General features: G+C 50.8%; 3 protein-coding genes across 6 annotated transcripts in view; 1 reads left to right on the forward strand and 2 right to left on the reverse strand.

Annotated features, from left to right (window-relative positions):
- Positions 1-5,698: 5,698 nt before the first annotated feature.
- On the reverse strand, positions 5,699-48,260 carry ZDHHC5 (zDHHC palmitoyltransferase 5). The gene is made up of 12 exons (XM_084631573.1): positions 48,134-48,260; positions 33,685-35,090; positions 17,940-18,061; positions 17,183-17,340; positions 15,747-15,919; positions 15,390-15,492; positions 15,186-15,277; positions 12,384-12,516; positions 11,855-11,978; positions 10,063-10,175; positions 8,502-9,373; positions 5,699-7,581 (listed from the first exon to the last, which is right to left on the reverse strand). Exons 2-12 carry the CDS (start codon positions 33,786-33,788, stop codon positions 7,416-7,418), a joined length of 2,160 nt encoding a protein of 719 aa, XP_084487699.1. The 5' UTR covers positions 33,789-35,090; positions 48,134-48,260; the 3' UTR covers positions 5,699-7,415.
- Positions 48,261-55,500: 7,240 nt separating this feature from the next.
- Positions 55,501-60,467, reverse strand: CLP1 (cleavage factor polyribonucleotide kinase subunit 1). 4 transcript variants are annotated; one of them, XM_084631597.1, is made up of 3 exons: positions 59,434-59,837; positions 58,730-59,352; positions 55,501-56,632 (listed from the first exon to the last, which is right to left on the reverse strand). In XM_084631597.1, exons 2-3 carry the CDS (start codon positions 59,333-59,335, stop codon positions 55,961-55,963), a joined length of 1,278 nt encoding a protein of 425 aa, XP_084487723.1. In that variant the 5' UTR covers positions 59,336-59,352; positions 59,434-59,837; the 3' UTR covers positions 55,501-55,960. The 4 variants fall into 4 exon arrangements, with proteins under 4 accessions (XP_084487723.1, XP_084487721.1, XP_084487720.1 ...); XM_084631595.1 differs by lacking the exon at positions 59,434-59,837 and adding an exon at positions 60,399-60,467 and having other exon boundaries at positions 55,502-56,632; XM_084631594.1 differs by lacking the exon at positions 59,434-59,837 and adding an exon at positions 60,403-60,465 and having other exon boundaries at positions 55,502-56,632.
- Positions 60,468-62,382: 1,915 nt separating this feature from the next.
- YPEL4 (yippee like 4) overlaps positions 62,383-69,992 on the forward strand; it is a 9,409-nt gene continuing 1,799 nt past the window's right edge. Inside the window, exons 1-3 of the mRNA XM_084631611.1 lie at positions 62,383-62,578; positions 63,467-63,791; positions 64,107-64,150. Of these exons, the coding sequence (XP_084487737.1) occupies positions 63,651-63,791; positions 64,107-64,150 (185 nt within the window). The 5' untranslated portion in view covers positions 62,383-62,578; positions 63,467-63,650. The remainder of the gene's footprint in view (positions 62,579-63,466; positions 63,792-64,106; positions 64,151-69,992) is intronic.

The following is a 69,992-nucleotide window of genomic DNA, read 5'->3' on the forward strand; positions in this document are numbered from 1 at the left end:
GTGAGAAAGAGCTTTCAAGCTTACACACAGCTGAAGAAGAGCTCTGTGGACCTCAAACGCTTGTCTCACCCACAGAAGTTGGGCTAATAAAAGACAGCACCGCATCCACAATCTTGTCTTCTTTATATTGCAGGAGGCTCCAACCAAGATCAGGGCCCCAAAGTACTGGGAATGCTAATCCTTTGATCTACTAATGAAAAAATGAAGGTTACTTGGAACTGGAGCTCTTTTCGATGACTCTGCATATCCACAGTTACGGATACTGACCTGCCTGGTGGTGCTTTATGGTAGAACCTTCTCCAAGCCACGTGCACCACCTCCTACTCCTCTCCTCAATGTCTCTGAACATTCCAAGGGCGCCTCAGTTCCTTTCACCACCAACCCAGAAGACCAGGATAGGTCTCTGAGAAAGAGGGGAAGGTGCACGGATATGACAGGCAGCTCAGGAACTTGTGCTAACTCATAACATCGCACAATTCATTGCTCACCCCATCTGGAAACAGACTGAGCAGACAAGCTATGACCCATATGAATCTTAGCATAAGAAACAGTCTGGATGACATCCTTAAACTCTTAGTTCTACCTAAGTAGTAAACAAGAGTGGTCTTACAACCTAACAGGTTGTCTTACAACGCAGGCTCCACTTTACTAGCATGAAGGTTGGGAAAGAAAACTGGCAAATTAGTTATCTGACTGATGTGAAATTCAAACACTACTTTTAATAAAAAAACTAGGATCAGGTCTAAGAACCACTTTGTCTCTGTGAAGACTAACTAGTAAATGGCAGGTCAGCCACCAGAGCATGTAGTTCATTCACTCTTCTGGCTGATGTAATAGTGATTAAGCCCTCCTTTAACCATTAAATAAAATAATGAACACTCTAATTTGGGTTCAAAGGGGTGACCTTATATAGATAATACCAAATTAAGGACCCAAGATGGGACAAGATTCCCTTGAAGCAGGACATATGTTGGACATCCCCTTCATAAACCTTTTGACGGAATCATGTACAAACAACAATCTACCCTCAATCAAATCACCGTAAGCTGAAATAGCAGCCAAGTGAACTCTTAAAAGAAGGATTAGACAATCCTTCAGACTTGACACACATTAAATACTCCAGAACACGGGGTACAGAAGCTGGAGAATCAGATTTTCTCTCCATCCAAGCAACAAATCTAGTCAGTTACATTGGTAACATAGTCTTGTCAATAAAAATGAGCAGTACATTCTGTACCAAGGAAGAACATGACTGCTCACAACTTAGGCAAAGTCCGATGGCCCACGCAGTTAGATGAAGAGACTGTGGGTCTGGATGGAGCATCCTGCCTCGTTGCTGTGACAAAATATCCAAAGACAGTGGAAGACACACATACCATCCGTCTGACAGCTGACGCAGATGTACTACTGCTGTCTTGGCCAAGCTGGAGCAATCCAAATCATGCTTGCCCTGTCCTGCCAAATCTCCTTCCCCTTTTTCTGAATGCCGGGGACAAAGCCCCCTTTCGCCAGTGTAGAAGGAAGGCATCTGAAAGGGACTGACGGTTCCTCCCAGCTATTGAACAGAAGATGGGGCATTTTTCAATCACAAAACAGGTGTGCCTTGAATTGACCCCAGTAGGAAAAGATATCTTGAATTACTCAGTCCTTCAGGGACCACTCTAAGGTTACTTGGAACTGGAGCTCTTGAAATTTGAGAACTGTCCCTGCTGAGATGATCTGCTAGCAGGTTGCTTTCCCATGCTAAATACAGGACCACCAGATAGATCTCATGCAGAATACACCAATCAGCACATAACTGGAACAAGCAAACTCCCCCTGGTTTGTTCAGATAATACACAGCAGTTGTATTGTCTGTCAATACCTGCACCATGCTCCATTATATATGAGGAATGATCTGAGTACCAGACGGATGGCTCTTAATTCTAACACACTAATGTGTATGGTCTTTTCTTGGAAAGCCCCTGATTGTAAATTGAGACACATGGGCTCTCCATTCCATGTTGGATGCATCCCATGTTATCACTGATGGGGAAGGGGGATGAATAGCACACCTGGAAGAACATTTGTTTGTCCACCACCTCAGTGAATCCAGAATGTCCTGAGGCATGATGACAAACACATGAAGACTCTCTCAACGGGATGTATAAACTCATAACATCCAATAATATATTGACCACATTCTGATATGAGCAAAAAGGGTATACAAACTCAGGGACTTGAGGGTCGCTCTGGATTCTTTGAGCCCATGGAGCTTAGCATCAGTCTGCTCTGAAAAGAGCAAAGCTCCCTCGCAGGGGAGCCTTGAAGGATTTGCTGGACCTCATGCTGGAGACTACTACTGTGGTGGCTATGGACCTGGCCATTGAATCCGCCGCATCCACGGCAGCGTGCAATGAAGCCCTGGCTATCGACTTCCCTTCTTCCATCACTGACAACTCCTGCCTGGACTCTTGGGGAAGCGACTCCTTGAGCTTCAACATGGAGTGCAGCCCGCCGGTAAACTTTTTTACTGAAAAGCTCCAGCTTCTTGGGAGTCCTTTGCCTGAGTCACCACCCCCTGCAGACCTTGCTCTCCCTTTCGTTGGCTGCAGACACCACTAAGTATCCGGGAAGAAGGAGGGGATGAGTATAGAGGAATTCATAAACCTGGGCAGGCACATGAGAACATAAGAACAGCCACATTGGGTCAGACCAAAGGTCCATCCAGCCCAGTATCCTGTCTGCCGACAGCAGCCAAAGGTACCCCAGAGCGAATGAACAGAACAGGTAAAATCATCAAGTGATCCACCACAGTCAACCTATGGAACTCCTTGCCAGAGGACGTTGTGAAGACCAGGACTATAACAGGCTTCAAAGAAGAAGTAGATAAATTCATGGAGGATAGGTCCATCAATGGCTATTAGCCAGGATGGGCAGAGATGGTGTCCCTAGCTTCTGTTTGCCAGAAGCTGGGAATGGACGATGGGCTTCTGGCAAACAGAGGCTAGGGACACCATCTCTGCCCATCCTGGCTAATAGCCATTGATGGATCTATCCTCCATGAATTTATCTAGTTCTTTTTTGAATCCTGTTATAGTCTTGGCCTTCACAACATCCTCTGGCAAGGAGTTCCATAGGTTGACTGTGCGTTATGTGAAAAAATACATTTGTTTTAAACCTGCTGCCTATTAATTTCATTTGGTGACCCCTAGTTCTTGTGTTATGAGTAAATAATACTTCCTTATTTACTTTCTCCACACCAGTCATAACTTTATAGACCTCAATCATATCCCCCCAGTAGTCTCTTTTCCAAACAGAAAAGTCCCAGTTTTATTAATCTCTCCTCATAATGCAGCTGTTCCAGACCCCAATCAAGTACTTCCTCTCAGCTCTTCTTGAGGTGAGAGTTAAAGGAAGTTGGGATTTGCCACAGGGCTTTCACTGGGTCCATAATGGTCTCATTGAGGGGCAGGGCTACTTTTGACAACCGTGCTGTGGCCAGAGTGTCAATCAGGCTATGGGAGGATTCTTTCACTACCTCCACCTGCAAGCCCAAGTTCGAGGTCACCCTCTTCAGTAGCTCCTGGTGGGCCTTATAGTTGTCTTGGGGAGGTGACATTCCTGGCCCGACACAGCCTCGTCCAGAGAGAAAGCTTGCAGCAGCTGAGGGTATTCCTCTCCTTCTGCACCAACGAGATCCCACAGAACTGGCTTCTGAAGCTCAGCACTGGCCTCGGTACCAGAGGCTGGATTGGGTACAGCCTGATGGGATGAATGTGCCCTTCCCTCGGAGAGACGCTCGCCACAGCAAGGGGAACAGTCCCAGCAACAGTCATGGACGGTAAGAAGAAACTGAGAGGACATGGGGTCGGTTGTGCCCTTCATACCAGCGCTATGAGTGCATGGCACCACAGGGCACCAGAGCCACCTTGACAGATACCACCGAAGGAAAAATTTCCAGTGACCGTGCTCGGGGCATGCACTCCCCTCTATTGGAATGGACATGTGTAATCACTAGAAGAAGAATCCAGTATATATTAGCAAAAAGAAAAGGAGTACTTGTGGCACCTTAGAGACTAACCATAGTCTCTAAGGTGCCGCAAGTACTCCTTTTCTTTTTGCGAATACGGACTATCACGGCTGTTACTCTGAAACCTGCCAGTATATATTGATATTTCCCATAATATCTCTTAAAAGAAAATGTTTTGATACCAAAATCAAGGTAAGGCATGTACATTACTCAAAAAGCAAGCCAGGGCTCATTCGAGTTCAGGCTGTTACTGGTTTGGGATGAAATATCCATTTTTTATATATACACACTTGACCAACATTTTCAGAAGTGTCTAGAGATTTTGGGGAGCCCCAATGGAGACATCTTAATGGGGCCTGATTTTTGGAGGGTGGGTGCTCATCATTTTCTGAAATGTAGGCCCTTTTAAAGGTGCCTCTAGTTGGTCTCCTTGAAAACCATGACTAATTAGGACGTATTTGTATATTTGCATCACTTGCTGTAACAACTTGACAGTGGCTTTTGAAACCATGTGTGTGGACCTGAATGCATGTGGTGCCGACACTGGCCCACAGCGACCACATCTTATATTGACAGTGCTGGTCCCCACCAGGAATCGGCGATCCATCGCTAGAACCCATTTTACCACAAGGTCCACAACTAGCAACCTTCCTCTAACAGATCAGTACCAGGCACTGGTTTGAACTTACCTAGCATTTGAGATCTCAGAAATCCAGGATGAGCTAAGGCCCTGAAACTTTACAGTTTCAGGAGTTATTTGGACACGCTCCCTACGATGGTAGCTCAGGCTCAATGGCTTTATTTGTCAGGAGTGGATTTCCAGCAGTAGTTCTTCCTGATACAGTTAAGCCCAACAGCTCAATTGAGGAATGCCATTTGGGGACTCTGTGGAAATGATCAGGGACCCACAGATTTGAGATTAGGGAGGGAGAAGGCCTTTAATCTTCATCAGATAGGCAGAGGTTTCCAGATACTATCAAAGAACCTGGCTATTCATGCAGGAACCTTTTGCTATCTTGAAGTGTTTTGCTGATTAGATAGAGCCTAGCATGCTCCTATGCCTGGTTACACAGTGGGCCTGCTGGGTGTGCTGGGCATGCTTGAAGCTCTAGTTGCTGCTTAGGCAGGTTTCATACCCAGAAAACTTTCCTTTACCATTTGATGGAATAGATCAAGTGGGGAGGGCTGGGTGGCGCCCTTATTTTCCATCTCTTTCATTACCATCAGCCTCCATCTTCCCCAAAGTGCAAGCTCTGCCTGTTTCACAGCCAGGCCCTTGCCCCCTTGAGGTTATGTAGATGCCCTACTTGCAAGCTCTCACAGACTCATCAATAGTTGCCCTTCACGGATAGTTTCCAAAGTCAATTTGTCTTGTCGCTCCTCACACACCACCAGGTAACAAGGAACTGACCACTGCTAGCAGTTATGCCTCATTAGCAAGCAGGCCTTCCCCTTTGCTACCACAGCTTAGAACAGAACGAGGACCCACTCATGTACCTTCTGGAGACCTCTCTTGGCAACTCAGCCCTCAGGTTAATTCTTTGATTTTCTGGCTCTTCAAGACGTAGGCGATTCTGCTGCAAATCTTTCTTTTGGATGGAATAATGGGAAAGGAAGATACCAAAGGAGACAACACCTCCCCCTAGGAAAATGAAACAAAAACCACACAAGCCTGGAGGGGTGGCTTATTAGATTTTTTTTAATTCCTCATTTTAAAATGGCTAATCATAATAAAAAATAAAAGTGCGGCTCTGTGGAGGCCACAAGAGAGATATTGCCATAGAGAAAAAGTCAAGTAGTGCCTGGAGATTAGGTTGGATTTCTGCTTGGTTTGCTTTAGATTTTCATGGGGTTTTGGTGTGGATGTCTAAAAATTTTTTGGCATATGACATGAAAATATTGCTTTTTGGGGTTTGGTTTGGTTTCCTCTTTTTTTATTCTGCCCCAGTTTGGAAATAAAAAACAATCATGTGACAGTGAGAAACCGTAACGGAACCATCAAAAATAAGAAATGTAAAAACATCAGAGAGAAGAATGGCTAAAATTGTCTGTGGGCGAGGGATTAGGTACAGGTCAAATCTCTATACAGGGGAACACAGCCCTCAAGCCCCCCCAGTGCTCTTCTGAGCCCCAATGATATGTCTCTAGCACTGTGCAAGCTCATCTGTTTGTTGTGGAAGGAGTAGAGTCAGGAAACAGAAGAAACCCAACAGTCCATTCTCCCCACTTTCCTGGGAGTCAGTTTCATGACACATCCCATCCCATCTGAATACTGGAGGCTGTAAAAATGGGAAACTGAGTCCTTAATTAAACCCACCCATACAAGGGAGACATGGATTTGCTCACCCCACCCAGCTAAAGGGGAGGTCACGCCTAACCACTGCACGATGGGGGTGGGAGTGCTGCCTTCCAGCTCTCCCCCCTTGCTTTGCTTCCCCAGGATAGGAAATCTGCCCAGGAACCAGAGAAGCCAGAGAGGGGGAGATGAGACACAAAAGGCAGCCCGGGCCCAGGACCCTAGCATGGTTGCTAGAGGAAGGACAGGCCCCAGAAGCACTGAGCAATGGTCAAGCCTGGGATCACATGAGCAAGGACCTGGTGTTTGTCCCTAACTATAAAATACTTTCCCATCCCTCCCACACTGGCAATTCCACAGGTGCCTCCTTTCGAATTAACCAGGCACCAGTGGTAGAAACCCCCCGTCCCCCACCCCCTGGCCATATATACTCTATACACACACGCACACATCCCCATGTCGTCCTTCCTGGGGCTGGGTGTCCTAAGAGGGCACGTGGGGCCTGGGCCCTTGTGGGGTGATTCTTCCCTCTCTGGTAGATATATAATTTCTTTTATATTTATATTTATATATAGATATTTATATATACACACACCTGGTAACTCAGAAGAGGGGAAAAAATAGAATCCGTAACAATCATAAAAAAAATTATCCTTGTTTTAAAAACGATCCGTTCCTACCGCACGAGGCGAGTGATTGCACAAGGTCCACGAGTGTCTGGCCCATCGGTGGTGGCGCAACTGCAGGCTGCGCCTCCCCCCACCAGCTGGGGGTGCTGCCGGGATAGTCCTCCCCCCTTTCTTTCAGCAGCGTGTGCTACATTTGCAGTCTCTCAGCTGGTTGGGAGGAGGAGGGGGACCCAGGCTGCATTGCAGCTGTGATGATTTAGGGGGTGCCCAAGGCTTCATCCCAAATCCCAGGGGTCATATTTTAAAAGGTCACTGTCCTCTCAGCTATTTCCCCCTGCAGCTGGAGGATTCTAGAAAATGTCCATGCATGTGACAGAGCAGGGGTGCCTTGCTCCTGAGTATGCCCCCTGCCCACCAGGGCCCAGGCGTTCTGGTATCAGCCAGGGAGTAGGCGACAGTGGGGAGAGAGCTTCGCCCCTCATACAGAGATCTCATAAGTGGTCCCGCCCACTCCAGAGACCTTCTTGACTCCTCCTCGAGTTGGGCTGCTGAGAGGTGGCTGGCCAGGAGAGGGGGAGGCCGGGCCCAGACTCTTGGGCTGCCCATTGGACTTGCTGTAGGCGGTTCTCATCTGCACCTCGTCTCTGGGGAAGGAAGGACACAAGGGCGTCAGGAAGTGACCACACACCACAGGGCTGGGATTGGTGGAACTTTCAACCACACAGCACGCCACGCTCAATGGCAGGGGAATGGAGAGGGGATCCACACATACAGATCGGGAACAAAAGGAGGATTTGAGGTGTGTCCAACACCCAAGGACAGACTGTGGGAAGGGGAGAGTGGGTATGTACTAGGGAAGGGGCAAGGAGCCAGGAGTACACCAAACCAGGAAGGTGGACAGAGCCCAGCCCACCCTTCTGGGAAAGAGATTCCCCACTGCACTAAGATGAAAGATACTGGGAGGAAGTATCGCATACTGGGAGGAAGCCCTGAATTCCCCCAGGAAAGAGGGCTAGAATCCACATTGTCCCCCCGATCAAAGGATGGGAGATACCCACACAGCCTGTGCACTCCCCAGGGCAGGGTCGCACACGTAGGCACGCACACACACAGCCCGTGCACTCCCCAGGGAGGGGTTGGGCAGACACACCTACACCCTCGCTTTCTCTTTGGGCACAGGAAGGAGAGGGAGAACTCGCCCCACACTCCTCAGAAGGTCTCACACCCCTACACTGCACTGAGGTGGGAGAGGTAACTCACAGGCACAGGGCACTTCCTAGAGAGGGGGAGAGGCAGAGCAGGGCATGGAAGGGGAATGGCTCTGGGGTGGGGAGAGGGTTTGTCTCACACCATGCTCTCTGGTGCATGTGTTGAAGGGAAGAGGGGGAAGGGCCAGAGGAGGGCAGGCAGGACTCCTTGTGGATCACCCCCAGCCTCTCCCTCCTGCATGCTGTTGGCTCCGAGCGCCTCCGTGGGCATGGCGGTGGGGTGCTCGTTCAAGCAGCTTGTCCCCCGCCGAGTCAAAGAACATTTGAAGCACGCAGCAGGCAGAGTTGGTACTTACTTTGGCGCCAGCAATGGCTGCAAAGCCACCTCCTCTGTCTCCGGGATGCTGGCCTGAGGCGACTGTTTTTGGCTGCTGTAAGACACGACTTTGCCCAGCTGTGGGGCAGTGGGTGGGTCAGGTGAGCGTACCCGGAGTGGCTCCGGTTTGCCGAAGCGGGGTGGCACCGGGCGGGTCAGCGGGTTCTTGCCCAGCGGTGAGCGCTTCGAATCGTCCGAGGAGGAGCTGGTGCGTGGGGCATTGCTGGAGCCTGGTGTTGACTGGATGCCTGAGTCTACCAGCCCCGTGTCCTCCTCCCTAGCCAGGGGTGGTGGGGTAGGTGACTGCTGCAGCAGCTTCTCCCGCTCCTGCATGGAGGCCACAATGTGGCGAGAGAGATTGTCATAGCGCATGGGTGAGGCCTCGCAGGGGGGTGGGTGCTTGGGCGAGCCAGCACCAGGGAAGCGGCTGTGCAGGTCGGCCTCACGCTGCTGGGTGATGCGGGCCGAAAGGAAGGGCGAGGTGTAGCCCATCGGGGCCTCCAGCTCTGGCCCAGCCTGCACTGACTCGAAATCAGGGCTTTCAGAAGGGGTGAGCAGGCTGTCATAGGATAAGCTGCCATTGCGCGTCTGATTCACCAGACTCTTGTAGGAGGTGGAGGTGGTGCCCTCTGAGCGGATCGACTGAAGCTGGCCCAGCTCAAAGCCTGTGCCCTGGGCCGACTTGAGGCTAGAGGAGCGCGAGCCGCTCGACAGCGGGTCAAAGTGGAAGCTCTTGCCGAAGGTGGGAGAGCGGAAGATCTCAGGCTCCAGGCTCGGCTCCGACCGGTAGCTGGGGTTCCGGCTGCTCTCGACGATGGAGGTGGGCTCCTTCAGGCTGTCCCCTCGGCTCAGCTGCAGGGCACAGGGGATGCACGGTATAGTCAGAGACCCCCATACCTAATGCCCACAAAACTAGAGACCCACTCCAGCCCGTCCTGACCCCCATACTGTCCTGGGGGCTGGAACAAGGCACCTCTAGAGACAGCCCAACCCCTACCCCATTTCCTAGGGTTCCACCCTGCAGACTCCACTCTGGCATCCCCAGAGACAGGGCAGAGGAACTCTAAGTATGGTCTCCTCTAAAAGGGTCCGGAGCTCCCTTACAGCCCAGCCCCCATGTTCCCCCCAGCTCTGCCCTGTAGGGTTTGCATAGGGCATCCCTGAGGCAGGGCAGGGGACTCACCCCAAGAGATAAGGCGGGAGAACTCAGCACCCCACCCTGCACTGCCCTGCGACATCAGCTTCAGGAGCTGGGGTAACATCCCCTTCAGAAGGGCCCTGGCCCCTGTCCCAACACTGCTCTCTGAGGACAACCCTGAGTCCTGTGGGAGCCAGGAACCTGTCCCCTTATAACACTACATCCCAATGGCAATGATTGGGTGGGTGGCCTGGGGCAGGACCCAACTGACACGTTTTGAGACACTCAGTCCTTGCATATCCCCCTTCCACTGCCTCCAGCTGCCCACAGGCAGCTCCTAAGAAGGGTCACTCCCCACCTGCAGTCTGGGCCAGCCCCCAGGGTCTTCTATGAGCAGTATTACCTTGGCACTGGTGGAGTGCGGCATGGCGGCTGAGGTGCTGCTGCTGCTGTAGCCAGGGCGGTACTTGTACATGGTCGGAGTTGGAGGACTGTCCCTGCCTAGCAAGCTGCTGTCTGTGGGGGGAGAGAGAGAGACACACACTCACATACAGCATTCGCTGCCTCGCCGCAGTGTCCTCGCCCCGCAGTTGAGAGACACCACAGTCATCATGCTGATCTGTGAGAACCGTCTCCGAGCCTGGGAGAGGGGGTTGGGATGCCAAGGAGGGGGAGGAGCTGGGTTAGATGGGCTAAAGGGCAGCACTGGGAATGGGATGAAATGGAACAAGAGGGCCATTTCCCAACACTGAGATCAGGCAGGCAGCTTCCAGCCCTGAGTGCAGCCTGGCCAGCACTGGGTTATGGGTTCTCGGCTCCATTCTGCTGAGCAAGGGGTCCTGTGACTGGTGGAGAAACCCCACACTGGGCTTTGCAATACTCAAGGGGCTCCACTGCTTGGGGGATTTCTAACCATGCTGGAGATATGCTGCGGGGAGACAGTCCTGCCCTGGTGCCCAGGGGACGGGCTTTGTGGATCATCTCAACACTGCTCCAACACAAGAGCCTTTCCTGTTCTGAGTGCAGGCAGAAGCCTGCAGCTCTCCTCTTCCTGATGAGGGAGGATGGGGAGGCATGCTGGGTATTTTGGGAGCTCTGTCCAACTGGCATTACAGATGTCACAGCTTGCCCTCACCTCCTGCCTCAAGGCCAAGCATCTTGCCGTCACCTTCCAGGCTCTGCCCCGCCCAGATCTTATCCACCTCTCCCAAAGCCTCAGTTCCTGCCCATCCAGCTCCTCCCCCACTAACCCTGGAACTGCCTCCACTCTAGCCCCATTCTGTCCAAATGCTGCCTCTTCCACCACGCCCTGTAGTTCTGCCTATGGAGCCTCGCTACATTGCAGTATGGACCCATCCTGTGGGGGGAGTATGAACAGTTGAGTACAGGCAGCTGGGAAACAGCTTGGGATGAGGACAGTGTCTTTATCTGCAATGATCCATTGTGTGTTCTAACCGGTAGCTCACGCTTCCTCTCCCCACAGATAAGAGCTCAACACCATCTCTCAGAGGCAGGCAAACACTTGGACAAACTGCAGCACAGAGAGGGGAAGCCATTCACTCAAGGTGTCACTAAGTGAGTCAGTCAGAGCCCAGGGCTCTGGACTCCCAGGAAGGTAGTCTAGTCACCAGACCATGCCTCCTCTCCATACACATTCCCTTGGATTCCCTCTCCCAGTAGGGACAGAGCTGGCAGGTCAGGAGCCAGCAATAAAACCTACACGAGGGAAATGAGCACTTACATCTGCACTCCCACCTACACAACAGGACAGGCAACACCATTGTGACATCAGGCTACAGACAAGATTCAGGCCCCCTCTAGATCCCTGCTTCCCACACACGAGGGTAGCAGCACAAACCATTCTAACTCACTGGTCCAGAGAGCCACTGCAGCAACCTTCCCAACCAGGGATCAGTGCAATCTAGGCAACGCAGTCACTAGCTCCGCTTTGCCCTTCACTAGGCTGTCTGCCACACAAACTAAGCCCTGCAAATGGTCCAAGAGACATTCCTAAAACTGCCCAGCTGCTCCTATGCACAGCTCTGCTGATGCACTTTGCTTCTGCTCAGCAGCCCCTGCTGCTATCCCAGCTCTGGGATCTGCCGATGCACCTCGATCCTGGTCTGCACCCATGGGCTCCCTTCCCTGCGATGGGTGGGGCACAACTGCTCGTCAGCCTGGCATGCCTTCCTTACCCTCATTGGTGGCCAGGGTTAAGTGCGTCCTCAGACCTGTGTAGCGGCTGAGGTCTGGCTTGGGTGGGGGTGGTGGCTCAGCGTCGGCAGACTGGCTCTCCATCACCTCCAGGCTTCCTTTGGACTGCAGAGACAAAGGACAGAGGAGCAATCAGAAGGGTGGGGCAGGACGCAAGGTCCTCCTCGCTGGGCTCAGCAGAGTGAGGTGGTGTTAAAGGGGCCTTGCTGCCTCCTGGCACTGACAAGGCATCCCAGAAACATGGCCACGTGTGGCTCAGATGCTGGGTGGGAAGGGAAGAGGTGCCTCAGAGCTACCCGGGAGGAGAGAGAGATGGAGGGTGTGAGCCTCATGCAGCAGTTGCCGCCACAAGGAAGGAACAAGACTTCAGTTGCGGGGCAGGCTGGATGCACACAGTGAAACCACACAGAGGGAAAAAAAGGGAGCACATAAAAGGCTCACTCAGTTCCTACTCATGGCTGCACACTGCACGCCCTGGGCTCTCTCTGCTTAAGATGCTTCCTTCCTCACCTTTGTTCTCTTCAGTTCAGCCTGGATACCATTGTCCATTATCTTGACAGTGACCTGTCCATCCGACACCTCAGGCCGCAGGAAGGGTGGCTTCACCAACACAGTCTGCTCTGCCTTTGGTCGTCCAAGGTATCTAGTGAAGCATAGGGGAGAGGTAAGCACTGGACTCAACACAAGAGTGGTTGAGCTGGGCCAGTGCCCAGGGAAGAAAGGAGAGCAGCAGAATACAGACCCTGGACTTCAGAAAAGCAGACTTTGACTCCCTCAGGGAACTGATGGGCAGGATCCCCTGGGAGAATAACATGAGGGGGAAATGAGTCCAGGAGAGCTAGCTGTATTTTAAAGAATCCTTATTGAGGTTACAGGGACATCCCAATGTGTAGAAAGAATAGTAAATATGGCAGGTGACCAGCTTGGCTTAACAGTGAAATCCTTGCTGATCTTAAACACAAAAAAGAAGCTTACAAGAAGTGGAAGATTGGACAAATGACCAGGGAAGAGTATAAAGATATTGCTCGGGCATGCAGGAGTGAAATCAGGAAGGCCAAATCACACCTGGAGTTGCAGCTAGCAAGAGATGTTAAGAGTAACAAGAAGGATTTCTTCAGGTATGTTAGCAACAAGAAGAAAGTCAAGGAAAGTGTGGGCCCCTTACTGAATGAGGGAGGCAACCTAGTGGCAGAGGATGTGGAAAAAGCTAATGTACTCAATGCTTTTTTGCCTCTGTCTTCACGAACAAGGTCAGCTCCCAGATTACTGCACTGGGCAGCACAGCATGGGGAGAAGTTGACCAGCCCTCTGTGGAGAAAGAAACGGTTCGGGACTATTTAGAAAAGCTGGACGAGCACAAGTCCATGGGGCCGGATGTGCTGCATCCAAGAGTGCTAAAGGAGTTAGCGGCTGTGATTGCAGAGCCATTGGCAATTATCTTTGAAAACTCATGGAGATCGGGGGAAGTCCCGGACGACTGGAAAAAGGCTAATGTAGTACCCATCTTTAAAAAAGGGGAAGGAGGAGGATCCTGGGAACTATAGGCCAGTTAGCCTCACCTCAGTCCCTGGAAAAATCATGGAGCAGGTCCTTAAGGAATCAATTCTGAAGCACTGAGAGGAGAGGAAAGTGATCAGGAACAGTCAGCATGGATTCACCAAGGACAAGTCATGCCTGACTAATCTAATTGCCTTCTATGACGAGATAACTGGCTCTGGGGATGAGGGGAAAGCGAAGGACGTGTTGTTCCTTGACTTGAGCAAAGCTTTTGACATGGTCTCCCACAGTATTCTTGCCAGCAAGTTAAAGAAGTATGGATTGGATGAATGGACTATAAGGTGGATAGAAAGTTGGCTAGATTGTCGGGCTCAACGGGTAGTGATCAATGGCTCCATGTCTAGTTGGCAGCCGGTATCAAGTGGAGTGCCCCAAGGGTCAGTCCTCGGGCCGGTTTTGTTCAATATCTTCATAAATGATCTGGAGGATGGCGTGGATTGCACTCTCAGCAAGTTTGCAGATGACACTAAACTGGGAGGAGAGGTAGATATGCTGGACGGTAGGGATAGGATACAGAGGGACCTAGACAAATTAGAGGATTGGGCCAAAAGAAATCTGATGAGGTTCAACAAGGACAAGTGCAGAGTCCTGCTCCTAGGATGGAAGAATCCCATGCACCGCTACAGACTAGGGACCGAATGGCTAGGCAGCAGTTCTGCAGAAAAGGACCTAGGGGTTACAGTGGACGAGAAGCTGGATATGAGTCAACTGTGTGCCCTTGTTGACAAGAAGGCCAATGGCATTTTAGGATGTATAAGTAGGGGCATTGCCAACAGATCAAGGGACGTGATTGTTCCCCTCTATTCGACATTGGTGAGGCCTCATCTGGAGTACTGTGTCCAGTTTTGGGCCCCACGCTACAAGAAAAATTGGAAAGAGTCCAGCGGAGGGCAACAAAAATCATTAGAGGACTGGAACACATGACTTATGAGGAGAGGCTGAGGGAACTGGGATTGTTTAGTCTGTGGAAGAGAAGAATGAGGGGGGATTTGATAGCTGCTTTCAACTACCTGAAAGGGGGTTCCAAAGAAGATGGATCTAGACTGTTTTCAGTGGTAGCAGATGACAGAACAAGGAGTAATGGTCTCAAGTTGCAGTGGGGAAGGTTTAGGTTGGATATTAGGAAAAACTTTTTCACTACAAGGGTGGTGAAACACTGGAATGTGTTACCTCGGGAGGTGGTGGGATCTCCTTCCTTAGAAGTTTTTAAGGTCAGGCTTGACAAAGCCCTGGCTGGGATGATTTAGTTGGGGATCGGTCCTGCTTTGAGCAGGGGGTTGGACTAGATGACCTCCTGAGGTCCCTTCCAACCCTGATACTCTATGATTCTATGCATGCAGACTGCTCCTGCCTGCCTGGCACCCTACAGGAAGGAGCTGCATGCCCCAGAGGGAACTCTACGGGGGGTGGGGGGGTTGAGAAGAGCCATGCGCTCTATGATGCTAAGCCCTGAACGATGGTGCTTTTAGCTATGCAGTTCCCCAATCACTAAGCAATTCTACAGCGGACATCTAAGTCTCTCACAAAGCCAGCAGGCTCCCCTGAATGCAGCTCCCCCAGGTGAGTGCCTCAATAAGCAGGATGCTGGTGGCCACACTGAACACCGAGGGCAGGTCTGGATTTAAAGCAGAGGATCAGGGACCTGCCGTAGCGAAGCAGACACTCACATGAGGACATCTACTTCCCAGAACAGCTAAGCAGGCCCGGGACCAAGGAGCTGGCTCAGATCTCCCTGTGCAGATGGGACAGACTTACCTGGGGGCTGGGGAACTGCAGAGAACACGGCTGACGTTCTTACAGCAGCCATTGGTGAAGGGGTTCACGCCACCCCGGAATTTACCCGTAACCTGTGAGACACAGAGAACCATTCAGGGGAGCCAGTATAGAGATGCAGGGAGGGGAGGCCAGCCACTGCTCTCCCACCACCCTCCAAACACCTGTAGCCTGCAGAGTGCATACCTGTTCATTGGTAGTGCGTCCCCTGGCTACCAGCACCACATGGAATCCCGTAAGGCCAGCTACAGGAATGAAGAACAAACCAGCCACGCACATCACAGCCATGCTGCCAGCAGAGTCAAGGGACCAACCACAGTGCTGTTCTCATATACACTCCCTGCTCCAAGCCCCACTGCTCCTCCTGCCCCGACTGGGAATGCTTTTCTCCTGGCACCCCCATGCAACTGGGAGACATCCCTTCCCCAGCCTGCAATGCTCATCTCCCGGTACCCCCATGCCCATGGGAGACACCCCCTCGCCTGGTCTGGGCTGCTGTTTTAGGCAGGATTTCACTGCACCGTGGGGATGGGAGGAGGATACGTGACGGCCATGCGGATCCCAGAGAGCTCTTCCACCTGGTAGAGGACATAGAGCAGGCCAAAGCCGAAGACGCCCATGATGTGCACGGTAAGCGAGAGCAGGAAGAGGAAGAAGTAACGGTAGTTGCGCCGCCCAATGCAGTTGTTCACCCAGGGGCAGTGATGGTCAAACTCCTGCCAGTTACAAGGGAAGGTGAGAAAACAGTCAGAGGCTTCCGTTCAACAGCACAGGGCTACAGGCACTAGCCAAGCTGTACCATGGGGCAAGCAGAACACAGGCTTCCCTGCCCTGCAGGGAGAACGGAGCACAGGACTGCCCTGCCACCCCACCGCACAGCTCCTCCCCCCACAGGGAGAGTGGAGCACAGGACTGCCCTGCCACCCCACCGCACAGCTCCTCCCCCCACAGGGAGAGTGGAGCACAGGACTGCCCTGCCACCCCACCTCACAGCTCCTCCCCCCACAGGGAGAGCGGAGCACAGGACTGCCCTGCCACCCCACCTCACAGCTCCTCCCCCCACAGGGAGAGCGGAGCACAGGACTGCCCTGCCACCCCACCTCACAGCTCCTCCCCCCACAGGGAGAGCGGAGCACAGGACTGCCCTGCCACCCCACCTCACAGCTCCTCCCCCCACAGGGAGAGCGGAGCACAGGACTGCCCTGCCACCCCACCTCACAGCTCCTCCCCCCACAGGGAGAGCGGAGCACAGGACTGCCCTGCCACCCCACCTCACAGCTCCTCCCCCCACAGGGAGAGCGGAGCACAGGACTGCCCTGCCACCCCACCTCACAGCTCCTCCCCCCACAGGGAGAGCGGAGCACAGGACTGCCCTGCCACCCCACCGCACAGCTCCTCCCCCCACAGGGAGAGCGGAGCACAGGACTGCCCTGCCACCCCACCACACAGCTCCTCCCCCCACAGGGAGAGCGGAGCACAGGACTGCCCTGCCACCCCACCGCACAGCTCCTCCCCCCACAGGGAGAGCGGAGCACAGGACTGCCCTGCCACCCCACCGCACAGCTCCTCCCCCCACAGGGAGAGCGGAGCACAGGATTGCTATTCCACCCCACCCCTTTCCATGGCTCCTCACCCTCCAGGAAGAGCACAGAGCAGCACCATCTACCTGGGATCAGAGCGTAGGACCCTCACTGTCTGAGCTTCTCATCCTCGTGGTGATCAGAGCACAAGACTCTCCCACCCACCTGCCACAGGGAAGCAGAGCACAATATGCCCTTGTCCTCTAGGGGTCTTCACCCCATAAGCCATAGGGCAAATAGAGTACAACACAGACAGATGCACCCTCCATGTCCTGCAGCCAAGCACAGCACAGGACGACCACTGGCATGAAGAGCTGTGCAATACACAGGGTGCTGCGGGTGCAGTAGCTCAGATCACTGCAGTCCAGCCTGTACCCTGCCCTGCCGGCGGTTCCTTACCTCCACACAGTTGTCACAGACGCTGCAGTGGGAGCAGCGCGGGGGCCGGTAGAAGCGGCATGTCGCACACCATTTCATGCGCACCTGGATGCCCTTGATCTCCACTGTCTTGTAGAGAGGGGCTCTGAAGTCATCCTCCTTGTCCTCATCTTCCTCGGCTAAGGGAGAGGAAATACCCAGCAGAGCAATAAGTCAGAGCACTGGGAAGTCACAGAGCAAACCCAGCTGCTACCTGCCCCCAAAAGTTGGGAGAGCTTCTGAGAACCCCAGTCTTTGCTGTCCCGATGCTGTTGCGCTGGACACCTAAGCCACCCCCTAACAGGAAAATCCCCAAATCTGCATTCTGAGCAGGCATGGGAGCCGTCTAGAGGGCCCCAAATATTGAACCATCTATTGGGAGGTTCTCCTAGGCCTGGGTCTCTCAGATGTCTGCTGCCCATGGGAGGTTCAGGGACCTGATCCAGGAATACAGGATTTCTATCTGTTTTGGCCATTGGTCCATCTGATCCAGAATGCTGGCTCCTACAGCGACCAATACCAGAGATGACAGAAAAAGGAAAACTCTCACAATGCATGTCCCAGCACAATACCACATGACCAGGGCAAAGAGGTTCTTTCCTCAGCCCTGTGGTCAGCCTTATGCCCTGAAGCTGGAGATCTGGGGTATCAGCCCGGTCCCGTCATCAGGAGAGCATGGAAAGAGTTGGCTCCTGACAAGACACTTCCTGGGCTGCACTGAGGCGGGAACAGCTCTCACCTCGTGGGAATATACCCGGGTCCATGAAGGTGGCCATGCTGAAGTTGGCCAGCACAAAGAGGAAGACAACAGCATTGTAGATGGGGATGATCGGGGAGATGTAGAGGCTGAGCCCCGGGCACCTGCACACAGACACAAGAGATGAGACAATGCAAAACCACCTCAACTCATGACTTAATTGGACTCTAGATAGGACGTCCCCAGCCCTTCCCACCAGCACCTCCCCAATTTAGTCTAATAACTGCATTCTGCAACCCCAAGAGAAGCCCTTCAGACTCATCTATCCAAGGAGGGACTCCGGGCAATGCTGTTTGGAGCTGAGAACTGGAAAGGGGTGAGGATAGAGTCCTGCCCTCAACCCTGTGTCTGAAGGCAGCAAGAATAGTGTTTAATATCCTTTCCCCAACTGCTGCTCCTTGCTGCAGAGCTCAGTACGGCAGCAGTTGGGCAGAGGACAGAGTGAGGGGATGGACGTGCTGGGCACTGGACAAACCGTCCCTGCTGTGCTTTGCAGTGTCCCAAAATGGAAGTCCACATTCTACCCCCGATAGGTGGGTCATATTTCCCACTGGGCAAACACTGGAGCAGGGGATTCACATTCCCCAGGGGAGCTTAGGAACCATATTGCACAGGAGTCAAAGAATTCCCAACACACAGCCATTAACCCTTCTCTCCCACAACAGGCCACTCCCCTTGGTTCTCTCCAGAAGAGCCAGCGAGGACAACAGTGCACTTGGAAACTTGCCTGCAGCCTTCTCAGCAGGGCTGGGGTATGCCAAATAGATAAGCAGCACTAGGAGACTAGTGTACACAGAACTGATTGGGTCCCTCTTCTGGGACAGAAGGGGCACTTGGGCCCTCCAGCAGAAACAATGCCCAACAGGACTGGCCAGTCTTCTGGGCCACAGGTCCCCTGGCTAGATCCTAACCTTGTTCCACTGGGCACCAGCTCTTGCTTGAGTTGGCTGGTATAGAAACTCCTGCCCATAACCTCTCCCTACTCTCCTGAGACTAGCTGGCTTTGAAATGCAGCACATACTCTCCACACTCTGAACAGCAGTTGCTGGGCATGGGGAACCCAGAGAGTCCAGGAAGGGAAGTGATTAGCAGTGGGCACATAAGGGAAACATTCTGCTGGGCCCCTCTGACCAGCTTGGAAAATCCACTGGAAGGGGAGAGTGAAAAACAGTCCTCCCCTTCCACCCCATCACAAATGTCCCCTCCAAATTCAGCCATGTTGGAGGATGAGATGGTCATCCCCCAGCATGCAAATGATGGTTCCATCTTGCTGTGTGGGACCTCACCATGCCCTGAGTCTGTACTCAGGGAAGGATGGCCCAGCGGTTTGGGCTCCAGCCTAAGACTTAGGAGAGGTGGGTTCAATTCCCTGCTCTGCTACAGACTCCCTGTGTAACCTTGTGAAAGTTATATGGCCTCTCTGTACCTTAGTTCCCCATCTGTACAATGGGGATAATAGCACTGCCCTGCCTGAGACACTACAGGAATAGGGCCCACAAAAGTACCTAAGACAGATGGAGCCCTGGACAAACCAAAAGCAGGACTGACTCAACTTATTAAGGCAAACTAGACAGCGAGGGAAAGAAACAGGACAAGCCAGTGTGACCAACAGCTCCACACACAGAGAGCTTGCAAGAAAAAAACATGTCCCCGCCACCACATGTGCAGGGAGATCAGGTTACAGGGGGGAAAGCAGCTACTTAGCAGAAAGAACCCAAGGAGAATGTCCAAGTGAAAAAGACAGCCGTATGTCTGAATACTGGGACAGTCAGTTAAAGCTCCCAAACAGCCCTAACTCTGCCTTGTGCCTATTGTACTGGGATGTGGGGGATCAAAGAAGTTAATTGTCTGCTCCCCAGTGTCCTCAGGGGGACAAAGGAAAGTCACGAACATCTAGGCTGTACAGGAGGAAAAAAGTCTCTAGCTGTAGCAAGGAGGATGGAATCAGAGGGGACATCTGGGAAGGGCCCACCTTTTTCTTCTGTGATTATACAGCACCCAGCACAATGGTGCTCTGGTCCATGGCTGGGGCTACTAGGTGCTACCAAAATACTCCTAATAAATAATGTACAGTGCTTAGTTCATTCGTGCTCTTGTCCCTGTCCAGGGCCCTTATGTGCTACTGTAATACAAATAATAAAATCTAGCTCGGTCACGGATGGTGGGTCTGAGATCCACAATGACTAATACTCTGCTATTGCTAAGTCTGGTTGGTTGGAGGTCAAAATAGGGCAGACAGTGATAAGGGAGTTCCAACCTTATTTACAGAATCCCCACCACGATACCCAGACCCACTGGAATAAACCAAACCCCATACAGCAAAGGGCTCCTACAAACCTTGAGGTGCATCTCAGTGCTGCAGGCCAGGATGTAGGTGGACTGGCAGAGCTGATGAGGGTGGGGCAGGACTGAAAGAGCAGGAGCCAGACTGAGGTGCACTGGCAAAGCAGAAGGCATGACTGGAAAAGCAGGAGTCACTACAGAGTAGGATTGCGTACTGCGGAGCAAGTGATGTTACCGGTGTGACATCCCTTAGAAACATGCCACCACCCACCCTCCAGCTCCGGAAAACTCATATGGTGTGGGAGGGCGAGATGTGCCACGGGGGAGACAGGGCTCAGGTGCCCCTCATTCTATATAGAGCTCCCCCAGGGATAGCTCAGTGGTTTGAGCATTGGCCTGCTAAACCCAGGGTTGAGAGTTCAATCCTTGAGGGGGCCATTTAGGGATCTGGGGCAAAAATTGGGGATTGGTCCTGCTTTGAGCAGGGGGTTGGACTAGATGACCTCCTGAGGTCCCTTCCAAGCCTGATATTTTATGATTCTATGATTCACCCCCACACACTGCTGGGTGTTTGGCTGGCTGGCTAACAGCTCCTCCAGAATCACAGGAGGGTTTGGAGGGATGCTGAGTGTGTGTCAGAAATGGTACACACTGGTAGGGGAATCACCATTCCTCCTCCCTTGGAGGAGCTTGGGCTCAGGAGACAGTGGGCTTCCCCCTTGAAGGTGCCGGTGTAATACCCTAATCTGCTTTGCGGCTGGGAGTTTAATCCCACAGATCTAGGGCAGCATCTGTCCCTCTCCCCCCAACTCAGAGCAGTCTGCAATACACACAGAGTGATTTAGGCAGCAGGAGCACAGAGACAGATGAGAGCGCATGGCCGGCTGCACAGGATGACATATGGCATGACTGGGGTAATCCATGGCAGCCTCAGAGTCTGGGGCAGCAGTTGTGGGGCACACACTAGATTGGGCAGTGATGGCCTGCCCCACTGCTCATTGTTCCACTTCCAGCCCCTCCTCCGCTGCCAAACACTGTCATTTAACATTCCCTTTAAGGGACAGCTAGGACAGAAAAGCCCACTTTAAACCATCCTCTCACATGCAGGTTGGTGGGAGCACAGACAATCTCCAGTGGAGGGCAGGAGTGGGGCGGCAGCAGCAGCAGCCGCCGCACATGCTATACAAACCCTGGCTCTGGGCCTGTTAACCAAAACCAAAGTATGAAATGGCACAGGGGGAAGAGTATGTTCAAATGCCAACATCTACAGACTAGGCCTAGCAAGAGGCAAGCAGTCCAGTGATGCCGGGGGGAAAAGACTAGGTGGCAGGCTGGGGGAAAGAGGGGGGGGACTCAGGGAACTGGACACAGTCTGTCTGCTCTAGGGCATCAGTTCCAATCCAGTCTAAGCTTCAGGGGACTCTCTGGCACAAAATCGTCACAGATGGGGTTGTGGAGGAGCGATTCCAATCCAGCCCCAGACCAACAGGGGGAGTGAAGGGGATATTGGGCTGTGGAGCTTGTCTCCTCCAGAGCAGCAGTTTCAATCCCACCTCAGGTTCATATCCCACTTTTGTTTCCCATCATGCTGCTGAAGCAGTGATGCAGTCAGAACCATCACGGCCATTTGTACTGCTTGTGCAAAGGGAACTGGGGAGGGCCTTGGTACATTTCTCAATGGACATATGTTCCCATCCCAAAGTCACCAGCATTTACTTAATCCTCCCCATTAGTAGTCTCAGCAGAGAGACTATGGCTGGACTGGCCACAGACTGAAGAGTCTCTCATCACCTCAGGGCTAGAGTTAGACACTGCTGGGGGAAGCAGGCCCTGCTGCTGCCTATGCTGTCCCTGCACACCCACTCTGTTAGTGGTGCCTGTTCTGGGAGTACCTGGCAGGGCAGGGAGCTGCCAGCAGGTAGAGTGTGGCCTGGATGGACTGGAAGGAAGAAGAGCCATGTGCAGAGAGGTAAGGGAGAGGTAAACAGTATGTCCCTGTCCTGGAAGCCAAGGGAGGAGCTGCTGCACACACCTGCCCTGGCATGCAGCTTTAAGCAGTGGGAGAGAGATGAAAGAAGGGCAGGGAGGCAGAGGAAGATAAGGGTGTGGGGAGAAAGGAGAGATGGCTAGAGAGCAGGCAGGCACTTGTGGCCCCACCCAGCTGGAGGAGGCGTTGGGACAGGCTTGCTCATTTCCCATCTGATAATTAACCCAATTAATTCCCCTCACTCTCTCCTGGCAGGCCATGGGAAGGGAGCCTGCATCCAGGTCAGTGTCCCTCCCCATATACTCTGCCACCAAACAGGCTCTCACTTTCACACACCCCCACGTTGGCCTGGGTGGGCAAAATGGCGACTACCACTGACTGAACAGGCAGAAGCCTTCCAGCCCTTTGCCTCTGAAAAAGTGAGAGGCTCCAAAGCTGCTATAGCTGAAGTGGGACACCCACTGAGAAGGAGAACCAGACAGCAACTTTGGCTAGTGCAACTGCAATGCATGGGGAGGGACTAGGGGTTGAGTGCACAGGACTGTGGGTCAGGACCTACGTTCCCTCAAAGCAGCACAGACCTGCCGGGGCTGCAAGAGGCGCCCCTCCCCCAGCCCCAACACGGACATGCCCCAGACTTCCCGCAGCTGGGGGAGAGGAGCCCCTCTCTTGGCCCAGGCCTGCCGAAGCTGCTGCAGCTAAGGAGAGGTGCCTCTCCCCCTGCCCTGAGCTGCTGCAGCAAGAGAGGGCTGGGGGGAGTCCTCTCTCTCCCCACCACAGCCCCAGGGCAGCCTGCACCCCCAAACTGCTCATCCCCAGCCCAACCCCAGAGCCCACGCCCCAAACCCCTCATCCCCGGCCCCATCCCAGAGCCCATGCCTCCTCTACCCCAACCCTCTGCCCCAGGCCTGAGCCCCCCCCCCCCGAACCCCCTTCCCCACCAGAGCCCTCATCCCCCCCACCCCAACATGCTGCCCCAGGTCTGAGCCCCCTCCCACACCGTGAACTCCACATCCCCGGCCCCACCACATGAATTTTGTTATGTGCACCAATATGAAGGTGATGGGTCACACATCAGCTCCATATTGGTGCACATAACAAAATTAATTCTGCACATGGACAAAAAAAATTAGAGGGAACACTGGTCAGGACTCCTGGGCAGCTGGAGTTGTAAACAAAAGGAAGTGCTGTAACAGAACACACAGCAATGGGAGGTGCGGGGTGGGGTGGGGAGCCAGAAGTAAGATGGGGCAGAGGAGGACTTGGGGGAAGCATGGGGAGACTCCCCCAAGAGCATGTCCCATCCTACCCCATAACCTGTGCTCAGCTCCTTCTCCTCACAAGGGTATGCGCTATCTGGGTGGCCCTGCTACCTGGCTCCCAACATTGCTGAGCTCCCAGCAGCTCCAGTCCCTTGCGCTCCCTTGCCTGGTCCTAGCTCCAGCATCCCTGGCTCCCTCACTGCTGACCCACCGCCAAGCAACCCCCATCCAGGCACAGCACCTGCTGGCTCAAAGGATGCTCTGCAACCCAGGAGAGAAAGGAGCCGCCTGGACCAGGATTAGCAGAAGTACTGGAACGCCATTCCAGCTCCTAAAAAAGGTGCTGAAACAGTGTACTGGAGCATTCTGGCATGGCTTGAGCCCTGCTCCTGGGTGCTGTCCCACACTCTGCCACAGACCTGCTAAGTGATCTTCGGCAAATCACTTTCCTTCTGGGTTTCCCAGTCAGTCTCACACACAGGGAAGTCGGGGCAGGGAGAAGGCTAAATCCACTAATACTCTCAAAGTTCTTGGTGGCAGAGGTGCTACAGATGGCATTTTCTGCTCCAACAAGCCCCTCTTGCAATAAGCCATAACCTAGGTTCCTTTCTACCTGAACAACCGTTAGCCACAGAAAGCTAAGTACTGCCCATCATGCACAAGTCAGAGACTGGGAACGATGTACTACACAGGCTGTGTGAAGTGAAACTGAGGCAGCCTGGAGTGTCACGACCCCGCCCCTAGCAGGTTCATTCCATGCCTGACTAGCAGCATCAGGCTTGGTTTGCGTGTGACTGTGCCGCGAGCGCCCAAGCAGCCTTACACCATCACTGACTCTACCCAGGTTTTAGTAATATTATACTAGTACCAGAATGGAACCAAAAGTGTGTGGGGTAGAAGGGGTGGCTTTCAATCCTTTCCATTCCTGGCAGGGGGATTCCCTACACAGTGATTCAGAATGGCACACGAAGCTGCACTCCAGAAGCCAGCCAGGCGGCACCCTGCATGGGAAAAGCCTTGCAAGGAGCAGGTAGACAAGGAGAACACAACCACGCTTTTGAAGGACACCCTTCCTGGGGTGGCTAAAAATCCTCTTCTGCCACAGCTCAGATCACATCAACCCTCAAATCCTCCCTAACTCCCCCCCCTCTTTCCCTTCAAAGCTCTGCACTGCTCAGCCCCTGCCCAAGCCACCTTCCTTCCTCACTGCTTCCAAGCTGCCCCTTATGCTTGGAGCTATTTCCTGGGCACCTAATCACCACTCCTTTTGTTTGGACAAATTCCTCCTTAAACCTTGCATCTTTCAGTGTCAATCCACTCTCAAAAGCGACCTTCATCTCATTGGCACCCTGGGCATCTGGCCATTCTTCCTCCTCTCCTGATGCTATACCTACAACCGTCTCCTCTCTCCCTTGCAATGCCAACAAAGCAAGTAACCAGTCTTCCAGCAGGCAGATGTACTGTTCCTGAGTGGAATGAATGGCAGAACCCCACACTGAGCATTCCAGTACAGAGGGAAAATTCGAACCCAAGCAAGGAGGAAAGTGGACTCCCTCCCCTGGACATTTCAGGAGGAAAGAGTCAAGTTTCTAAGAGACAGTGATGAACACTCAAGAACGAGCTGGGTGAGAAAACAAAAGCAGCCTGACTTCAGCCCCAGTAGCGATCCCAGTGCATCAGAATCAATGACAGTTCTGACGGAACAAGTCTCCAACTGCAAAGAGAGCAGAGGGATTAACTCCAGCAGTTACTCTGATTGGGGTCTGGAGTGCCCATAACAAGCACTTTAGTGGGGAATCTTTTTATTCCATTCCAAAATAGTTTTAGGTGTTCAGAGCCTCCATAACACATTCTTCTCCATGTAGTTCATAGAAAACTAAAGTGATTGCATAGCACCAGCTCCCCAGTCTCCCCTATCTGTCCTGGGGAAAGTCTATACGCACCCATATCAGGTCTAGTTATAGCCCACCAGGAAGGCAAGCTGCCAAACCAAGACCATTTGGTACACAGTGAACTTTATACCCAGAACGGCAGGCCAGGGATTCAAAGCCATTGCAGTCTGGGATTTCAGAGCAGGAGTTTAGGATCTGAGCCAAAGCTCAGAGATACCCAGATTCCACAAGGAAAAAAAAAATCCTCTTCCAGATCTGTAGTATCCACACTCCAGGGGACTAGTGTTCCTGACTCCAGCCACAGCAAGACCTGTAATTCCAGCTCCCAAGCTCAACAGCAGCCACAGCACAGCACACTAGTGACACAAGTCACACCTCCAGGTCACCCACGGGCAGTGGAAGCCATGCTCAGGGCACTAATGGCAGCATTCACATGCTCAGCCTTTATGTTGTGGAACCTACACACCAGTACCAGGATTCACATTACCAGCCTCTAAGTGCTCTGGGTGTGTGGAATCCACTATTCCAGGAAATGTGAAGCCTGACACTAGTGTACTTTGATGTGTAGTTCCTACCAGCTAATTGTTTCAGCCTTCACTCTCCAAGCAAAGAAAGATTCGCATACCAGGTACTAGTGCCAGGATTCCCACACTCAGTTTCCCAGCACAGTGAGATTTCCTCAAGGGCAACAGTGCCAGGATCCACCGTCCAAGCGCCAGAGATAAGGAAGTTCTAGGCAGGTACCATTTGCTCCTCGCAGAGCAGAGACCCAGGCTGATGCTGGAAGGAAGCCTCATTATTTGAAGACAGACAGGGCAATGCATTCCTGCCTTTCATGCTCCTAGGTAGACTGGACTTCCCACACTGAATCACAACATGCCAAGGGAGAGGCAGCAAGGACAGTGAATGTTTCCATGCTCCTTTAGCCTACACCAAACCACGGGAGGTGGGTCTCCACATAGCGGCCTCAGTGACCATCGGAATCCCAGGGAACTGAGGTTTGCTCTTATGTTTAGAGAGAAATCAACTGATTTCCAGAGGAGCTGTTGAGGCTTGTCTTTCTACTGTAGATAACAACAGAGCGCTTGGAAACTCAATAGTTCCAGCCCACCAGGCAAACTGAGTCATACCTTGGGAGCTAAGGCATAGATGGTTTCTCTGCTAGTCACACTGGGAGAAGCCAGTTACTCAATAGACCGTGCTTTTTAATGCAGCCTGATCTTCCTCTCTCCCCAGAGACAGCAGTTACAGCACAGGCTCAATCCCACCCCCAAAACCCCCTCCTCTTCTAGTGGCTATTTCACTTCCTCCTGGGAAACAATTACTCCACAGGAAACAACCCCCCACGTTTGACTCCGGTGCTGCATTCTGACCTTTCCCTCTGTATGGTTAAGAGCAGATGCTGCTGGCATTATCACATTCACCAGGCTGAACTGTGATGGCGCTGAACTGTGATATCCTGGCCTTTCCAGTTTCTCTCTATACTCTCATTGCAAATAACCCTCCAGCTCCATGTGATTGGTTGCATTTTGTCATGACTGCAAGGGGTGCAATCCAGCTAGGACTCTCTGCTCAGATTCCCTGTGACAGGCCCACTGGAAGGCCTGATACCACAGCCCACCCCAATTCCAACCCAAGTCCAGGGAAATCTGATCACTGTGTCCCTACTCCACGCTTCCTGCTTTACTTTCACTATTGCCCACCCACCCCCATGGGGCAGGAGTAAGCTCCCATTTCCTCCTCTGAAAAGGGAAGTTAGGTTTCCATGGCCCATTCATTCCTTGGATTCTCAGCTGAGACTGACAAATGGAAAAATCAATGTCAGCAGTTTTTGTGATATGGACTCATGTGACTGTCAGAGACTGAGCCTTCTCAGTAATCAGGAAAGATCAAAGAAATCAAGAGAGATCAGTGTGACCATAAATCTCAGCACCTTCAAAACAAAATAAAAGATCCACTATAAAACAACCCAGAATAATGCCACCAAAATGCCTCCAATAAACCAAGTGAAAAGAAGAAATGTGCATGTTCACTTTAACAAACATGTAAGGAACTCAAGTATCATAGGAATAGGTTCATTGTAAAGAAAGAGACAACAAGAACACGGGCTGATAGCCACCCCTGCAACCCACACACTCTTCAACTCATTTCAAATAGGAACCAAATAGCTGTGAGCAGATGAATTTCCATCACTACTGACCTGGTACAGGTTTGGCTGGGGCCCCAAAGGCAGGAGAGAGAATCCATACCCTAGTCACCATCCCCCTGACTGAAATGGAGCTGCAGCCATCAGTGCAAAAGACTATATTCCATTTCATATCTCCTGAGATAGTGCTTTTCAAGGTACCTGACTTTCCAATGCTTTCAAACTACAAGTACTATACAGCAAGCTGAAAATTCAAACCCATCCTTGCATTTGGATGGTGCCTTTCTGTCTGCAGAATGCCCATAAGGAAAAGGACTGGGGTGACTGAAGGAGGACGGGGAATGAGGGGTTAGCAGCCACTGGCTGCTTTTTTTGGTACAGACTAAAACAGAGGTGGCCACACTACAGCCCGTGGGCCACATTCGGCCCGCAGGACCATCCTGCCTGGCCCTTGAGCTCCCAGCCAGGGAGGTTAGCCCCCAGCCCCTCCCCTCCCCTCCTGTCCCCCCTCCTCTGCAGCCTCAGCTCTGAGCAATGGGGCTGTGAGCTCCTGCCGGGCAGCGTGGCAGGCTCTGTCTGGGCAGCGCTGCTGCAAGTCCTGCTGCTCTGAGCAGCCTGGTAAGGGGTGGGGAGGTTGGATAAGGGGCAGGAGGTTCCAGGTGGGGGGGGGGCAGTCAGGGGACAGGGATAGGGCAGAGGATGGGGGGGGGGCTGGAGAGGGGAAAAGACGGGGTTGGATAGGCGTGGGAGTCCTGGGGGGCCTGTCAGGGGACAGAGGTGTGGACAGGGGTGGGGGCAGTCAGGGGACAGGGGGGGTTGGATGGGGGGGGTTGGTTAGGGGCGGGGGGTCCCGGGAAGGGATGGTCAGGGGACAAGGAGCAGGTGGGGTTGGATGGGTCGGAGGTTCTGAGGGGGGCAGTCAGGGGGCAGGAAGTGGGAGGGGGCAGATGGGGGGGTTATGCTGTTTTGGGAGGCACAGCCTTCCCTACCCGGCCCTCCACACAGTTTCAGAACCCCGATGTGGCCCTCAGGCCAAAAAGTTTGCTCACCCCTGGACTAAAACATAAGAGATGGCAGCTTGTTTGGGGAAGTGGGAAATTGTGCTGCAACTTAACTGGCTTAATCAGGGAGCTGGAGAGAGGGCAGCTAGGAATTTGGGGAGGAATCTGAGCAAAGGGACAAATAGCAGCTGTACATTAAGAAACCTCTGTGAAAGGTGAGATTATATAGATGGCCAAATTGTCTTCAAAGGGGAAAGACAGCGAAAACTAGATTTACTGAAACTCAGGGGAGCAGGCCTGGAAGGGTGTGAAGGCAGTGGGGAGAGAAATGGACCCAAAGGGCTTTCTCTGTCCTAAATGATATAAAATGTTCAGGAGAAAACCGCAATACAAATTCACAGCTTCTTCCTCCTTGAATGGGGGACATAGCCTACTTCGTTCTTTATTCTCATTCAAGCCAATGCTGTTTTCTCAGCTTTGTCCCAACAGTGGCCAACGGCCCTAATTAGTTTAAACCATATTATGTGACTTGATACCTCTGCTAACTAAGTCCATACATTAAAATGGACTTCTTGACTTAGGCACATAAATCCTATGTCAGGTCTCAGATGAACTAATGGGCAACACAGATTACATGTTGGAAAGATGCAGGGAAGGATCCACATGGGCCACAAAATTATGAAGTCTCCAAAGATAGCCATCCAGGCAGAGTAAATAGAAACCCAAGCACCAGTCCGATTCTCACACCCCATTGCTGAGGAATGTTATCACAGGCCAACGAGGGGCCTGCAAGTCTTTACATGGAACCTACTTCTTTCTCCTCATCTCTCTTCAGTTTAACTCCATGTAACTATGTGTGTTTTGTTTTCCAAATCAAATGCTTTAGGACCAGTGCCAGCAGCACAGCCCTTATAAGCAACCCTACAAAAAAACAAGACAGCTCTAGTGAGCAATCCTACTGGAGGCAGTTTGGGACTGAGCTGCTCCCATACCCGACCACAGGCTGTGGAGAGAGCAGACTGAAACATACCAGGCTTGCACCAGTGTCTCCTGATTGCTGCTGTCACTTTCCAGGGAAACCAAGAAGGGGAGGGGACCTGTCTGTAGCCACAAACAGGTGGCTCACAAGTGACAGAGGAGGGAAAATACAAGGACAATGATTCAATCTCAAGAATTGTTATCAAGTGAAAGTAAAATCAGATTTGCAGCCTTATGTTCCTTTCTACCCCACTCCCACTCTGGGCAACGGGGCTGCGAGCTCCACAGCGCAGCTGCAAGGGGAGGGGACCTGTCTGTAGAAAAAAGGCTCAAGAAGGGACTCAGTTTCCAAGCTGAAGGAAACAATACAACATAGCCCTCAATAATCTGACTGGCAATGTTTTGGCCTCTCTGGGCTGTGCTCCTGCCTGGCAGTGCTTTGAGTTTTAATCTGATGCTGTAAAGTAACTTAAACAACTTCAGCTGACCTACAATTAAATGACTCTGCCCAGGTATTTCCATCCTGAACAAACCTGCTCAACAGTGCAGGTTTTTAAGTAATTGCAACAAGGCTTTGCAGCTTGCAGCCCTGTGATAAGAAGATCTAGTGGGAGAGGGGAGCTCACTCTCATACTCAGTGATTTTTCACAACCGTCCAGCTGCTGGCTCACAGATTGGTGGGAACTGCCCCCTTTTCTCATACATTTCACTCTTCTTCACCACTGTGAGATGCTGCACATCACAATGATGAGGAAAACGGACTGTGCATCTTACTCCAGTATGGAAATGCCATGAATGACAGCTCACGGAAAGTGTACAAATCTGGGGTGCAAACCCCGAATTCTTTCCCCATTTTGTACACACTGCTACATGACCAGGCTGGCATCATCAATCAATTTACTTGTCAGGGGAATGATATTTTACATCCCAAAATGGCAAGAGTGTTGTCCTCCTTTCACTCCTCAGCACTGGAGTCAAAGTGGATATACTAAAGCATGTCTGATTAAATAAATGCCTTGAGTTCCTGTGCTGGGAATTCTGAGGGCTACCGGACAAAATGTCAGTCACCCCAAATCACACTTGGGAGCAATCAAACCAGCACTACCCTTCCTATCTAGATACATCATCCTTCGATACTCTCCAAACGCCCTTTCAACTCAACAGCTTTATGATGAAATAGCAAGCGAGGAAAAAAACATGCCCTGCCCTTCTCTTTTCACTCTCCTATTGAACAATCAACACTTTAGATAAAGTGTCGTCCCCCCCCCATGGGCGGCGGGTATAATAGGCCAGGGCAGGCTCTGCCTCCCCTAGTGCAGCCGCCGCTGTGGGACCCAGGTTGCGGGTTTGGTGAGAGAAATTTTTGCTTTTTATTATGCCCTGTGCAGGTTCCAGGACGGCTGTAGAGACACTGTGCGCTATTCAGCTTCCTGGGTTCATCAGTAATCTCCAGGGAGATTACTGATGAACCCAGGATGCTGAGTAACATACTGCCTCCTCAACCGCCCCAGAACCTCCATGGTGCATAGCAAAACCTCAGGTTCTTCTTCCAGAAGAGAGAAGAGGTTTTCAATTTTTGCAGGGCGGCTTGGGGTCTCCAGAGGGGAGGCACAGCTATGGGGGCTCTGGCCAGCCTGGGGCTCCTCTGAGCAGGTTGGGGGGTTCAGGGCTCTGGCTGGTCTGGGCCTCCTCTGGCAGTGTGTGTGTGTGTGTGCGGGGGGCTCTGACTGCAGAGGGGGCCTCAGGACTCAAGCTGCAGGGGGTCTTGGGGCCATGGGGGGGCAGAGTCTCAGGACTCCAGCTGCTGGGGGGCCCAGGGCTCTGGGAGGTGGAAGGGGTGGAGCCGGGGGCTAGTCTCCCCAAAGTGGAGCTCCACCCACCGCCCAATACTAATCAATCCCTTTGCCAGCCAATATTAGTGGCTCCTCCAGTTCAAAGCTAGGGTTCAGGCAATAACACCCAGCAGGGAAAATTCTTGCCCAAGGCTTAATAAAAGACTCTCAGCAATGGCAAGTCAACTCATGAACTGAGCGAACTGAATTTCTCAGCTGCCCCTCCGTTCTCAGAGGCAAGAGCATCCTGCTGCTCCTCACTCATTCCATCTGGTAGATGTGCTCCACAAAGACCAGACATCAGAGCAGCTAGTGTTTGAGAGGCACTAGGAAGAGGAGAGATCCCTAAAGAGGAAGGGCAGCATCCACCCAGGCAGGGAGGGGAAGAAGAGCTTGATTGACAGTTGACTCCACTGGAGTTGGGTAGGTTCTAAAGGGTCACGTCTCTTTTGCATCAGTCTTGACTAGTCTATATTTGGTACGTTCGAGCCCTGAGTACCTGATTAATCTTTGCTCAGTGGCTGAAGCTTCACAACCACTTCCCCCACTCCACAGAGGTTGAAAGAGAGAAGGAGCCATTCTCAAGTCTCAGCAAGATTAAAGCCAGAGATGGAGCCAGCTGGCCAACCAGAGGGAGCTGAACTAAGAAGTCCACCCTAAAATAAGTGGGCATCTGAGCACGCAATGCACTTTCCTCCTCCCCTCTACAATAAGACCAAACCCTAATGCTGGCAAAATTTCACTTCACATCAAAAATCAGGATATTTCTAATACAGTACTGGGATAATTCTAACACTCCCAGAACCCCTCACATGTTACCAGCAGGCGCTGGAGAGAAAACTCCAAGCTTGAATAGTATAGGGGTTTCAGCAAAGAGGCAACATCTCATTGCTTTGACAATGAGCCTCTCCAGCACATAAATCATTCCCTCTTCCCCACTCACTGTGCTAGCTTTAATTCCTCAGAAGTCACATGTGTACTGCTATTTTACTGAATGGAATTAGAGAGACTCTCTCATTCACTGAGGTCTGGAGTTCCTGCATACCCTAGAATTTAGAAGAGCCACAGCCACACCCTATATGCAGTGTATAATATGCAGAGTCTTAAAGGTCAAGGGCACCTGAGCTATTCAGTGCAGAGCCGGTTCTAACTCTCACAGCTTGGAATCAAGATACTTTTCCAAGAATGGGAGGATGAGATGGGAACAGCAACAACTCACATAAGTTGGGTCCTTCCCAGGCCTTGAGGTCTTATTCTGTCTGCTTGCCACTGAATCCAGAACTTAGTCAGCTCTGCCCCCAAATGAGGATGAAAAAGAATCCTACCCCAGAAAAACTTACCCCACCAGAAAAAGAGGTCAATGCCCACCACAATATAAAGCCCCTCACAGCTGAGGGGTGAATATGGGGCATGAGTCTCCTGTAACATCACTGACTGGCACAGTCATCCCCCTAGCCCTGTCACACCAACCACACTATTATATCTCAATGCTCTCCCATGCCTAACAGTATCCAGCATGATTATTTACCACCACCCTTACTCATCAACCCCGGCATGATTATTCCCCAATCCCACAGGTAAATCAAGTCCCATTCCAGAGATACTGAACCCCTCAGACCACTCTTGGGTAAAATCTGAGATTAACTGCAGTGAGTGAACCAGATGGGGAGGGGCTGTGTGGGAGTCAAAGGGCATTACTCCTTGGACTTTCCCTTGTATCTTCCAAGTCAATTCTGTTAACTCTCTAAATAATTATTATACATACACTCCTACCATCTTTCCCGGATCCAACAAACTGCTTGTGGCTTTGGTTATCCCCAATACTGAAAACTCTTCCAGATTCATCACAGATACAGAGGTCACATGGGGCCACTATTCACACACAGGGCTAAGGCTCCTGGGCTAAGGCTTGTGTGTTATTCCAAATGTACAAAGACAGCAAGAAGCTGAGAATTGTGGCTCAACAGCTACAAGGCACCTTGCTCTGGCAACTGGATAGGATTCAGTGTATGCCATTTCCTCATCTTGACTGGAAAAGCCAAATAAAATATATCTGAACCCAGTTTAGGTGGTGGGGCTGCTTGGGGGCCACTCTGACACTTAAAAGCACAATTGCAGAGCCCAGACTTTAGATTCGAAAAGGCAGCATCCCCTCTCATCTCTTCAGCAGGCTCCTGACAAGAGATTAACTCCTGTATCAAGTCACCTCACCTCTCCCCCTGCCCAGATTTGACCTCCACACTCAGTCACAGTAGAGTATGGCGCCAATTTGATGTCTTAGGTAGCCCCGAGTCACTTTGTCAGCAGGCCCAGCTCCCCATACCTGGCAAACTATTTGTAACTCACGTGAAGGCAAAGAAGAGGGTGGTGGCTCCCACTAGGAAGATGGCAGCAGCTGAGACTGGGACGTATTTGCTGGGTTTGAATCTCTTTCCAGATGCTGCTGGCATGTTGGAGCTCTGGTGGGTGATCTGCCCTGCAGCATAGCCCAGGCCCAACTGGAGTCAGAATGGACACGAAAAGGGGGAGGGGACCTTTAGAAGGGAGAAGGAGGGGGCAGAGGGAGAAGATGGGAGGGAGAAGTCGTGGGGGTAAGCAGTTACCCAACTTCCTGAAATATACTTAGAGTGTGTTCCAAATGGAGCAGAAGGAAACAATCCAGAGGAAGGATCCACACAGATCCTTGAAGGGAGAGGCCCAAGAACACAGCCAAGGGATTCCACACTGCCCCCTGAGAGTTTGGGGATGTATGGAAGGAGATTTAAAAAATAAAATGGGAAACTGAATTCCAATTTAAACTACTGCTGGAACACGACAGCTGGGAGCAGCCAAACTCCAGGTGCAAGAAGCACCTCCCCAAGCAGCTTGTGGCAAAGGCTGGCTTCAAAGAGATTTTATAAGTTAGGGTGGGGAAAGTGGCAAATGGAAGTTGCAGACTCTGCAGCAAATGGAGGGAAGCCAAACCGAGGAAGTCTTTTCCACTCTGGTGAGTGCTCCAGGAAAGGTGGCCAACTCAGAAACAGGCCGCCATTAGATTTCTTTGAAAAAACCCACACCAAAATCCCAAAGAAGCCTCCTCTCCTTTTCCTTTTTAATCTCTTCCTGGTGTCCAGCAGTCCCCTTCAGTCACTGCTCAGGTGGATGGGGTTATCCTGAAACAATGTGCTTGTCTTCCTCACACTGCTTGGCCCTCTCCTCCCCCTCACCCGAGGCAGTTGCAGAAACACACACTCTGATTTCACCAGGATCTGAGGCTGGCTAGCGGTGGTTGTTTAATTTTATTTATTTCTCTCTTGACGGCTAAAGCCGGGTAACAGCTGGTGCGAGGTTGAGCTGTAAATCCTTTTCTTTGAAAGGGGGGGTTGGAGGGTGAAGTCAGTTGGCTTGTGTGTTTTCGTCTTCTTCCTATTTGTTTCCTTTTGTATGACACTCAAAACTCTAGCTTCCACTTGGTTTTTATGAACAAAATTGAATTTCAAATCCTTTCTGTAGTGATGGTGTCCACAAAATCCTGGGCAGATGAGGTAAGACTTGAAGGTTTTCAGACAATTCTGTTAAAACTGCAGAATGCAACTGATAATTAAAACAATGATGACTGGGTCCTTCTCACCCATGGCCTGGGTATCTAAGTCTGTTCCAAGCTGCTCCATTTTCACCTCCCTCCCGCATAGAAAACCATTCCTCAATCCATATTTGTTTAAAAAAAACATATAAAATAATTAAAACTTGACATCTGGAACTCCACACTTTATCTAGAAGAAAAAAAAAATCAAATTAACATGGGAATTCAGGAAAAATAATCATTTAACATATATTTAATATTAATAATGCACTCTGCACCTTCAAGGTACTGTATAAGCATTAGTGTGAAGAGGAAGACATGGACTAGAGGTCTTAGAACCAGGTTGGGGATCAAGAGATGTTGAGTTCTCAGCCAACTCTGACACAGACTCATTCTATGGGCTTAGGCATGTCACTTAATATCTCTGAGACTCAGTTTCTACATCTGCATAATTGGGATAAGGATACATAACTCTCATTGAGAGATAAACTGTTATTTTTAGTTAATAAATACTCACACTTTTGGTCTTCAACATCACTTTCCATGCTCAAGAAGCTTCACAATCATTCACTAACTAAGCAGTTTCAGGTAAGTATTATCCTCATTTTATTGTTAAGAAAACTGAGGCTCAAAAGTTGAGCAACTTGTCCCAGACCACAGGAGTCAATGACAGAGCAGAAATGAGAACTCAGGACATTCTGGCTTCTTGTCCTATGCTCAAGTTTTTTCTAGACTATTACAATTAAAGGACCCCTAGCCCCAGCTAGAGTTGTGCTCAGATGGAGTGAAGGGGATAGATAATCAGAAGTTTTAATTCTTTGCTGGGAAGGCAGGAAGGAAATGGGAAACAACCCCACAGGATCTTATCACCATCCCTCAAAGCAGGGCAAGAGATGCCCACAGAAAAACCCAGCCCTGTTGAGTGTTGAACACATTTACACTTGACTGCTTTGCATGAAGAAGAGTGCAGTTCTCACAAGAAAGCCCTAGTTAGTCTATTAGGCCACGGAAAAGGAGGTCTGACCTATGATCTAACTTGAGTGAGGGAGTCAAATTCCTTCTCCAAAATACAAAATGGAGGGGGGGGCGGGGAACAAGCTTCTCTCTGGAAATAAAATCAAGAGGTAGCAACCTGCACAAGAAGTCAAGAGCCAGTGAACCCATCACAGCTCAGGAACAACCTGAGCACAGGTTATATTTAATTGATTATTGTGGTTATAGCAACTCTGCTCAGTTCCAACTTTATTTGTAATGCATTCTCTACTCCACTAGTTCAGTGTTTTATCATGATGCCTTTATTATTACATTAGGTAGCAAAATACAGAGCTGTAATAACTGTTCTCATTTTTCTACTTTAAATAAGCCATGTCTTTCATTTCTCTCAATCTCTCTTTTTTAGGTGAATTTTAGTGGTGACTAAATATGACAGATTGATATTCCTGGAGCTTGAAAGAACTACAGTACAACAAAAAAGATGTATTCTAATTACTAAAGTTAATTAGAACACAGACTAAACCAGTTAAGAGTTAACACAAGGGTTGAAGTATCCACTCATTCAATTGCCAGAGCAGAGTAAGAAATCTTTCCAAGTGATGAGGGCTTTAGGCTTTTGGTTTCTGCAGAATCTAATCTTAAATTTTTAAGATCAAAGTTTCCAGCCTGCACGATTGAAAGAAAACCTTTCCAAATGTGACTCTGCAAAACTGTGGTTTCTGAGTCTGCAGACAACTCCAATTTCACTCTACTGTTGCTCTTGCCTGTCCCAACCAGCAGCAGAGTGAAACTGACAAGATTGGTCATTTTCACAGCTACTATGCAGAACTTCTTGGCAGAAGCATCTTATCAATTTCATTCTGATGTTTCTGAGAGAAATACTGAACTGTAACAGAGGCAGGCACTCAGTTTCGCCACAAGCGAGGAGAACCTAAAACACAGAGGAACAGAGAAAGCTTTACAAAGGTGATCACTGTGATGTTGTTATCACAGAGCATGTAGAGAGACAATAGATCTAGTATGAATTAACTCACAATCATCTTAGTGGTGTGTTAACTCTGAAGTTTATTTAGGACAACAATGACAACACTGCAAACTATGTCACTAACTGAGTGCCTTAACTAACAATCAATGAGCTAACATGCTTATCTACTGTAACAGGACAGCCAACACATCTGGGGAGCGATACTTCAGTGGTTTGAGCATTGGCCTGCTAAACCCAGGGTTGAGAGTTCAATCCTTGAGGAGGCCATTTAGGGATCTGGGGCAAAAATTGGGATTGGTCCTGCTTTGAGCAGGGGGTTGGACTAGATGACCTCCTGAGGTCCCTTCCAACCCTGATAGTCTATGATTCTACATTTGAAAGGACGTTCCACTGAAATAAGGTTGCAAATTTTAAAGCTGCATACAAATAAGTGTTCTATCAGACTTTGGGAGTTGATTTTGTTTTTAAGGTCTTCCACATAGGCCTATGTCCCCCTTTCCCCTGCACAGAGTAATCACTGTTCTGCTTTGTCCAATCTCTCATCTCCAGCTGCTCCTATTTTCTCATCCAACCCAATCACTCAGCACTGAGCATTTCATCTTCCCTTCCAATCCTTCTCCACTGCCTCTCTCTTCTATCCTAACTGGCAACTCCACTGTCAGTTTCCCCAGCTCACTACCACAGCAGCATCTTCAGCTCTTCCCTCCACATCCTGTTTCTTCCTCTCTGATATCACCAGGATCTGCCCTTTCCTCGCTAACCCCACTACCCGCACCTTTTGCCACATCTTGTTCATCTCTCACCTCCATTTCTGGGACCTTCTTCTCTCACACCTCTCACCTTTCCCCCTTTAGGCCACCATTATGCCTCCATTATTTCTCATTCTTCTCTCCACCTCATCAAATTCAAGCTCTCTCTTCTCATCTGCAAGATCCCTACTCACCTATTCTAATTTCGTCCTCTTCTCACACCCACTTATTCCTTATAGCTCCTCCCAATGTTCTCTCATTACTCCTCCTTTTTATCCCCTCTTCCTCCTCAGCTTTGGGACTTCCACTATACTTCCTCTTAGATGCCCGAACAGTTTCACTCTTGCTGTTTGTCAGGAGCCCCGTCTCTCCTTATAATCCATTTCTCTGAGAAATCTTTCCCATTGTGCTTTCCTCCCCACAAGTGTCTCTACCCCTTGTCTGAACTGCTGCCCTGTATCTCATCACTCCTAGACTAGCAGACCAACAGGGCAAGGAATGCAACTTACTCTATTCTTTGTAAAGAACAGTGCACATTCACCATGCTAGAGAAACAATCTGTAATGATTTCACAACATTTCACTACTTATTTACATTGCCACTGCTAATCACTGCAGTTTCTGTTTAAGTCCCTGTAACACAATGGTACAAACATTACAAGTTTCCCCATGCTTCATCTTTGCCCTGGGGAGATTAGCTTACTGGGGAGGAGAGGGGAGTTGTGTCTCCATGACCAATTCCATAGACTGCATTGTTTTGCCAAATACAGTGGTGGTTTGCGTGATGTGGTTATCTATCCCAGTGCAAATTAAAACAAAAATCTCAACTCAGTATACTTGCAATAGGCCACCAAATAACCAGCACACTTAGACTATAAGTTCTCTGGGATAGGGACCACCTTTTTGTTCCGTGTTTGTACAGCACTTTGAACAATGGGGTTCTGGTCCATGATAAGGGCTCCTAGGTGCTACATTAAAACAAATAATAAATAATAGGGCTAGAGCTTTTTGTAACTACTATCCCAAGAGCACATCCAAAACAGCAACTTACAGAGGAAAGGCCCTGTACACAATTCCCGACCCCCTCAGCCATCCAGTCTACCCTTGTTCAGTGTAAACCTACAACTCATTTGGAGAAGTTAAACCCCTAAAATGCACTTTTTTCATTGTCCTCTACCTTTGTACCCCACGAAATGCCTGTTAAAGTTATTTCATTTCTGACTAGAGATGCACTGGCCAGCCCAGGAGATCAGCCTCTCCCTTCCACTGGAATCTGAATTGATAATTTTATTAAAATAAAGAAGATAGTCACATATTGACCCCATTCCATTTTTAAATTCATCATACAAACTTAAGAATTTCAACTATCCCCATATTGATTGGGTACATGTCACCTCAGGACGGGATACACAGATAAAGTTTCTTGTCACCTTAAATGACTGCTTCTTGGAGTAGCTAGTCCTGGAACCCACAAGAGGAGTGGTAATTAGGGCAACAAAAATGATTAGGGGTCTGGAACACATGACTTATGAGGAGAGGCTGAGGGAGCTGGGATTGTTTAGTCTGCAGAAGAGAAGAATGAGGGGGCATTTGATAGCTGCTTTCAACTACCTGAAAGGGGGTTCCAAAGAGGATGGCTCTAGACTGTTCTCAATGGTAGCAGATGACAGAACGAGGAGTAATGGTCTCAAGTTGCAGTGGGGGAGGTTTACATTGGATATTAGGAAAAACTTTTTCACTAAGAGGGTGGTGAAACACTGGAATGCGTTACCTAGGAAGGTGGTAGAATCTCCTTCCTTAGAGGTTTTTAAGGTCAGGCTTGACAAAGCCCTGGCTGGGATGATTTAACTGGGAATTGGTCCTGCTTTGAGCAGGGGGTTGGACTAGATGACCTTCTGGGGTCCCTTCCAACCCTGATATTCTATGATTCTAATTCTTGATTTAGTCCTAAATCAACAGGATCTGGTCCAAGAGGTGAATATAGCTGGACCGCTTGGTAATAGTGACCATAATATAATTAAATTTAACATCCAGGTGGTGGGGAAAAAAATCACAACAACCCAACACTGTAGCATTTAATTTCAGAAATTACACAAAATGAGGTTAGTTAAACAGAAATTAAAAGGTACAGCGCTAAAAGTGAAATCCCTGCAAGCCGCATGGAAACTTTTTAAAGACACCATAATAGAGGCTCAACTTAAATGTATACCCCAAATTAAAAAACATAATAAGATAACCAAAAAGTGTCACCAGTGGCTAAACAACAAAGTAAAAAAAAGCAGTGAGAGGTAAAAAGGCATCCTTTAAAAAGTGGAAGTTAAATTCTGGTGAGGAAAATAGTAAGGCAAGTTAAATGTAACAATATAATCAGGAAGGCCAAAAAAGAAGAACAGCTAGCCAAAGACTCAAAAAGTAATAGCAAACAAATTTTTAAGTATATCAGAAGCAGGAAGCCTGCTAAACAAGCAGTGGGGCCACTGGATGATCAAGATGCTAAAAGAGCACTCAAGGACAATAAGGCCATTACAGAGAAACTAAATGAATTATTTGCATCCGTCTTCACAGCTGAGGATGTGAGGGAGATTCCCAAACCTGAGCCAATCTTTTTAGGTGACAAATCTGAGGAATTGTCCCAGATTGAGGTGTCGTTAGAGGTGGTTTTGGAATAAAATGATAAACTAAACAGTAATAAGTAAGGCTACATTTTAGTCATGGGTATTTTTAGTAAAAGTCATGGACAGGTCAGGGGAAGTAAACAAAAATTCACAGCCCGCGACCTGTCCATGACTTCCTGACTAAATCTGGGGGGAGAGCAGCCTGAGTGGGCCCACAGATGCTGGGGGAGGGTGCTACGGATGATGGCGGGGGGGGGGGGGGGCGCAGCCCTGGACCCCTGCTGGTGCTGGGTGGGGGAGGGCAGGCAAGCAGCAGCACACAGCCTGGCCGAGATCCGTGCTTAGAGTGACCAGATGTCCCGATTTTTTAGGGACAGTCCCAATATTTGGGGCTTTTTTTTAATATGCCTCCTATTACCCCCCACCCCGTCCCATTTTTTCACACTTGCTATCTGGTCACCCTATCCATGCTGGTGCTGCGGGGAGGGATTGGCGGGGCCAGCAGATTCCCTACCTGGCTCCGTGCTTCCCTGGAAGCGGCGATATCTCCCTCGCCCACCTCCGAGGTGGAGGCATTGCCAGGCAGTTCTGCGCACTGCCCCAGCCCAGAGTGCCAGCTTTGCAGCTCCCACTGACCGGGAACCATGCCCAGTGGGAGCTGCGGGGGCGGTGCCTGCAAGCAGAGGCAGCGCCCAGAGCTGCCTGGCCACGCCTCCGCCTAGGAGCTGAGCAAGGGGGATGCCAGGCGCACTGGTCACTGCAGAAGCCACGGAAAGTCACGGAATCCGTGACTTCTGTAACCTTTGTGACAAACTTGCAGCCTTAGTAATAAGTCACCAGGACCAGATGGCATTCACTCAAGAGTTCTGAAGGAACTCAAATGTAAAATTGCAGAACTACTAACTGTAGTCTATAACCTGTCATTTAAATCTGCTTCTGCACCAAATGATTGGAGGATAGTTTATGTGATGCCAATTTTTAAAAAGGGCTCCAGATGTGATCCCAGCAATTACAGGCCAGTAAGCCTGACTTCAGTACCGGGCAAACTGGTTGAAACTATAATAAAAAACAATATTGTGAGACACATAGATGAACATAATTTGTTGGGGAAGAGTCAACATGGTTTTTGTAAAGGGAAATCATGCCTCACCAATCTACTAGAATTCTCTGAGGGGGTCAACAAGGGGGATCCAGTGGATATACTGTACTTAGATTTTCAGAAAGCCTTTGACCAAGTCCCTCAGCAAAGGCTCTTAAGCAAAGTAAGCTGTCATGGGATAAGAGGGAAGGTCCTCTCATGGTTTGGTAAAACTGGTTAAAAGATAGGAAACAAAGGGTAGGAATAAATGGTCATTTTTCAGAATGGAGAGAGGTAAATAGTGGTGTTCCCCAGGGGTGTGTACTGGGCCCAGTCCTATTCAATATATTCATAAATGATCTGGAAAAAGGGGTAAACAGTGAAGTGGCAAAATTTGCAGATGATACAAAATTACCAGGCGAACTGTGAAGAGCTACAAAAGGATCTCTCAAAACTGAGTGACTGGGCAACAAAATGGCAGATGAAATTCAATGTTGATAAATGCAAAATAATGCACATTAGAAAATATAATCCCAACTATACATATAAAATGATGGGGTCTAAATCAGTTGTTACCCCACAAGAAAGAGATCTTGGAGTCATGGATAGTTCTCTGAAAACATCCGCTCAATGTGCAGCGGTAGTCAAAAAAAGCTAACAATGTGAGGAACCATTAGGAAAGGGATAGTTAATAAGACATAAAATATCATAATGCCACTATATAAAGTCATGGTATGCCCATACCTTGAATACTGCATGCAGTTCTGGTTGCCTATCTATCTATATATATATGAATTGTAAAAGGTACAGAGAAGGGCAACAAAAATTATTAGGGGTATGGAGCAGCTTCCATATGAGAGAGATTAAAAAGACTGGGACACTGTTCAGCTTGGAAAAGAGATGACTAAGGGAGGAATAGGAAAGAGATCTATAAAATCACGAATGGTGTGGAGAAAGTGAATAGGGAAGTGTTATTTACCCCTTCATATGACACAAGAATCAGGGGTCACCTGATGAAATTAATAGGCAGCATGTTTAAAACAAACAAAAGGAACACACTGTCAACCTGTGGAACTGATTGCCAAGGAATGTCATGAAGGCCAAAACTATAACCGTGTTCAAAAAACAATTAGATAAGTTAATAGAGGATAGGTCCATCAATCTCTATTAACCAAGGTGGTTAAGCCTCTGACTGCCAGATGCTGGGACTGGCTCACTTTCTTCACTTCACAGGAATGCCCTGTTCTTTTTATTCCCTCTGAAGTGCCTGGCATTGGCCACAGTCAGAGGACAGTAGAGTGGGCTAGATGGACCATTGGTCTGACCAAGTTTGGCTGTTCTTTTGTAAGGAAAAGGTTTTATTGGCATGAGTTTAAGATGAGTGTTACCAATGAGTTGTGAAGCTCTTCATATGTGTGTGTGTCTGATATTTTGTGTATTCTGATACCTGCTTTGAAGAAACACCCCAAAATAAAACTTTAATACATTAAACTTCACCCAGCCCACCCTATCACTTGTGGATTCAGGGAAAAAGGCCTTTTTCATATTTACAAGGTTTGCTTACAGGTGATTGTTTGTAATAAATGGTTTCATCTAGAACTTCCTGTTTTCACTCACATGTGAATGTCACTGAACAGTATTATTTTAGACTGAAATTTTATATGCTTGATCTTGGTCTAAAATTATTTTTTCTAGAGTAAAAAATGTAACTAGGTCTAGACTAGGATTTAAAGCGGTGTGATGTTAGATTGAGTTAGGTAGCTGGATCTAATTAAAGTTTTAGAAGGTGTAACCTCACACCTTTAAATCCTCGGCTGGACAAGGTCTGTTTTTTGGGAGTTCACACCTCTAGGGAAGCATAGTCCATATGTTCATTGTTGCAGCCACTGATTGGTGCTTCTGATAGGCAGTCTGACTGTGTGGATACGACTGAGGCAGGAGATGTGGGTTTTATTCCTGACTCTGCAACTGGAGTCACTGTGACATCTTGGGCAAGACATTTCACCTCTATGCCTTATCTATAAAGTGGGGATAATACTTGCTCTCCTTTGTAAAGCACTTTGAGATCTGTGGATGGAAAGCAGGGCTATATGGGTTTACTAGTAGTAGCAGCAGCAGCTAGGCCAGCATGTTGGCATTAAGCAGGCACCAATTTGGTGCTTGTTACCTCTGGAGTAAGACTTTTGCCCCTCCTTTTCCTTTTTCTCTTCTTTTAAAAAAAATATAGAAAATGAAATGCATAACACTACCTCCCGTGCAAAGTTTAGGTCTTATAGTAGGCACTGCACATAAAGAAATGCAAAAATAAAAGTTGTTCCTCCCAACCCAAAGCAACATTAACAGCTTGTGTGTAATATTTTCTATTCAGTGCTTTTTTAACATATTCTCTTTAAGAAGAAAAACAGGAGAAGAGAACTGATTAAATGATAAGCTCTTTGATACAGGGACTTTTTTTTGGTTTGTTATTTAATTACAGTGACTAGCCCAACAGGGCGCTGAGTCCTCATTGGGCTAACTGGAGGCTAACTCAGTACAAACAAGATATTTCATATGAACAGTGTGCCCAAGTTAATGTTGCTACAGGAATCTTAATATATTTCCTGACTGATTTTGAGCTGTACGGCCCTACAGTTGCATTAATACAGGATTAATTTTGCATTTAACTTTGTTCATTTTAATCTGTAGGTTACATCTGAATCTATCTATATATTTGTCATTAATGAAAAGATGCCTTTCACTTACCCAGGTACTGTAATGTCAAGGCCCTTCACTTTCAGTTTTTATTTTGTTCAAGATTTCTCAGGAATTTCTCAATGTTTATTATAAAAATTTTAAAGTGTCTGAAAATCAGTGCAAAGAAATTAACTTCACTTTTAGGGGTAATACTGAGATGAATATTACGGAATGGGAGGACAGAAAAAGCAACAAATAGAGAAAAGTAAAGGTATTGAAAGTAAAAGCAGTTTAATGCTGTGGTGTATTTTAGGAACTGCCCATTAACAGTAAGTACACATATGCACACATGCGGGTTTTTGTGGCTCTTCCACTACTTTGCTTTACATTTATACTTAGACTAATTTATTATTAACATAAATACACCTACATCTAATGCACTGGATTTCCTTAAAATAATCAGGAATTTCATGTGCTTAAGTGGTACAAATTTCAGGTGAATATTGGTAAAAAAACAACAAATAGCTTTTGTAAAATCTGTGAATTTTTGGTAAAAACTGAAAACAAAGGGCCTTATGTTTCATGGATGACCTTCCCTGCAGAGGTGCTGTCTGGAACTCCTTTCAGACCCATTAGCATATCTCCCAGCTGGAAACCAAAGGTTTTTGTAGACAGAAGTGATGTACTTCTTTTGGTGAAGTGAGAGAGCCCTGGTCTGGATTGGCTGTCTTTTACTGGCCACTGGATTGGCCTATTTAAAAACCACCATGTAAATCTCCCATTCCAGCATAAGAATAGCCATACTAGGTCAGGCCAAAGATCCAACTAGCCCAGTATCCTGTCTTCTGACAGTGGCCAATGCTAGGTGCCCCAGAGGGAATGAACAGAACAGGTAACAGTCAAGTGATCCATCCCCTGTCACCCATTCCCAGCTTCTGGCAAACAGAGCCTAGGGACTCCATCCCGGCTAATAGCCATTGATGGAACTACCCTCCATGAACTTATCTAGTTCTTTTTTGAACCCTGTAATAGTTTTCGCCTTCACAACATCCTCTGCCAAAGAGTTCCACAGGTTGACTGTGCGTTGTGTGAAGAAATACTTACTTTTGTTTTAAACTTGCTGCCTATTAATTTCATTTGGTGACTCCTAGTTCTTGTGTTATGAGGAGTAAATAACCCTTCCTTATTTACTTTCTCCACACCAGTCATAATTTTATAGACCTCTATCATATCCCCCCTTAGTCGTCTCTTTTCCAAGCTGAAAAGTCCCAGTCTTATTAATTTCTCCTCATATGGCAGCCGTTCAATACCCCTAATAATTTTTGTTGCCCTTTTCTGAACCTTTTCCAATTCTAAGGTATCTTTTTTGAGATGGAGCAACCACATCTGCATGCAGTATTCAAGATATGGGCACACCATGGATTTATATAGAGGCAATACGATATTTTCTGTCTTATTCTCTATCCCTTTCTTAATGATTCCCAACATTCTGTTCACTTTTTTGACTGCCGCTGCACATTGAATGGATGTTTTCAGAGAACTATCCACAATGACTTCCAAGATCTCATAAGGGAAGGCAATTTGGATTTAGACAGGGCAGTAATATACAGCGCAGGGTGTAATTTGGATTTACATAGGGAAGTGGTGACACAGAGCAGGGCATAATTTATATTTACAGAGATAGGGGGCAATATTCAGAGCGAGGAATAATTTGGATTTTACACATAGTTCCCTTGGGGGGTAATTTTTCAGTTATTTTGTAAATGCCACCGAACAGCAACACAAAACTAACCTGCCTGCCAGTTAGTTCATGGCCCCATTTGATGGCATCCATAGTGCTTGCTGGAAAATGCTTGTGTGTGTGATTGATCCATGCTGCACTCTCCCCAAAGTGCAGCGTAAGACAGAGGTGGCCGGGAAACAAAGTTGGGATACTAGATTTTCAGTCACAGTGGAACATAACAGTCACTACATCTCAGCTCAGATATTAATCTGTGACAAAATATACACTTTATTATACAAAAATATCCCACAGGCAATAGCAAAAACTGCCTCAGTCATCTGAGACACAAGCTGTCCTTGGACAAGTAACACTAAAAAAATCCCCCCCTCCCACTAGCCCAGGTTTACACAGGAAGGGGTCATTAGCCTGAGTTTATTAGAATGCGGTGAATTGTAGGCTCCTCTTGGGGCTGTAATTGTAATCTATATTGGGGTAAAGAAATTTGAAATTGGATGCAACTGACATTTATTCAGGTGGATGAATGGTAACTTTTCTGATCTAGGGGCATATAATACAGGGCAACTATCTGAGAAGTCTATTTTAGGTACTTATCTGGCCCCCATCACCATAGTATCTGAACACCTCACAATACCGGGAGCTAGGGAAGTGCTATTACCCCCATTTTACAGATGAGAATTGAAGCACAGAGAGGCTAAGTGACTCACCCATGGTCACCCAGGGAGTCTGTGATGGAGCTGGGAACTGAACTTGGGTCTCCAAATCCTAAAATAACACCCTTTCTTTTCATGCAAAGGGTAGGGGGACTCCAAGAGGGAGAAAACAGGTTTCATGCAGGGGAGGTATTGTAATCCAGTGGAGGGAAGAATTTATTTCAGGGAAATGGGGATTCCAAGACCAGAAAACAGGACTTGCACAAGTGAACATGTAATCCAAGAGGGGAGAAGGGGTGGTGAAGAGGGGTCGTACACCAAGGGAACATGGCATACAATCCAGGGATGGAGGCAACAGGAGTGGAAATATAGATAGGGTGGGAACATAACTTGGTGCGCTGGCTAGAGAATAGGGATGTAAAGCCAGTTAAATTAATAAGGGATCACAAGTGGGGTTATAGTGGCAAAAGCAGACTTAAAAGATTGTAAGGGTCCACACCAGAATTAAGGGGGAAAGGAAGGGTTGCACATGGGTGATGGAATTAACTACAAGGGAGGAGGGCTGCGGGATGAAGAGAAAGGTGGCCGCTTAATGTATATGAGTACATGGAGGTGTCTGGATGTCGCAGCAGAGGAAGAGATCAAACAGGGAATCAGCAGGAGAGTCATATTGAATAGGGGGTCATGCTAGGGGACAGTCACATACAAGATGTGATAAGTGGGGAGCGGTCACATATGGGGAAGAGTGTCTCTGTGGAGGAAGGGAGTCATGCATAAGGGGAGGGAACCAGGGGTCACTAGATCACACACAAAGAAAAGAGTTATGCGGGAGACCAGATTTTGGGGTGGCGGTGGTGGGGGGCAGGGTTAGGGGGTGCTGAGAGGAGTCTCTGTGGTGGAGGAATCTATGGAGGCAGCGATGCTGAAAGGGGAGGGGTCGTAGAAGCAAGGGTCTGTGGGGGTCTCTTTCGGGGTCTGTAGGTGCTGAAGAGGTTTCTCTCTGTGTGGGGAGGGCAGGGTAGGGGTGGTAGGGAAGAGGCATCTGTGGATACTGGGGTTGTCTGTAGGGGGAGGAGCACTGTGGGGGATGGGGTGCTGAAAGGAGAGGGGTCTGTGGGTGCTGTGGAGTGTCTCTGCAGGGGGAGGGTCAGTATGCAGGAAGGGACTGTGGGTGCTGAGGGAGGTCTCTCTGGAGGGGCAGTGTGGGGCCAGGTTGGTGGGGGAAGGGGTCTCTGTGTTGGGAAGGTCTATGGGGGAGAAGCAGTGTGAAGATAGGGGTCCCTGGGGAAGGAGAAACGGTGAGGTGGGGTGAGGAACAGGCTGGGGGCAGGGGTGCTGGGCAGTGCCGAGAGGGTGGCTGTATTGGGAGGGGCGGGAGAAGCAGCGTGGGGGAGGGGTAGCGTGGGGACACGGGCACTGAAGGAGGAAGGGGTCTGGGGGTGGGGGCGCTGACGGAGGAGGAGGGGCGGCGGTCCGGGGGTACTGAAGAAGGAAGGGGTCGGGGGTTGTGTGTGGCGGATACGGGGGAGGGCCGGTGAGGGGGCAGTGGGGGGCGCTGAGAGGGGGGAGAGCTGTGGGGGGGTCTCTCTCTCTCTCTCTGGGCCAGAGTGTCCGATGCCGGGGGGCGGATAGGCCCGGAGCGAGGCCCGGCCTCCCTCAGGCGCTTTTCCCCGGCTCCCCGCCGTGGGTGAGGGCCCCGGCTCCCCGCCCTGCCCATAGAGAGGGCCCCGGCCCGGCCTACACTCACCCGCACCGCACAGTCGCTCCCTCCGCCTGCGCCCGGCCCGGCTCCCCGTGTGAGAGGCGCGTCCAGGCAGCAGGGAGGAAGCGCGCGCTCCCGAGCCCATTCGGGCGCGCGCTCCGCTCGCCGGTTGGTCCCAATGCGCGCGCTCCGCCCTCCCCCCCCAGAGCGGCCGTCGCCGGGTCGCGCGCCCGTCCGAATACTGCCAGTAGCTGATTGGCGGAAGCGTGAGCGAGGGCGGGAGCGAGAGAAAGAAGAGCCGTTGCACATGCCCAGGAGGTGGACACCCACGTCATCGCTCTGCGCGTGCGCCACAGCATCGCGCAATCAGGGAGGAAGGGTAGGGGGCCGAAGAGTAGACCATTGAGCGATGGGATGTTCGGCGCGTGCTCAGGACTCGCTCGGTTGCAGAGGCCACATTCGTACCTGGCCATGCTGATTGACAAACTCCCTGTTCAATCAGTGCTTATCCCCGCCTAGTATGATAAAATGCGTACTCCCAGTGGCTGAGCCGGAAGATCGCCTTAAAGAACTCACCCCTCTGGTTAAATTGATTATTGGGGTGGGGCTTTATTTAAAGCAATTAAAAAAAACAGCAGAGGGGATTAATCCCCCCATCCCAGTGAAACCATGGGATAGCCCATCCCAGTGACTCCATGGTACAGTTCACCCCCAGCCTGAGACCTGTCCTTTCTGTGACCCCATAGTATAAGCCACCCCAGCCTAACACCTCCCATCCCAATGATTCCATGGTACAGCCCCACCCCCATCCCACTGTCAGTGAGTGTGAACCCCATCCCAGTGACACCATGATAAGAGCCCACCACCAGCCCAGTCTCTAGTGGGCGTGAACCCCCATAACCTAGATGCTGGGCTGGGCTATCACCTTGCTCCCACCTTATACTCCCAGCAGGATGCCAAACAGCTTGGCTGGGCTGTAAAGAAAAACGAGGAGGAAGGAATAGTTCACTATTCTCCGCAAACACTTGAGTGTTGTTAAGAGACAATGGCATGACAAGACAAGCATAGCATACCCCAGAGATCAAAAGGACTACAGCAGTTTAAAAAGGAGCTCTCTCTCAAGAGGGGAAGTTGTTCCAGGCAATCAGACTCTGTTTGCCAGAAGCTGGGAATGAGTGACAGGGGATGGATCATTGGTGCTTACCTGTTCTGTTCATTCCCCCTGGGGCACCTGGCATTGGCCTCTGTCAGAAGACAGGATATTGGGCTAGATGTACCTTTGGTGTGCTCCAGCATAGCCGTTCTTATGTAGACTAATCTGCAGGGCCCCTGTTGGGGCATTTGAAGTTAGATGAGGTAATGATCAGGGGATGGGAAACGGTTAGGTAAGACAGCCATGCATATAGCAGAGACAGTCCCTGCACTAAAGCAGTCACAGTTTAAATGGACAGGAGACAAAGGGAGGATCATTATCCCCTTTTTTACAGAGGGTAACTGAGGCCCAGAGATGATAAGTGATTTGTCTGAGGTCACAAAGGTAGTCTGCAGGAGAGCCAGGAATTGAACATGTTAGTGATCAATGGCTCCATGTCTAGTTGGCAGCCGGTATCAAGTGGAGTGCCCCAAGGGTCGGTCCTGGGGCCGGTTTTATTCAATATCTTCATAAATGATCTGGAGGATGGTGTGGATTGCACTCTCAGCAAATTTGCGGATGATACTAAACTGGGAGGAGTGGTAGATACGCTGGAGGGGAGGGATAGGATACAGAAGGACCTAGACCAATTGGAAGATTGGGCCAAAAGGAATCTGATGAGGTTCAATAAGGATAAGTGCAGGGTCCTGCACTTAGGACGGAAGAACCCAATGCACAGCTACAGACTAGGGACCGAATGGCTAGGCAGCAGTTCTGCGGAAAAGGACCTAGGGGTGACAGTGGACGAGAAGCTGGATATGAGTCAGCAGTGTGCCCTTGTTGCAAAGAAGGCCAATGGCATTTTGGGATGTATAAGTAGGGGCATAGCGAGCAGATCGAGGGACGTGATCGTTCCCCTCTATTCGACATTGGTGAGGCCTCATCTGGAGTACTGTGTCCAGTTTTGGGCCCCACACTTCAAGAAGGATGTGGATAAATTGGAGAGAGTCCAGCGAAGGGCAACAAAAATGATTAGGGGACTGGAACACATGAGTTATGAGGAGAGGCTGAGGGAGCTGGGATTTAGCCTGCAGAAGAGAAGAATGAGGGGGGATTTGATAGCTGCTTTCAACTACCTGAAAGGGGGTTCCAATGAGGATGGCTCTAGACTGTTCTCAATGGTAGCAGATGACAGAACGAGGAGTAATGGTCTCAAGTTGCAGTGGGGGAGGTTTAGATTGGATATTAGGAAAAACTTTTTCACTAAGAGGGTGGTGAAACACTGGAATGCGTTACCTAGGGAGGTGGTAGAATCTCCTTCCTTAGAGGTTTTTAAGGTCAGGCTTGACAAAGCCCTGGCTGGGATGATTTAACTGGGAATTGGTCCTGCTTTGAGCAGGGGTTGGACTAGATGACCTTCTGGGGTCCCTTCCAACCCTGATATTCTATGATTCTATGACCCGAGTCATAGCACAGGTAAGGCCAGCCTCCCTTTCTAATGCTGGTGTTCTACCACCTGAGCTGGGTGAGCTCCAATCATCATGCAAGGGGCAGGAACAAGGAAAACACCTGATTGACTGACGTTCCACCCCACAGGCTTATGGGACACAAAATGCACTTCTTAGCTTTGGTTTGTCTTCACAGCATCATGCATATCCCTGCCACGAGGTCCTCTTGTAACACTTGCATAGCATGTCCTGTTTTATTTCTCCCCCTGCTGACCCCCAGGCCCAAAGCACTTTCAGAAAGCTAAAGAGGCTGGTGATCAGAGGAGGGGAGATGCAGAATTTGAACCTCTGAGGCAGTAGTTCTGATGAAATCCCAGGACATAGGAGGTTTTCACATCTCTGGCAACTGGGATGTGCATCTGTCTAAGCAACTGGTCCTGACCTGGGACTTGTGAAGGAACTTTTGATCCATAGAACAAGTGAAAGCTTGAGTGTGTGTGTGCCATTAACTCAGACCACAGCGTGCTAATTAAACTGGGAAATTTAGGTCTGTCCCTTCCCCACTAATTCACCCTCTTTGATAACTGAATCATATAATCAGTGGAGCATTATTGCTTGACAGGAAGTCACTATATGGGTTTAATCAACAATGCCACCTCCTGGCTAGAGATGTCAGGACAACCCAAATTCCTCAACCCAAAATTCACAATCTTTTCCTCCCACAATCCTTTCCAGTAGGACCCCTCTCTCCTGCTATGCAGCCTCCAGCATTACATAGAATCACAGAATCATAGAATATCAGGGTTGGAAGGGACCCCAGAAGGTCATCTAGTCCAACCCCCTGCTCGAAGCAGGACCAATTCCCAGTTAAATCATCCCAGCCAGGGCTTTGTCAAGCCTGACCTTAAAAACCTCTAAGGAAGGAGATTCTACCACCACCCCAGGTAACACATTCCAGTGTTTCACCACCCTTGTAGTGAAAAAGTTTTTCCTAATATCCAATCTAAACCTCCCCCACTGCAACTTGAGATCATTACTCCTCGTTCTGTCATCTGCTACCATTGAGAACAGTCTAGAGCCATCCTCTTTAGAACCCCTTTCAGGTAGTTGAAAGCAGCTATCAAATCCCCCCTCATTCTTCTCTTCTACAGGCTAAACAATCCCAGCTCCCTCAGCCTCTCCTCATAAGTCATGTGTTCTAGACCCCTAATCATTTTTGTTGCCCTTCGCTGGACTCTCTCCAATTTATCCACATCCTTCTTGTAGTGTGGGGCCCAAAACTGGACACAGTACTCCAGATTGGTGGAGGCCTCACCAATGTCGAATAGAGGGGAACGATCACGTCCCTCAATCTGCTCACTATGCCCCTACTTATACATCCCAAAATGCCATTGGCCTTCTTGGCAACAAGGGCACACTGCTGACTCATATCCAGCTTCTCGTCCACTGTCACCCCTAGGTCCTTTTCCGCAGAACTGCTGCCTAGCCATTCGGCCCCTAGTCTGTAGCGGTGCATTGGATTCTTCTGTCCTAAGTGCAGGACCCTGCACTTATCCTTATTGAACCTCATAAGATTTCTTTTGGCCCAATCCTCCAATTTGTCTAGGTCCTTCTGTATCCTATCCTTCCCCTCCAGCGTATCTAACACTCCTCCCAGTTTAGTATCATCCGCAAATTTGCTGAGAGTGCAATCTACACCATCCTCCAGATCATTTATGAAGATATTGAACAAAACCGGCCCCAGGACCGACCCCTGGGGCACTCCACTTGACACCGGCTGCCAACTAGACATGGAGCCATTGATCACTACCCGTTGAGCCCGACAATCTAGCCAGCTTTCTACCCACCTTATAGTGCATTCATCCAGCCCATACTTCTTTAACTTGCTGACAAGAATACTGTGGGAGACCGTGTCAAAAGCTTTGCTAAAGTCAAGAAACAATACATCCACTGCTTTCCCTTCATCCACAGAACCAGTAATCTCATCATAAAAGGTGACTAGATTAGTCAGGCATGACCTTCCCTTGGTGAATCCATGCTGGCTGTTCCTGATCACTTTCCTCTCATGCAAGTGCTTCAGGATTGATTCTTTGAGGACCTGCTCCATGATTTTTCCAGGGACTGAGGTGAGGCTGACTGGCCTGTAGTTCCCAGGATCCTCCTTCTTCCCTTTTTTAAAGATTGGCACTACATTAGCCTTTTTCCAGTCATCCGGGACTTCCCCCGTTCGCCACGAGTTTTCAAAGATAATGGCCAATGGCTCTGCAATCACAGCCGCCAACTCCTTTAGCACTCTCGGATGCAACTCGTCCGGCCCCATGGACTTGTGCACGTCCAGCTTTTCTAAATAGTCCCTAACCACCTATATCTCCACAGAGGGCTGGCCATCTCTTCCCCATTTTGTGATGCCCAGCGCAGCAGTCTGGGAGCTGACCTTGTTAGTGAAGACAGAGGCAAAAAAAGCATTGAGTACATTAGCTTTTTCCACATCCTCTGTCACTAGGTTGCCTCCCTCATTCAGTAAGAGGCCCACACTTTCCTTGGCTTTCTTCTTGTTGCCAACATACCTGAAGATACCCTTCTTGTTACTCTTGACATCTCTTGCTAGCTGCAGCTCCAGGTGCGATTTGGCCCTCCTGATATCATTCCTACATGCCCGAGCAATATTTTTATACTCTTCCCTGGTCATATGTCCAACCTTCCACTTCTTGTAAGCTTCTTTTTTATGTTTAAGATCCGCTAGGATTTCACCATTAAGCCAAGCTGGTCGCCTGCCATATTTACTATTCTTTCGACTCATCGGGATGGTTTGTCCCTGTAACCTCAACAGGGACTCCTTTCCCCTTCATGTTAGTCCCCCAGAGGATCCTGGCCATCTGTTCCCTGAGGGAGTCGAAGTCTGCTTTCCTGAAGTCCAGGGTCCGTATCCTGCTGCTTACCTTTCTTCCCCGCATCAGGATCCTGAACTCAACCAACTCATGGTCACTGCCTCCCAGATTCCCATCCACTTTTGCTTCCCCCACTAATTCTACCCGGTTTGTGAGCAGCAGGTCAAGAAAAGCGCCCCCCCTAGTTGGCTCCTCTAGCACTTGCACCAGGAAATTGTCCCCTACGCTTTCCAAAAACTTCCTGGATTGTCTATGCACTGCTGTATTGCTCTCCCAGCAGATATCAGGAAAATTAAAGTCACCCATGAGAATCAGGGCATGCGATCTAGTAGCTTCAGTGAGCTGCCGGAAGAAAGCCTCATCTACCTCATCCCCCTGGTCTGGTGGTCTATAGCAGACTCCCACCACTACATCACTCTTGTTGCACACACTTCTAAACTTAATCCAGAGACACTCAGGTTTTTCTACAGTTTCGTACCGGAGCTCTGAGCAGTCATTCTGCTCCCTTACATACAGTGCTACTCCCCCACCTTTTCTGCCCTGCCTGTCCTTCCTGGACAGCTTATAACCATCCATGACAGTACTCCAGTCATGTGAGTTATCCCACCAAGTCTCTGTTATTCCAATCACGTCATAGTTCCTTGACATCACCAGGACCTCCAGTTCTCCCTGCTTGTTTCCAAGGCTTTGTGCATTCGTATATAAGCACTTGAGATAACCTGTTGATCGCCCCTCATTCCCAGTATGAGGCAGGAGCCCTCCCCTCACAGACATTGCTGCCTGTGCTTCCTCCCGGTATCCCGCTTTCCCACTTACCTCAGGGCTTTGGTCTCCTTCCCCCGGTGAACCTAGTTTAAAGCCCTCCTCACTAGGTTAGCTAGCCTGCTGGCAAAGATGCTCTTCCCTCTCTTCGTAAGATGGAGCCCGTCTCTGCCCAGCACTCCTCCTTCATGGAACACCATCCCATGGTCAAAGAATCCAAAGCCTTTTCTCCGACACCACCTGCGTAGCCATTCGTTGACTTCGACGATTCGACGGTCCCTACCCAGGCCTTTTCCTTCCACGGGAAGGATGGACGAGAACACCACTTGCGCCTCCAACTCCTTTATCCTTCTTCCCAGAGCCACGTAGTCCGCAGTGATCCGCTCAAGGTCATTCTTGGCAGTATCATTGGTGCCCACGTGGAGAAGCAGGAAGGGGTAGCGATCCGAGGGCTTGATTACATTCTTCCTCCCTGCTTTCTTCATTTGCAAACCTGTTTCTCCCCTCTCTTACCCTGAAGTTCCACCAACTAGCAGCAGTTCCTTGCCATGGTTTCCCCTTCCGGTGGAAAATTCCTGGCTTCATACCCAGTAAAAACCACTGTCCACTTTTATTGCAGTAGCAGCCAGTCATAGATGAGGGTCAAGGTGTGGTATAAACACAGAACAACTCTACCACTCTAAATATAAGATGAGACAACAGCTGAGTACAACTAACAGGAAGGGTGGGGAGACAACAAAATGATCACAAAGAGCAGTCACGGGATGCCAGCTGCCCAGCTATGGGTGCTGTACACATCACAGCACAGGTGAGCTTTAAGGAGGGAGTTGAAGGAGAAATGCTGAAGATGTTTATAGGGAGCTCATTCAATGGATAAGGGGAAGTATGAAGTTATTTGTTGGAATATTAGAGAAATTGGTGATCCAAGCTGGCAACAATGTGCAGCAGACATCTCCATAGCACAGGAGAGATGAAGGGCCTAGAAAATGAAATTGTTGGTTCTTCTTAGCCTGGCTCCTGGGATGATCCACACTGTACTGAAGTGCCCCAGGGTACTTTGTGTGGCCCTGTTCCAATCTGTCCAGTTTTGTCTGTGGGCATCACACTGAAATTCCCCTTTCCAAGCCCCAGCAGTGCCTCCTGTGTGCGTGCCCTGCAGATCCCTCTCTCACACTGCAGGAGGTTACACAAAATTCATCCACTGTCACTAGAGACCAGCAAAATACCAGGAAATTTATTAAAATTACAAAAATATAAAACAATATTGATCCTCTCCTACGAGAAGAGGCCCATGAAGCACTGGCTGTGTAAAAGGGACAATGGGTCCAGATTTCAGGGACTGAAATCTAAGGAGGAGAAGAGAACCTAGAGAAGGATGTAGGCAGTGAACCATCTACAGTTACATTTAATTCCACATTCCCTCCCTGCTTCTGTCTACAAATTAATCCGCAAACCTCACCTGACCCACTTTGGTTTCTCCCAACGGTTTGATCTGGACAGCAGCCTCTACCCCTTCCCACACTGGTTTCAAATGATTCAGTCTGTGTGGCAGTCTCCACCCCCTTCAATTGGCAAAAGTTCTGTCCACAAAGGAGACACTATAGGCCTGGTGGACTCCACCTCTTCTGCTCCGGTGCTGCCCCTACTTAAGGTCCATGAAGCGGATGTCCATGATCAGCAGGAAGTTCTTGGGCAGTGGGCGAGGTGCCGGTGACAGCACTGTGAAGACCTGGCGATCTACATCCACCCCAGTGACGACGATGAAGCCAGCCACGCTGGTCTCGGAGATGTTCTCCTCACTGCCATCAGCAGTGCTGACGCTCAGCAGGTGGTGCACCATGTCACGGCCCGGCGTCACTGGCACAAGCTTGAGCTGGTTGTCCTCCTGCGACATGCCCAGGGGCAGACATGAGTCAGGGATGGTGGGAGCCCCCACCTTGTAGATCTTGACATCACAGAATTTGACGTCGAAGGCGTGGGGGTAGAAGCAGCCCCGGAAGCCGTAGAAGTACTCACGGATGCGGTCATCCCGGCACTCCCGCCGGAAGTCCTTGGAGCGCTCCACCACCCCACCCGACTTGGGGAGCAGCACTGTGCGCACAAAATGGGGTAGGTCCCGCTTTAGCTCATTGTAGAGGCGCTCCTGGTCCAGCACTACCACCACATCCACCTCAAAGGCTGAGGCAGCATGCACCAGGGCATGGTACCCCGAGCCCTTCACCCAGCCGCACGTGTTGATGATGCAGCCACTGACTGAAGCCCGGCGGTTCACTTCACAGCGCTGGTTAAAGACGTCAGCCAAGCGAGATGTGATCTGTAGAGAGAAGCAGCATGGCTAATTGGAACCCAAGGAAGGTGCATGGCAATTGCAGTATCTGAAGTGGCTCCACCCATGGTTTTTCCCTTTCTCTCCCTTTCTCTTTCACTTTCTTATATCCTTTGCAGGCTGCGACTAGATGGTGGCCTGATCACATATAAATTGCCCTTGAGCAGCCCTGACACTGACATTTTACTCAGTGGAGGAGAAATGGAAATGCAAATCTCTTTCTGTCCAAGCATCTTGCTTTAGATACCTTGGCATGGCAAATTAAGCATGGCAGAGCCCAGCTTAATAAGAGAGACATTCTCCATCAAGAAACTGTGTCTTGTCCTTAACCAATGAGGCAAGGGATACAAATAACTGTATTTTGTTTGGTTACTTGGACAACTATTAAGCACCAGTGCATTTATTTGCTTCTAGAAGGGTAATCAGATTGGACATTTAACACCCTGCTTACTGAACGGTCATTAAGGTAACTGATCATTTCTTCTAGACCTCTACATCTGAGGTCACAGAGGAGAGATTTGCTGATTGTCATGCGGGAGACAGTCAGAAGGTATATAACAACACAGAGATTCAGAAAAACAATGTAGGTTTGTGTCTACAATGAAATATAGCAAGTGATAGTTATTGCTGCTTTAGAGAGATAGTATTAGCATCACCCCTAATGAACAGGAAGGTGTGAAACGCTAAACTCTGCTCTTTTAACACAGAAGTTGCCAAATAATTAAACAGAATATCCTTTTTATTCACTGTTTTTTTTTCCATCTTAAGTCTTTTCAAGCTCTATTTTTTAATAAAGGTTTATCTCAGTCAAGATAATATGCTACCTGCAAGGACGTGTAATTAAGAAGATTCTCTGTATTTGGACAATATTTATATCTTGGATTAATAAACGTCAATGTTCATCCCAAACCATGCAAATGTTTCTTTGCTGTCCCTATTCTACAGATATGGAAGTGACTTAAGAACGACCATCCTGGGTCAGACCAATGGTCCATCTAGCCCAGTATCCTGTCTTACAGTGGCCAGTGCCAGATGTTTCAGAAGGAATTAAAAGAACAGGGCAATTATCCCAAGCGATCCATCTCATTGTCCAGTCCCAGATTCTGGCAATCAGAGGCTTAGGGACACCTTGAGCATAGGATTGTGGCCCTGAACATCTTGGTTAAAAGCCATTGATGGACCTAACCTCCATGAACTTATCTAATTCTTTTTCAAACCCAGGTATATTTTTGGCTTTCACAATGTCTTCTGTCAAAGAGTTCCACAGGTTAACTGGGCACTGTTTGAAGAATTACTTCCTTATTTTGTTTTAAACCTGCTGTTTATCAATTTCATTTGGTGACCCTGGGTTCTTGTGGTATGTGAAAGTGTATTAACTTGCCAAGGTCACACAGGAAGTCAGTGGCAGAGTTGGCCCGAGAGCCGTGACTTCCAGTCCATGATGCAAGCCTGTTTCCTTCCAAGGTAGCGCAAAACAGATTAAAGAGTACTGATGGTAGGAGAAGATAAAAGGGGAAGCAACACTTTCCTCCTTTCCTCCAGACTAGATGATGAAAATGCACCTGAGCAGGGCCAGAGGTGATTGTGGGGTGGGGAGACAAGGGAATGTCAGACCTTTACTCCCAGTAATTCCTTTTTCTTTGGATCAGTCCCCCAACTCCCTATTCATGTGAGTTCAGACCTAAGAAAAAGTCTCAGCATGGGGCAGTCTCTGCCCTTCCCCACCGACAAGTGTGCATATGTGAATTCATCTTGCTGGATTGGTCTAGCCCAGGGAGGATGGAGATGCCTGTGCCATCCCCTGGTGTGAGGGGGGTGTGCACATTGGCATTCTGCTTCCAAAATACTCTGGATTGTGGAGAAGGTGCCCGCCTACCCTTTTCTCCAGTGGGACCAGAATACATTTACAAATCAGCATCCCATCTCCAAAGGGCACTGCTCCATGTACAGCCTACTTTACTCCTCCCTCACTGAGAACCAGATGCTTTGGTCATTAAAGATTGCTGTGTCTCCAGAAACTTCTGTGTGTGTGGGAAAGAGCCCTGGCTTCCTTGAATTTCACCCCCCAGATCTGCCACTGCTCACCTTGTTATAGAGTTTGATGTTGGTGCCAGGAGTGGTGGAGCCAAAGTGATAGACCAGGGGGGCCTGGACAGAGAAACCCTCCTCTACGTCAGCAGGCCGCTCGATGTACAGTGCCCCCATGGTGCCAGGGATGGAGACCGAGCCTTGGCCCACGTCCAGCTCCACGAAGGTGGGTCGGCGCCCCAGCCGCACAGCGTAGTTCAGCAGCAGTCGGCACACTGTCGACTTACCCACATCCGTAGGTCCCACCACCATAACTCGGGGCCCCCGCTCATCCTCACGCTCTGCCTGCCGCCGCATCTGCTCCAGGGCTGTGTGGGTGTTGAGATAGAGCAGCATGGGCGTGTCCTTTGATATGTAAGCCACTTCAGTGCGGCCACTCAGCTGCACTGTGCAGCTATGCCACGTGAACACGGCCACCTTGGCACCAGCATCGAAAGTGAACTTCTTGTTACGGGTCAGCTCAGTGCCGAAGATCTCCGCCATGCCTGCCAGCAGCTCCAGCTGGACAGTCTGCGAGGCCTCCACCTCAAAGCGAAGCTCCGTCTCCCGCTCCAGCTCAAACTTTGCCACCTGCTTCTTCTCATCCCCAGCCTCCTCTGCCATCTCTATCCTGTATAAGCCTGAAACAGACACAAGGAAAGAGGTCACATCACAGGTGCTCTCCCATCAGCCTCCCCAGTTCTACTCTACTCAATCCCTACCTGGAGCTGGTAGAGGGCTCTGTTCCCTACGGTGCTCTTCACTGTCACACAGACCCAGGCATTATTATATACGGATGAGAGGAGGGTTCCCACTCCCCACACTCTGATATGATTGGTTATTCTGGAGCTCTGCTAATTAAACGATATTGCTTACCATGCCCCCAGGAACCACACACCAAAAAGCACCAAGGCTGTCAGGCCATGGCACTGGGCCACGGAGATGATGGCCATGGAAACATCAGACCAGAGCCCGGATGTTATTGCTTCACCCTCTAGACACTGCCCCAGGCAAGACAGCTTTGGTCACTGCAGCTTCATATGGGAAAACAAACCACTGTGTGTACGGGAGTCACTACTGCGTCACTCATACAAATGACAGCACCCCCACCCTCCTATGGCAGCAGTGTACCCCGCACTGTGGCCAGGCTCCTCCCCGGGAAGGAATGATGACGCTATCCCCCTCCACCTCCCGGAGAATGGCGGCAACACCCCTCTCGTGCCCAGAACCCCCCGCGACCTGCCTGCGGTGTGCCCAGGGCTCCCACCAGGCATGGCGGCGCCGCCCCTCACCGTAAAGCCGTGGTGGGCAACGGGCGGCCCCTCAGGGTAATCCGCTGGCGGGCGCCAGGCAGTTTGTTTACACGGACCGTCGGCGGGCACCGCCGCCCGCAGCTGCCAGTGTCCGCTGTTCGTGGCCAATGGGAGCTGTGGGAAGCGGCGGCCAGCACGTCCCTGCAACCCCCGCCGCTTCCCGCAGGCCACATTGGCCGGGAGCGGGAACCGCGGCCATCGGCAGCTGCGGTCGGCTCGCCACCGAGTTACCCTGAGGGGCCACGTGTTGCCCACCACAGGCTTACAGGCAGCAAAGGGGGTTACTGGGTGTCGCCATGGCAACAGCAAGGCGCTAGGGAGCGGGCCGAGGAGGGGCCAAACCCAGCCGGGCCCCAGAAGAGTCCCTCACCCACCTACCGCCGCCGGTGCCTGGCGCTAAACCAACCAACCGGCAGACCCAAAACCACGCGCACTTCCGGCCCTGGGCCGGAAGTACAGGAAGGCATAGTGCCTGACGGGAGAAATGGCCAGCCCCGGAAGTGCAGGGACAGGGCGCGTTGCCTACTGGGGGATGTAGTTCTCCTGTGTAGGCCGAATCCGCAAGAAGAGCGTTGGAACGGCGGATGAGCGCAAGTCCTGCCGGGAGATGAAGTTCCCAAATGTAGGCCAAACTACGATGCGGAGAACGGTTCTGATCTGGGACCTGGAGTGTCAGGGTCCGGCTGCAGCCCAGTGGGCAGCTCTGTGTCAGGGCCACACGGCTGCCCAGCTTTACACAGCCGCAAGAGTGACATATTATGCAAATCATATAAGGGTTGATTTGCATATATGCAAACAATGCGCACGTGGCTGTAAACTTCAGCCCATGGTCGACACCCCCTTCCCGAGCAATAATAGGGCTGGGACATGGAGCCACACAAAACTTAGCAGCAGCGAGGTTGGAGCGGTGTATGAGGGTGTGTATGGGGAGAGGGTGCTGGTGGGTGGCTGGATTGCTCAGGGGGTTCTGGGTGCGTCTAAGTCAGTAGGTGCTGGTGGGTGGCTGAGGGGATGGGTATAGCCTAAATTGGGTGGGTGCTGAGAGATCTGGGAGTGCTGAGGTAGCTGGGCAGATGCTGGTGCGGGAGGGGCTCTCTCGCAGGGGCTGGGCTCTGGCTTGGGCCTTTCTGGCCAGAGTCTGGCTGGGGTGTCTCTCTTGGAGGGTAGGCTTTGTGGAGGACAGGGGGTCTCTGTGGGGCAGGGTTCTGGCTTAGGCAGCCTGCTGAGTCTCCCCCGACCCATCTTCTCTCCCTGCCACCTAGGTCAGCTGCCTGAAGCCTTTTGCTACTGGAGCCTCTCAGAAGGTGCATGACATTCAGGGTGGGCTGGCAGCGGGGGTGCCTGATGCTGGAGTGTCACATGAAATGCCGGATACCTGGCAACCGTTAGCCAATGTTGCTACTGTATTTGGTAGCGATTGGGAAGGCCACCACTTGGAGTGTCATAGATCAGGGCTCCCGTGACTTGTGATTGGCCACAAATCCAGTCACTGTTTGGGGGAGCAAAAACTGCGTCCATGTTTGGGGATGTTGCAGATTCAGCTATCAGTGTTGGCGCTGTCATAGAACAGGGGCTGTCAGTGTTTGGGGGAGTGGCTTGCCATGTGCCAGTGTTTGGGGGAGCGCGATTGGGGGTGCTAGTGTTTGGGGGAGCAGCAGACCATGTGGGTGCCAGTGTTTAGGGCAGTGAGATCAGAGGGTGTCAGTGTTTTGGGGAGTGGCATACCATCTGGGTGCCAGTGTTTGGGGCAATGAGATCAGGGTGTACCCATGTTTGGGGGAGCAGCATACCATGTGGGTGCTAATGTTTAGGGCAGTGAGATCAAGGGGTGCCAGAGTTTGGGGGAGTGAGATTGGGGATGCCAGTGTTTGTGGGAGCGACATGCCATGTGCCTGCCAGGCTTTGGGGCATTGAGATCAGGGGGACAGGGCTTGGGGCTGTCACAGATTTGGGGCGTCAGGGTTTGGGGCTCTTAGTGCGCTGGGTATCTCCAGCCACGTAGGTCGCAGTTTCTGTGCAACAGGGATCCCTGGCCTGGGTGCTGGGGGGCGCACGCTGGCCTGAGAAGCATGCAGATTTGCAGCCCGTGATCCCGAGCTGTCTCTCGCTCCCCTCTCCCTGCGTCAGAGGCGCAATACATGATTTATTACCTGTGCGCCCCCCGCACATCCCGGGGTACTGTTGGCCCTGAGCCTTCCCCCCCGCCGCTCCACCCCTGCCCCATGTTCACCCCCCTCCAATCACTGCGCCCCCCACCCCCGCAGCCCAGCCCCAGTGGCCCCGGCCCCCTCCCTCCCTCCCTCCCCGCGCCTCCCAGCCCCTTTCTGACGTAGCGGTGGGGGGGGAGGAATGACTCAATGTTATGATGCGGTGCCACAACACACAGCCACATTCGGCTCCAGCCCGAGCCCCAGCGCCCCATTCGCCCCCCAGCCGCGGTCCCCCGGCCCCCTGAGCCGGCTCCCTGCGCCCCGCACAGCCCCAGGGTGCTCCCCCTCCGCCGGAGGAGCGGCCGCGGGACGGACGGACGGGGCTCTTGGGACGAGATTTCAAGGTGAGGGGCGGCGGACGGGGGGGCTGAGCGCAAAGGGCTTCACGGAGAAACTTTGCCCTCCCGCAGCGGCTGGCCCCGCAAACGGAGCCTGGGTCTCTCCCCTCCTGTGCATCATCACTCATCAATCCAGCCCCTGACGAGAGCCCAGCCCCCCTCCCCCCATCCCACTTGCAACTTTCCCAAGCCAGATCCTCCTCCATTTCCCTTGTCTGCGGGGAGCGGATCCCTGAGAACCCTCCCCCAGGTGTCACGTTCCGCCTCACACCCCCCTCTGGTCCCTTACGTTATTTTCTGGGTGGGAAAGAGGGGACCGACCTTGTGGGGTTCTGGCACTGGGCCACCCCAGTGTGTGAGCCCATTGTCCACTAGCGAGGAGGGAGCGTGACACTTGTGCAGTGAGTTGGGGGCTGTCTCAGGCTGGTGCCAAACTCAGGCATGGGTTTTTTAAAAGGCAGTTCCGGGCAGTGACCAGCATGGGGCACTGTCTCTGGGCTGGGGTTGGGAGCTGGGGAGACTTGGGGCTCAGTGGTGGGAATGGGTCTGTCCCAGCATGGGGCGCTCTCATCCGGCAGTGACAGCAGCATGGGGAGAAGAGACCACATGACAAGAACTAACCCTTTGTCCCAGAAGGGGGTGCTGTCCCCAGCACAGGGGCGTAGGTTGGCAAGCCGGAGAATTGGCTCCCCAGGACTGTACATTTCCTTTCTAGCTCCAGTGGGGGGTGCTTCCTGGGTTGGGGGGCAGCGCAGGAGGGAGAAGAGAGCTGGCACTGAGTGCTGGGGCGGCCCTTCCCCATCAGAGGGCACTCTTCCCAGTCTCCCAGGCGGAGGGAGCGCAGGCCATAGGGGTGACCCCCCTGATTCATTGCCTCTCTCTCGTTCTCTGCAGGTGACTCCCCTTTCGGCCTGGTTCTCATCTGGGGGGGCCCTGGCTGTGCAGCCCCCCCAAACTCTTCCCACCCTGAAACACGGCTCTAGCCAACCTGCTTCGCTGCTTCACCTGCGACCGACTGTGTGGGGGGTGCACAGCGCCCACCCCCCCACCCCGCCAGGGTATCGCCCTCCAGCCTGTCATGCCCAGCTGTGAGCCAGGGCCGCCTGCTGCCTGCCTGCCCACCAAGACCTTCCGCAGCTACCTGCCACACTGCCACCGCACCTACAGCTGTGTGCACTGCCAGGCCCACCTGGCCAAGCATGATGAGCTCATCTCCAAGGTACAGCCACTCCAGCCTGCCAGGGACCTGCACCAGCCACCAGGCTTCCCCAAGGCCATGTACCCTGGCACTGTGAGGTTCTGCAGGGCTGTGCCCTGCTGTTGCCCAGCTGAGGACCCCACCACTGTGAGCTTCCTCACAGCCATGCCTTGCCACTGCCAATCTTGCCCATGGCAATGCCCTATCGGTGCCCAGCAAGGCCCTGGGTGCTGTAACTTCCCCATGGCAGTGAATGAAGGTGGATGGTGGGGGCCAGGGTTGGGGTTTTTTGACCGGGGGGGGGCAGGGTATAATTCCTGTCCTTTGTCTCTGCAGTCTTTCCAGGGGAGCCATGGCCGAGCCTACCTGTTCAATTCTGTGTGAGTGCCCCTCCGTGATCCATCACTCCATCAGTTACAAGAGGGGGAGAGTACGGGTGGGGGTGGGAGGGTGGGGAGTTTGCAGCCAGTCAGAAGGGAGCAGGCAGCAGCTAGAGCTATATTAGCAGTCGTTATCATTGATTAGGTGTATTACGGTAGTGCCTTGGTCACCCAGCTGTGGAGCAGGACCCTGTTGTGCTAGGCGCTGTACAGACCCAGACCAGAGATGGTCCCTGCCCCAAAGAGCTGATAATTTAGGCCATCACTGTTCTACATGACCCAAGAGAGGGTGACTTTTGGCATCTGAACTCAGAGGCAAGAGGGGCCCCCCATTCCAAAGGTGGAGTCTCTGGAATGGGGTCTCCTTGGTGGTGAGTCCTGGGGTAGAATAACAGCAGTTCTCATGGTGATGTATAACCCTGCCCCAATATGCCTCACTCTCTGAGCTCCACTAGAGCATACCACACCCCATGTCTCGGCACTGTTCCCCAGCAGACAATTCCCTGCTCAAGCTGGCAGTAACTTGTCAGGCCCCACCTCCAAAACTTCTTGCGCGGGGGTCTTTCTCCCCAAAGATGTCTCATATTGGTTGGCTCATCTCCAAGCCCAGGGTCCTCCCTGTCAGTCCACTCCAGGGTGATCCCAGCAAGGGGCTGGGATTGTAATGGGGAGGTGATGAAAATCCACCACAGCCACACCACTGTCAACTCTGGCAGGGGATCACAACCTCTACCACTCAGCCAATGGGCCATCCCATTGCCAACAGCAATGGCTATTGACATAGAAGTATCTAGGAACCTTCTCCCTTGTCTGGTCCCTGGCTTACAGGTGGCCATGGCCAATGACCAAACATGACTGAGCAATCACGAGAAGGAGTAGAGAGGCTATTGTACCTTTGTATGTGGCTCTGGTGTGACCGGTGCTGGAATCCTGTGTCTAGGTCTGGTGCCCACACTTCAAGAAGGATGTTGATACATTGGAAAGGGGTCTGAGAAGAGCCACAAGAATGATTAAGGGATTGGAAAACCTGCCTTTTAGTAATAGACTCCAGGAGTTTAATCTATTTAGCTTAGTAAAGAGAGGGTTAAGGGGTGACTTGATCACACTCGAGAAGTACCTACCTCTGGTCCAAAAATGTGAGAATAGAGGGCTCTTTGGGCTAGCAGACAAAGGTATAATGTCCAATGGCTAGAAGCTGAAGATAAACAAATTCAGACTGGAAATAAGGAAATAATATTTAACAGTGAGGGTAATTAACCAGTGGAACAACTTACCAAGGGTCCTGGTGAATTCGCCATCCCTGGCCATTTTAAAATCAGGATTGGATGTTTTTCGAAGAAATCTGCTCTGTGTTGAATAGGAATTAATTCAGGGAAGTTCTCTAGTCTAGGTTATACAGGAGGTCGGAACAGATGCTTACAACAGTGCCTTCTGGCCTTGAAATCTATGAATGACATGGCAGAGAGAAGGCAGAGCTGGACAGACCATGCCCTAAGGATTTAGGGTTTCCAGGGCCGTGGTTTGGCTGCTGTCTGAGGCTGTGGGTGGCATGGTGGCTCCTTGCTGCCTTGGCTCAGTAGTGCAGCTGCGTGGTTCTCACTGCAATGAGTTTATCTGCTTTGCATCAGAGACTGATCAGGCTAGGACCAGTTTGTTCTGTGGGAACAACAGAAATGCCCTCTTTGCTGGCTGGTTCTCACAGTTTTGCTTAATGATGGGCAAGGTTGTTAATGCCACCCTTTGGGAGGGTGTTAGAGGGTCAGCAAGGGTCAGCAACCTCCCAAGTGCCCCTTTGTGGCCAGGGGAGGTTCTGTAGCAGCGTGCCTCACTTTCCCCTCTTCAGGGCTCCTCAATAAATGCTACAAACAGGCTGCTCTCTGTTCAGCCACCCCTCCTTAGGGGCTGGATTTATTAACATCAGTGTGCAAAACAAAACTCACAAAGTCCCAAAATAAAGTAATCTCTGTTCCCTGCTCTTAGCAGGCCACTCCCAGGCCTTCCTCGCTCTACACCTGCGGGAATTCTGCACCACTGGGCACGCACAGAATTTTTTTTCCCACAGAAAATACATTCTGCCCCAGAAGTGCTGCAGTTCTGCCTTTTGCCCACCAGAGGCTGCTGTGGTGCCAGAACAGCTGGCTGCATTCCTGCTGCTGATTGTTCTGGCCCCACAGTGGCCTCTGGTGGGCTAAAGGAAGAACTGTAGCATATCTTGGGCAGAAATGTATTTTCTGCGGGGAAAAAAAAGACTGTGGGACACATGAATTCTATACGTCCGCAGTGGTGCAGAATTCCCCCAGGAGCAGACACTCCTAGTGATGCCATCAGATCTAGGACGGGGTGGGCAAACCATGGCCCACGGGCTGTATCCGGCCCATCAGACCTTTTAATCCAGCCCACGAGGTCCCACTGGGGAGCAGGATCAGGGGCTTGCCTTGCTCCGCTCTGCGCGTGCAGCAGCTCCGCATGGCTCCCGGAAGCAGGGTCAGCCAGGGGGCTCCGCACAATGCCCCCGTCCCAAGCGCCAGCTCTGCAGCTCACATTGGCTGGGAACCGTGGCCAATGTGAGCTGCGGCGGTGGTGCCTGCGGACAGGGCAGTGCGCAAAGTGAAGTGGCCCTGCCTCTGCATGGGAGCCAGAGGCGGGATGGGCTGCTGTTTCCAGGAGCTGCTTCAGGTAAGTGCCACCCAGATCCTGCACCTCTGAGCCCTCACTCCGTGCCCCCACCCCCTGCCCCAGCCCTGATTGCCATCCCAACCCTTTGATCCTAGCCCGGAGCACCCTCCTGCACCTCAAACCCCTCCTCCCCAGCCCCACCCCAGAGTCTGCACGTCCAGCCGAAACCTCACCCCCCCCGAGTGCCCCAATCCCCTGACCCAGCTGAGAGCCCCCTCTTGCCCTCCGAACCCCCCCATCCAAGCCCGGAGCACCCTCCTGCACCCCAAATTCCTCATCCCCAGCCCCACCCCAAAGTCTGTACCCCCAGCTGGAGCTCTCATCCCCCCTCCTTGTGCCCCAATCCCCTGCCCTAGCCAGCTCTCCATGCAATTTCCATACCGAGATGTGGCCCTCAGACCAAAAAGTTTGCCCACCCCTGATCTAGGAGCAGCTCTTACCATTGACCACATGGTGACCCTGTCTCACACGCTGGTGTGGGCTGATGGCTGGAGGGATCCTTGGGTGAGTTTGATTTGTCCCAGACAGAGTTCCATGGGGCCCTGCTGGGAGCCTGCTCCTCCCCAGAGCTTTCGACACCAAGGCCCAGCTAGTCCCCCCTTCCCATTCAGGCTCTATATGAAGCCACTAGGGATCTGCAGCGTCTCCAGTGCATCAGTGAGACTCAACTCTGCCCCAAATCCCTGAGCCAGGCTCTCACAGCTGCTCACCCATGATAGGATCTGACCCAGTGAGGCAGGGAAGGGGAATAGTCACTGCTCAGCCTAGATTAGAGGAAACCTTGGATGTGGGGTAGGGAGAGGGAGGCCTTGGCCAAAGAAGCAGCACCTGCCCCATCCAGCAAGTGGGTGTATGGCTGCCTTTTGTCACGGTGACAGTCTTGAGGTCCTGTTAGATCATCCTCCTTAATCCCCTGGACACTGGTGCTGACAGCCCAGCCTTCAGCAATGGGGCCCCCATTGCAGCTGTCCAGGCTGGACACTGGCCTGCTCCCTTCATGAATGAGCAGGCAGGCATAGCGCTGGCCGCAGCACCAGGCTGCCCAGGGAGCACATGGCACTGCAGCTTGGCTCTCCGAGAGACGCCTCTTGCCAGAGACCAATGTTCCCTCTAAGTTTTGACAGGCTGTGTGTGCAAAAAAATTATTCTGTGCAAATTTTTGTGCTTCTGTGCAAATTATTGTGTGTGCGGTGTTTCACTGTGTGCGTGGGGTTTAGGATCTGTGTGCGCGCACACAGCTTAGAGGGAACAGTGCTAGAGACCCCAGCATAGGGGCTAAGATGGGCCAGATGGCAGGTGGCTCGGATGGGCAGGCTACGATGGGGGCAGCAGAGCTCTCTTGGCCCTGGGGCATGCCAATGCTGGCTGCCATTTGTGAGCTCTGAGGGTCTCTAGGGCACCATGCATAGTGGGTCAGGCTTGTGGTTAATTGCTCATCCCAGCTGTGGTTATGGGGTAGGTTGCCAGATTGCAGCGGGGGGCATGGGAGCCTGCTTGGGCCCTTGGGGCAGGGACAGTGTCTCAGGAGGGCAGCAATAGGGCCACAGCGATCTCCTTGGGGTCCCCCTGCAAGCTGGCCAGAGCCAGCCCCAGCTGCCCTGCAGGGATTCAGGAGCTTCTGTGGCTCTTCCCCAGTTATCTGTGCTCTCCCTGCAGGTGCACAGGTGTGTGGGGAAGGGGAGAAAGGCAGGCATTGGCAGTAGCTCATGTGGGGAGAGAATGAGGGAGGAATGGGACCTTGTCCTCCCTCAATCCTTCACAGCCTCTGCCCCCCAAGTCAGCCCCTTCTGATTCCCCCTTGAGCCCATCCGATCCCAAACCCACACAGCCTCTGCCCCCTTGAACTCCTGTCCCCCTGCAAGACTCATGGGTCTCTCTTTCCCCACCTGAGTAAGTCCTGAGCGCAGACACCAGCTCAGCCCCCGTCCCACTTCACCTCAGAGGTGTCAAGTTGCACAGTAGTTTCTCTTAAAGCCCCAGCTTCTGGAGTGCTGGGAGGAGCTCAGCTTCCCCCCCCCTTTTTTTTAATGGGCATTCCACATTCTCCTGTGAGGGAGAAAAGCTGGGGCAAGTGGTCCCTAAGGGTGCCAGCTGGGTAGTAAATAGAACCCAATATTGGCTCAAAACCAGACAATATTTAAAAGACACGCTCTTGATTTGCTTTGGCATCCAGTGCCTGGTGTCTGAATGCCTGAAGCTGCTCTGGCTGTGGGTATGTAGCATGGGAGTGTGGCTGTGTATGGAGCTCGGCCCAGCACACGGGAAGGGCTAGGCTCCTGTGCTTTGATCACAGCAGGGCCTGGGGGTTAAGCCTGAACGGCCTGGTTTTGTATGGGCTGTATGTTTGCTAGGGCACCATGGCACTCTCCCACAGCTGCTAGGGGACCTGGCAGCTGAATTCAACCCCCACTCCCCCCAGCAACGTTCCCCTTAATTTTTTCCATCCATGTGTGAAATGAATTTTATGTGCACCAGTATCGAGGTAATGTGCATGTGCATTGCCACCAGTAGAAACAAAAAACAGATATATATATTTTAAAAGTTACCATAGGGATAATTACTCCAGCCAAGACAGGTTAGGCATTTTAGAACTCACTACTCAAAAATTAAATTTAAGCCTAAGAGAGAAATAAAAATTATGAAATGCATAGACCAGTCCAGAAACTAAAAAAACAGCACTTTGAAAGAATAAAATTACAGAGAATATATGTGCATTGTAGGAAGTATCAAGAACAACAACAACAATACAAATATGTGTTGGGAGGTGAGTGTGAGAGACACAGTGGTATGTGTGTGTGAGTGAAAGAGAGAGAGAGACAGTGTGGTGTGTATGTGAGCCACACAGGGTGGGGTGTGTGTGTGAGAGAGAGAGAGACACATACACAGTGTGGTGTGTGAGAGAGAGACATGTTGCCCCTTTAAATAGATCTGCAGTCACCAGCCTGCTTGTTCAGACATAGCAACAGCTGCCAGGAAGCTCCGTCCCATGTCCCACTCCTGAGCTCTGTTGTGTCCCCACCCCCTGCTCTGTGGAAATGGGGTACAGGGGGAGGGGGACACCCTGACATAAGTGTCCCCACCTCCCCTTCTCCGCTCTACACAGCAAGCAGGAGGCTCCCAAGAGCAGTTGGCCAGGGGGTCCAACCCAAGGCAGAGGGCAGGAGCA

This window comes from Lepidochelys olivacea, assembly GCF_965140295.1.
Source record: "Lepidochelys olivacea isolate rLepOli2 genome assembly, chromosome: 6".
Taxonomy (NCBI): Eukaryota; Metazoa; Chordata; order Testudines; family Cheloniidae; genus Lepidochelys; species Lepidochelys olivacea.

Bases quoted from the DNA above. Each gene is read 5' to 3' on its own strand.
- ZDHHC5 (XM_084631573.1), bottom strand. From the start codon at position 33,788: ATGCCAGCAGCATCTGGAAAGAGATTCAAACCCAGCAAATACGTCCCA. The intron at 15,493-15,746 runs GTATCCTCCTCC...CTCTGCTGGCAG, and splicing joins GGGATCCGCATGGCCGTCAC to CATGGCTGTGATGTGCGTGG. The intron at 11,979-12,383 runs GTGAGGAAGGAA...TTGTCTCTGCAG, and splicing joins CTGAACTGAAGAGAACAAAG to TCCAAAGGAAGCCTGGAGGT.
- CLP1 (XM_084631597.1), bottom strand. From the start codon at position 59,335: ATGGCAGAGGAGGCTGGGGATGAGAAGAAGCAGGTGGCAAAGTTTGAG. The intron at 56,633-58,729 runs GTGAGCAGTGGC...TTCTCTCTACAG, and splicing joins ACATCAAACTCTATAACAAG to ATCACATCTCGCTTGGCTGA.